Source organism: Oncorhynchus masou, chromosome 22 (assembly GCF_036934945.1).
Source record: "Oncorhynchus masou masou isolate Uvic2021 chromosome 22, UVic_Omas_1.1, whole genome shotgun sequence".
In the NCBI taxonomy this organism is placed as follows: domain Eukaryota; kingdom Metazoa; phylum Chordata; class Actinopteri; order Salmoniformes; family Salmonidae; genus Oncorhynchus; species Oncorhynchus masou.
The window spans coordinates 28,625,166-28,697,076 of NC_088233.1; the positions used below are offsets into that span (position 1 = coordinate 28,625,166).

The window sequence follows — 71,911 nt, forward strand, 5'->3', positions numbered from 1 at the left end:
GTAACATCGTGTGGTGTAGGTGTCTTGGAGGGCAGGTAGTTTGCCCCCGATGAAACGTTGTGCAGACCTCACTACCCTCTGGAGAGCCTTACGGTTGTGGGCGGAGCAGTTGCCGTACCAGGCGGTGATACAGCCCGCCAGGATGCTCTCGATTGTGCATCTGTAGAAGTTTGTGAGTGCTTTTGGTGACAGGCCGAATTTCTTCAGCCTCCTGAGGTTGAAGAGGCGCTGCTGCGCCTCCTTCACAATGCTGTCTGTGTGGGTGGACCAATTCAGTTTGTATGTGATGTGTATGCCGAGGAACTTAAAACGTACTCCCCTCTCCACTACTGTTCCATCGATGTGGATAGGGGGGTGTTCCCTCTGCTGTTTCCTGAAGTCCACAATCATCTCCTTAGTTTTGTTGACGTTGAGTATGAGGTTATTTTCTTGACACCACACTCCGAGGGCCCTCACCTCCTCCCTGTAGGCCGTCTCGTCATTGTTGGTAATCAAGCCTACCACTGTTGTGTCGTCCGCAAACTTGATGATTGAGTTGGAGGCGTGCGTGGCCACGCAGTCATGGGTGAACAGGGAATACAGGTGAGGGCTCAGAACGCACCCTTGTGGGGCCCCAGTGTTGAGGATCAGCGGGGTGGAGATGTTGTTGCCTACCCTCACCACCTGGGGGCGGGCCGTCAGGAAGTCCAGTACCCAGTTGCACAGGGCGGGGTCGAGACCCAGGGTCTCGAGCTTGATGACGAGCTTGGAGGGTACTATGGTGTTAAATGCCGAGCTGTAGTCGATGAACAGCATTCTCACATAGGTATTCCTCTTGTCCAGATGGGTTAGGGCAGTGTGCAGTGTGGTTCAGATTGCATCGTCTGTGGACCTATTTGGGCGGTAAGCAAATTGGAGTGGGTCTAGGGTGTCAGGTAGGGTGGAGGTGATATGGTCCTTGACTTGTCTCTCAAAGCACTTCATGATGACGGAAGTGAGTGCTACGGGGCGGTAGTCATTTAGCTCAGTTACCTTAGCTTTCTTGGGAACAGGAACAATGGTGGCCCTCTTGAAGCATGTGGGACCAGCAGACTGGGATAGGAATTGATTGAATATGTCCGTAAACACACCAGCCAGCTGGTCTGCGCATGCTCTGAGGGCGCGGCTGAGGATGCCGTCTGGGCCTGCAGCCTTGCGAGGGTTAATACGTTTAAATGTTTTACTCACCTCGGCTGCAGTGAAGGAGAGTCCGCATGTTTTCGTTGCAGGCCGTGTCAGTGGCACTGTATTGTCCTCAAAGCGGGCAAAAAAGTTATTTAGTCTGCCTGGGAGCAAGACATCCTGGTCCGTGACGGGGCTAGTTTTCTTTTTGTAATCCGTGATTGACTGTAGACCCTGCCACATACCTCTTGTGTCTGAGCCGTTGAATTGAGATTCTACTTTGTCTCTATACTGACGCTTTGCTTGTTTGATTGCCTTGCGGAGGGAATAGCTGCACTGTTTGTATTCGTTCATGTTTCCGGTCACCTTGCCCTGATTAAAAGCAGTGGTTCGCGCTTTCAGTTTCACGCGAATGCTGCCATCAATCCACGGTTTCTGGTTTGGGAATGTTTGTGAGCATTTCTCCTTTCCAAGATAATCCATCCACCTGACAGGTGTAGCATATTAAGAAGCTTGTCTAAACAGCATGATCAGTTTTGTCACACAACACAATGCCACAGATGTCTCAAGTTTTGAGGGAGTGTGCAATTGGCATGCTGACTGCAGGAATGTCCACCAGAGCTGTTGCCAGAAAACTGAATGTTAATTTCTCCACCATAAGTCAACATTGTGAACAGAGTGCCCCATGGTGGCGGTGGGGTTATGGTATGGGCAGGCATAAGTTGAGGACAACGAACACAATTGCATTTTATCGATGGCATTTTGAATGCACAGAGATGCACATGTTTGGGATGCTCTTGATCGACATGTACTACAGCGTGTTCCAGTTCCCAGCAAATTCCAGCAACTTCGCACACCCATTGAAGAGGAGTGGGACAACATTACACAGGCCACAATCAACAGCCTCATCAACTCTATGCGAAGGAGATGTTTCACATTTGCATGAGGCAAATGGTGATCACACCAGGTAATGACTGGTTTTCTGATCCATGCCCTTGCCTTGTTTTTAAGTTATTTGTGACCAACAGACGCATATCTGCATTCCCAGTCATGTTAAATCCATTTAGGGCCTAATGATTTTATTTCAATTAACTGATTTCCTTATATGAACTGTAACTCAGTAAAGTCTTTGAAATTGTTGCATGTTGCGTTTATATTTTTGTTCAGTATATATGGATTTGACTGAGCATTTATCTGTCTCCCTCCGTGTGTGTGTGTGTGTGTGTGTGTGTGTGTGTGTGTGTGTGTGTGTGTGTGTGTGTTAGTCTCCAGATATAAGAACCACAACTCCCATGAACCAGTGCTTCAGTCACATGATGGCTTTACTGATTTATACTGTAGAGACAGACTGAGACAGTTGATGTAACCTGCAAATTCTGGTCATCATATTTGACACCATGCTACACAGAAATACAGTAGAAGAACACACAATCCAAACAACAACAATATTTGCTGAAGCAATTTCTCGTGACCATCATTCCAAATCCTGTGTTGTGGACATTGGAACTACGTGAGAAGCATGAAGTTCATGGCTAGCACTGAAGTAGGTAACATCTTATCACAGGGGTGTTTTTAGTCAAAACTAAATAAGAATGGTCAAAGGGGAGGACAGAAGTAGGCCTACACACAGTGTGCAGGAGTCTCTTGAACCATTTTAGAACAAAATAAGAACATCAACAAAAACACAGTAACACAAAAGATTCAAGTCAAAGGCCTTACAAGAGGAGTGTGGCCTATATCTCAGACACATGGCCTGTTGTGTTGTGTTTCACCTACACTTGCTTGAGGCAAGTCTAGGGTGTTCCAATATCATCAGTGTACGTGTGTGTGTGTCTGTGTGTGTCTGTGTGTGTTTGTGCAAGCGTGTTTCAGAGTGTTCTTAAATGTTTGGCCTCAGTGACTAGAGAGTGTTGCAATAGTGTTGCTTGGTTACTGTTTATCACTCCTTTGATTGGCCCACTTATACTTCCTGCTCTGTATCACAGGGTTGAAATGATGGACTCCCATGTTTCAAACTCTCCCCTTCGCTCTCTAATTTACCCCCCTTTCCTTCCATATCATCCCTGTCTCTCCCGGCCCTTTCCTTGTTTCCCTCCATCCAATCCCTCTCTCTCTCCACTCCTTCGCTGTTCCCAGTCCCCTCCTCCTCTCCACCACTGGCAGGGATCTCAGTCGTGAGGTCATTGTCGTAGTCTGTTATCAGGAATGTGGGCTGTATGTGAGAATAGAGTCTCACCAGCTCTTCATCTTCATCATCATCACTGTTCCTGGTGGCCTCTTCATCCCCCAGGAAGCAGTCATCATCCCCGATAGAGGCTGTCTCAGGGCTGCGGGTGGAGGGTCTGCGCTCCTCAGGGTACCATGGTTGTCCTACCTGCTCTGGGCAGGTGATGGTCAGTACAGGGGTATGTGTTTGCCCTGGGGTGGGTTTAGGTGGGGGTGTCCCTACCCTGTCCTGCTCTGGACAGGGTGGAGTAAGTAAAGGTGTGTGATTATATCCTGTACATTCAGGATTGTGTATCGGGTCTGGAGTAGGTGAGAAAGGGAGAGGTGTGGTAGGTGAGGTAGGAGGGGGTGTGGGGTGAGGGGGTGAGTTGATCGGAGTGGGAGGAGGTAAAGGTGTGTGTACCTGCTGATGGTTAGGTGAGGTAGGTGTCTCTTCTACCTGAGTGTGTGTACCTATTGGATCTGCAACAGGGGAGGGGTGTGTAGCTAAAGGCGAGTCTGTCTGATCCATGGTAGGTGTAGGTGATGGGTGTAGGGGTGTACTAGAGCTGGAGTTGCCCAGGAGTTGTGTGGATGTCTTGAGTAGTTCAGGTGTGATGATTGTAGCAGGTGTATGGGTGGAGTTGGCTAGTATAGGCTGGATGTAGGTTGTTGAGGGTGTAGCTATGGGTAAAGTGTTGAATGGAGAAAGGTCCGAGTCTGCAGGTGTGTAAATGCTCTGACCGCCCAGTAGCTTGGAGGTGGAGGTGGAAGTGCTTAGACCCTCCTTTTTGAACTTCACCTCATCAAGGACTGGCATGGGGCTACTGTGACCCACCTGGGGAGAAAAGATACAAATCGACATGGCTGACTGACTGTCTCACTGATACACTATGTGATGTTAGCTCACTTGCTCCTTTGCCTATTAACTCACCAGTTGGAAAGGTCTCACACACACACACACACACACACACACACACACACACACACACACACACACACACACAACACACACACACACACACACACACACACACACACACACACACACACACACACACACACACACACACACACAGGGACTCACCAGTTGGAACCATTGTAATCTCTAGACCAGCAGGGTAGATCAAACAGAGAGACGCACAGGTCAGTGCACAGGACTAGAATGTCTAAATGTTAGAGGTTAAAAGTTAAAAGGGTAGGGGTCAGGGTGAAGTGTCAGTATATCTCACCACATTGGGGTGTTTTCCCTGTGCTATACAGCCCCTGTCCTCTGGGTCCTTCAGTCCTCTGTATGTCCGGAGGACATGCTGCAGTGCATACAGAGCGCAGCCTAACAGAGTCAGTCCCAGGATGACCACACCCATAGCCTTGCCTACAGCACAGCTACCATGGAGACGCCCGTCCCCCAATGGGCCCTGAGGGACTGCACACACATACAGTACCTGTCAAAAGTTTGGACACACCTACTCATTCCAGGGTTTTTCTTTATTTTTTAAAACTATTTTCTATGTTGTAGAATAATAGTGAAGACATCAACACTATGAAATAACACATATGGAATCATGTAGTAACCAAAAAGCTTCATGAGCTAGTCACCTGGAATGCATTTCAATTAACAGGTGTGCCTTGTTAAAAGTTCATTTGTGGAATTTCTTTCCTTCTTACACCCCAAGGGTGTGTAAGGGCTATTTGACTAAGAAGGAGAGTGATGGAGTGCTGCATCAGATGACCTGGCCACCACAATCACCCGACCTCAACCCAATTGAGATGGTTTGGGATGAGTTGGACCGCAGAGTGAAGGAAAAGCAGCCAACGAGTGCTCAGCATATGTGTGAACTCCTTCAAGACTGTTGGTAAAGGTAAAGCTGGTTGAGAGAATGCCAAGTGTGTGCAAAGCTGTCATCAAGCAAAGGGTGGCTACTTTGAAGAATCTCAAATCTTAAATATATTTGGATTTGTTTTACACTTTTTTGGTTACTACGTGATTCCAAATGTGTTATTTCACAGTTTTAATGTCTTCACTATTACTCTACAATGTAGATAATAGTAAAAATTAAGAAAAACCCTTGAAATAGTAGGTGTGTCCAGACTTTTGACTGGTACTATATGCACACTTACACTGAGAGCAAGTACGACCACACAAAATGTAATTGTGTGTGTGTGTGTGTGTGTGTATGTGTGTGCGGCTGTGTTACCTATTTGTCCTTCATACAGCACCTCCACCTTTATGAGAGCCGTGGCCATGTCACCTGACTCCAGATCCACAGCCACTACCTGCATGATATCATCATCATCATCACCACCAATTTAGCTTGTCCATCATTACGTTGTTCTCTCAAATATTGTTCTGTCCAATCAAAGCCCACCTTCAGACTGTGTTTCTGTGATGGCCGTAACTGATTGGTCCTGGCGATCAGAAGCCCCTCCTGTGTGATGTGGTAAAACTCTGTGTGATTGGACGAGGACCTCAGGGAGTAGTGCATCTTGGGATTAATCCCCTACCAATTAAGGGAAGAGAGAGTTGAAGTTACAGAATATTACACGATGCATAGTCCAGCTGTGTGTATGAGCGTGTCTGTGTGTGTGTGTGTGTGTGTGTGTGTGTGTGTGTGTGTGTGTGTGTGTGTGTGTGTGTGTGTGTGTGTGTGTGTGTGTGTGTGCATACATCAGAGAAGTCCCTGTCCTGTATCTGTAGCAGCAGCACGGTGTTTCCGTAAGTGTTGACCAGTGAGGCAGGGCTGTTGCCTTCAGTGACAAAACCACGGTATTCGGCCCGACCAAACTGGGGAGGAAAGCGGTTGACAGCCACAACACGGATCACAACTGTGGCAACTGAGTACTTCCTAGGGTCATTCCTCTGGTACGCCTGAGGAGGGGGAGAGAGTTTTCAGTTATTTAGAGTCTCTGTAGTCGTGTGTGTGTATGTGTATGTGTATGTGTGTGTGTGTGTGTGTGTGTGTGTGTGTGTGTGTGTGTGTGTGTGTGTGTGTGTGTGTGTGTGTGTGTGTGTGTGTGTGTGTGTGTGTGTGTGTGTGTGTCTCACCATGACCCGTAGGCGTAGTGTGGGTGTCAGTAGTCTGTTCTCTACTTCTTTCATCAGACGCACCTCCCCTGTCACCTCATCCATCACAAAACGCCCATTATCAGCCCCTGACAACATATATTGTCAACAGTGATGGGGAGTAGTGAACTACATGTAGTTAAACTAGTAATATAGCTACATTTTGCAGGAGCTTGGTGGTAGTTGAACTAAATTCAAATCTAGGTAGTGTTTTCAGTATTTAATTACTCTTTTTGCCAAGTATCAGTGTACCTAACTACTGGAACTACACACATTGTTTTGCAAATATTTAATTACATTTGGGTGAAGTTGGCAATCATTTCCTTTATTGGCTTCAGACCTGCCTAAAATTCTCACTTACAACATCATTTTTGTGTTTAATAGGCTAAATTGCACATTCTGCTAACATATGACCCCAAAGTGATCTGTCCTTGCAATTTGTAGTCTGTGACATAACAGATTTACATATGATAATTTTTCATCAAGTCGTTTGGATGTAGTGAACTACTTTTTCAGAGTAACTTTAGTTAAGTAGGGTAGCCTAGTGGTTAGAGTGTTGGGCTAGTAACTGGAAGGTTTCAAGTTCAAATCCCCAAGCTGACAAGGTACCAATCTGTCATTCTGCCCCTGAACAGGCAGTTAACCCACTGGTCCTAGGGCATCATTGACAATAAGAATTTGTTCTTAACTGACTTGCCTAGTAAAATAAAAAGTAACTATAATTTTCTTAAGAGTAGGTTTAGTTTAGCTTAACTTTTTCCCGTGTGAAGTAATTGGTAGCCTTCTAAACTATACTGTTTATAAACTCCCAATACTACGTTGCATTTCATTCTGAAGATAAACGATGGTGGTTTGTATGTGTGTGTTGTACCTGACAGAATGCTATAGCTGAGAGGTGAGCTGAGGCCTCTGTCTCCATCCACAGCATTGATCGGCCCAGGAGAGAAGTCCAGCAGAACATCCTATAACAGGGACAACATTAACAGAATACATCAGTCCCTAACCCCTACCACCAACACCTAACTCTAACCCTGGGCACTAACCTGTTCGCCTTCTGTGATGTTAACCGTGTAGACGGGGTTGCTGCAGACACGATTCGATTGGTCATTAGAGGGGGGCATGCACGGCAGGAATTGTGGGTACTGGTCATCTCCGTCCAAGATATTCACGGTCAGGATGGCACTAGTGTTGAACTTCTCCACAGTGTTCATCTCCTACACACACACACAAACACTCACACAGGCACACACACACACACACACACACACACACACACACACACACACACACACACACACACACACACACACACACACACACACACACACACACACACACACACACAACACACACACACACACACACACACACTGTATATCAGACTGAGATATTTGTTCCAGTCATACAATCTGATTGGTTAAAGGTGTGCATTATTCACAAAATATATCAAGCAGATGGTAGGCACAGTCAAGTTTTTCTGTAACTATAGGCTAGGTGCATTTATGGTACCGAAGCATATATGGTGATCTTCAGTTGTGTTTTAGTCTCGTAGTCCAGAGGCTTGGCCAGTATCACCTCTCCACTGTTAGGGAGATCCACTCTGAAGTAGGCGGCATCAGGCTGGAACAGAGACCACACACAAATACTGTACTCACTCATTTCAATGCAGAAGTATTTTTTATTTATTTGATACAGTAAGGAGATCTGGTATTTATTTAAGTATAAAACTTTATTGATACAGTACCGAGGTCTGGTCGATGGAGTACATTATGGTGTCGCCATCTGCATCTGTGGCCTGGACTGTAAACACCACTGACTTCACCTCAGCCAGCTAGACATGGACATCAAGCAAAAATCGTCTTCAGTTTAAGTCTGTGCGTGTGTGTGTGTGTGTGTGTGTGTGTGTGTGTGTGTGTGTGTGTGTGTATGTGTGTATGTGTATATGTGTGTATATGTTTGTACTGTATATGTGTGCGCACATGAGCATGTATGTAGTGTAGCATACTTACCTCACTGATGCTGCGAGGCTGTATGGTGCTCTCCACAAACTCAGGAGTGTTATCATTCTCATTCAGAATCTCCACCATGATCCTGTACTCACTCTGAAAACACACACACACACACACACACACACACACACACTTAGAAGTTTTGTATCCATAGCAATATCACTTTGGTATAAAGGACAAATATATTTCCAGATATGTACAGTCCCTACCTGCACAGTGTCCTCCTCATAGCAGGTCAACGCTGCCATCAGGACTGGGCCCTGCACCTGAGACACACACACACACACACAACATATATAATGCTTCATATCTGCACATGACCCTGCTGAGTGTTGTTCTTTGAGTCAACTAAACCAAGACAGAACCCTGTCATCATTGTGATGAAGTTGTGATAACGTTTTTACCTCCCGGTCCAGAACTCTATCCAATGGGGCATTGAGTTTGATGCTCCGCCTTTCTAGGAAGAACCAATCAGCGTCCTCCCCAGTTAAGCTCCAGACAACATCATTGGCTGTCAGCTCAGTTTTGAGCTCAGCGATGAGTTCTCCTATCATGCTGTTCTCTTTGACCTTGGAAAACACATCATGGCCCTCCAGACATGGGTTCCCTGACAATCAGACAAGCTTGTGATTAGCAGAGTAGCCAATCAGACAAGCCTATGATTAGCAGAGTAGCCAATCAGACAAACAGTTTGATGTGATTGATTAGGATCCCCATGGCAACAGCTAGTCTTACATGACAAAAAAGAGATTACAGACAAATGTTTTTATAATTTCCATATATTTAAAAACATGAACATGTAGTGTGTGTGTGTGCATCTATCAGTTACATGTAACAGTATCATTTTAGACCGTCCCCTCGCCCATACCCAGGCGCAAACCAGGGACCCTCTGCACACATCAACAACAGTCACCCTCGAAGCGTCGTTACCCATCGCTCCACAAAAGCCACGGCACTTGCAGAGCAAGAGGAACTACTACTTCAAGGTCTCAGAGCAAGTGACGTCACCGATTGAAACGCTATTTAGCGCGCACCGCTAACTAAGCTAGCCGTTTCACATCCGTTACATACATATACATGTCAGTACATACACACAACAAGTAGGTCACATGGGGGAGAGGCGATGTGCCGTGAGGTGTTGCTTTATTTGTATTTTGAATCCAGGTTTGCTGTTCACTTGGGCTATATAAGATGAAAGGAAGTTCCATGCACTCATGGCTCTATATAATACTGTACGTCTCCTTGAATTTGGTATGGACCTGTGAACTGGGAAAAGACCCCTGGTGGCATGTCTGATGTGGTAAGTGTATGTGTCAGTGCTGTATGTAAGTTGATTATGAAAACAATTTGGAATTTCCATCACATTAATGTTTCTTATAAAAACCAGAAGTGATGCTGTCAGAATTTCCTCAACCCTTAGCCAAGAGAGACTGGCGTGCATAGTATTCATATAGCCCTCTGATTACAATGAAGAGCAAGAAGTGCCGCTCTGTTCTGGGCCAGCTGCAGCTTAACTAGGTCTTTCTTTGCAGCACTTGACTACATGACTGGACAATAATCAAGATAAGATCAAATTAGAACCTACTGGACTTGCTTTGTGGAGAGTGATGTCAAAAAAGCAGAGCATCTCTTCATTACAGACGGACCTCTCCCCATCTGTACAACCATTGAATCTATATGTGTTGTACATGACAGTTTACAATCTAAGGTAACACCAAGTAATTTAGTCTCCTCAACTTGTTCAACAGCCACACCATTCATTACCATATTCAGCTGAGGTCTAGAACATAGGGAATGAATTGTACCAAATACAATGCTCTTACTTTTAGAGAACCATTACTGGCAATCCATTCCAAAACTGACTGTAGCACTTGGTTAAGTGTTTCAGTGACTTCATTAGCTGTGGTTACTGATGCCATATATATGGTTGAATCATCAACATACATGGACACACATGTTTTGTTTAATGCCAGTGGCAGGTCATTGGTAAAAATAGAAAATATGAGGGCCTAGAGAGCTGCCCTACGGTACACCACACTTTACATGTTTGATATTAGATAAGCTTCCATTAAAGAAAACCCTCTGAGTTCTAGTAGCTAGATAGCTCTGAATCCACAATATGGCAGAGGTTTTTCATTTAACCTTTATTTAACTAGGCAAGTTAGTTAAGAACAAATTCATATTTACAATGACATCCTACCAGGGAACAGTGGGTTAACTGCCTTGTTCAGGGGCAGAATGACAGATATTTACCTTGTCAGCTCCGGGATTCAATCCAGAAACATTTTGGTTACTGGCCCAAAACTCTAACTACTAGGCTACCTGCCTAGTGGTAAGAGGTTGAAAAGCCATAACACAAACGTTTTCTCAACAACAGGTTATGGTCAATAATATCAAAGGCTGTACTGAAATCTAACAGTACAGCTCCAACAATCTCCTTATTATCAATTTATTTCAACCAATCATTATTTGTGTCAGTGCAGTACATGTTGAGTGCTCTTCTCTATAAGCATGCTGAAAGTCTGTTGTTACTTTGTTTACATAGAAATAGCATTGTATTTGATCAAACACAAATCTTCTCAACAGTTTGATGAGAGCTGGCAGCAAGCTGATAGGTCTGCTGTTAGAACCAGTAAAGGCCACTTTACCACTCTTGAGTAGAGGAATGACTTTGGCTTCCCTCCAGGCCTGAGAACAAAGACTGTCCTCTAGGCTCAGATTAAAGATACAGTATGACAGATAAAAGTGTCTATAGACTCAGCTATCATTAGCTTTCCATCTAAGTTGTCAATGCCAGGAGGTTTGACATTATTGATCGATATTGATTTTTTGTCACCTCTCCCTCAATAACTTTACAAAATTCAAAACTTACAATGCTTTTCTTTTATTAAATTATTAAAATAATTGACAACATCTTATCTTCTTAACATCTTGTGATGAATAAGCCATCTGATTCGATGAAAGATGGAGTTTAATTAGTCTTTCTGTCCATAATTTAATTTAAAGTATATAATTGATCTTGGCTTCATAATACAGTTTATTCTTCTTTTTGTTGAGTTTAGTCACATAATTTCTTAATTTGCAGTAAGTCAGCCAGTCAGATGTGCAGCCAGACAAGTTTTTTGACTTGTTGAACCTTTTAGGAATAAGCCACACAGGAACAACAAGGAACACAATTTCTACTGACAACAAACACATCGTATAGGTATTTATAGGTTATTTCACATCATAGATTTAAATCAATAAAAAGAGACATTCTGGCAAAGCAATAATGACACACAGATCTACAGCAAGGGAGAAGCTTAGCGGAACGATGGGTGCATTTGGGTGCGTATGCCAAACATATGCCGGTACTTACAATTTTCTCCTCTCACAGTTTGGTCTAAACCAGGGTCACCACTCCCATCCTCCAAAGACACGCCATCTTCTACAATGGTAAAGAGATGCCCTGAACAAACCAAAACAGTCAACCTCTATACACAGCTTAATTGGAAACTCCGCCCTTAATTAATTACGACGTGGAACACTTGCTGCTGGCATGCCAGCCGACATCAACAAAATACTACAAATTACAAAAGTCGAAAGTTTACATACACCTAAGCCAAATACATTTAATCTCAGTTTTTCACATGTCCTGACATTTAATCCTAGTAAAAATTCCCTGTTTTAGGTCAGTTAGGATCACCAGTTTATTTTAAGAATGTGAAATGTCTGAATAATAGTAGAGAGCACGATTTATTTAAGTTTTGATTTATTTATTTCATCACATTCCCAGTGGTTCAGAAGTTTACATACACTCAATTAGTATTTGGTAGCATTGCCTTTAAATTGTTTAACTTGAGTCAAACATTTCGGGTAGCCTTCCACAAGTTTCCCACAATACGTTGGGTGAATTTTGGCCCATTCCTCCTGACAGAGCTGGTGAAACTGAGTCAGGTTTGTAGGCCTCCTTGCTCGCACACGCTTTTTCAGTTCTGCCCACAAATTTTCTATAGAATTGAGGTCAGGGCTTTGTGATGGCCACTCCAATACCTTGACTTTGTTATCCTTAAGACATTTTGCCACAACTTTGGAAGAATGCTTGGGGTCATTGTCCATTTGGAAGACCCATTTGCGACCAAGCTTTAACTTCCTGACTGATGTCTTGAGATGTTCAATATATCCACATACTTTTCCTTTCTCATGATGACATCTATTTTGTGAAGTGTACCAGTCCCTCCTGCAGCAAAGCACCCCCACAACATGATGCTGCCACCCCTGTGCTTCACGGTTGGGATGGTGTTCTTCGGCTTGCAAGCCTCCCCTTTTCCTCCAAACATAACGATGGTCATTATGGCCAAACAGTTATTTTTTATTTCATCAGACAAGAGGACATTTTTCAAAAAAAAAATTATAGCGGTTTTGGAGCAGTGGCTTCTTCCATGCTGAGCGACCTTTCAGGTGATGTCGATATAGGACGCATTTTACTGTGGATATAGATACTTTTGTACTTGTTTCCTCCAGCATCTTCACAAGGTCCTTTGCTGTTGTTCTGGGATTGATTTGCACTTTTAGCACCAAAGTACGTTCATCTCTAGGAGACAGAATGCGTCTCCTTCCTGAGCGGTATGATGGCTGCGTGGCCCCATGGTGTTTATACTTGTATACTATTGTTCGTACAGATAAACGTGGTACCTTCAGGCATTTGGAAATTGCTCCCAAGGATGAACCAGACTTGTGGAGGTCTACCATTTGTTTTTCTGGGGTCTTGGCTGATTTCTTTTGATTTTCCCATGATGTCAAGCAAAGTGGCATTGGGTTTGAAGGTCGACCTTGAAATGCATCCACAGGCACACCTCCGATTGACTCAAATTATGTCAATTAGCCTCAGAAGCTTCTAAAGCCATGGCATTATTTTCTGGAATTTTCCTAGCTGTTTAAAGGCACAGTCAACTTAGTGTGTGTAAACTTCTGACCCACTGGAATTGTGATACAGTGAATTATAAGTGAAATCATCTGTCTATAAATAACTGTTGGAAAAATTACTTGTGTCATGCTCAAAGTAGATGTCCTAACTGACTTGCCAAAACTATAGTTTGTTAACCAGAAATTTGTGGAGTGGTTGAAAAACGAGTTTCAATGACTCGAACATAAGTGTATGTAAACTTCCGACTTCAACTGTACTATATAATTCTGTAGTAAACTGTAGTATATTGTAGAATCCTATACTCCATGCTGTAGCATACCTTGATTGTGTAGTGCTCGCTTTATAATGTTTTTGTGTACTGGAGAATACTATACTACACACTGTAGTATCCCTCGATCGTGTAGTGCTTGCTTTATAATGTTTTTGTGTACTGGAGAATACTATTCTACACACTGTAGTATCCCTCGATCGTGTAGTGCTTGCTGTATAATGTTTTTGTGTACTGGAGAATACTAATCAACACACTGTAGTATCCCTCGATCGTGTAGTGCTTGCTGTATAATGTTTTTGTGTACTGGAGAATACTGTACTACACACTGTAGTATCCCTCGATCGTGTAGTGCTTGCTGTATAATGTTTTTGTGTACTGGAGAATACTATTCTACACACTGTAGTATCCCTCGATCGTGTAGTGCTTGCTGTATAATGCTTTTGTGTACTGGAGAATACTATTCTACACACTGTAGTATCCCTCGATCGTGTAGTGCTTGCTGTATAATGTTTTTGTGTACTGGAGAATACTAATCAACACACTGTAGTATCCCTCGATCGTGTAGTGCTTGCGTTATAATGTTTTTGTGTACTGGAGAATACTATAATACACACTCTAGTATCCTTCGATCGTGTCGTTGTCACGTTCTGACCTTTATTTCCTTTGTTTTATATTTATTTAGTATGGTCAGGATGTGAGTTGGGTGGGCAGTCTATGTTTGATTTTCTATGATTTGGGATTTCTATGTTTCGGCCTAGTATGGTTCTCAATCAGAGGCAGGTGTCATTAGTTGTCTCTGATTGAGAATCATACTTAGGTAGCCTGGGTTGCACTGTTTGTTTGTGGGTGATTGTCTATGTTGATGGCTTGTTTCAGCGCAGCTTGCATTAGCTTCACATTTGTTATTTTGTTTACTGGATTTGTATAGTGTTTCTGTGTTCAGTTTTTTCTTTAATTAAAACATTTAACATGAACACATATCACGCCGCATTTTGGTCTTCCGATCCTTCTCGCCTCTGCTCTTCAGATGAAGAGGAGGACAACCGTGACAGTCGTGCTTGCTTTATAATGTTTTTGTGTACTGGAGAATACTATACTACACACTGTAGTATCCCTCGATCGTGTAGTGCTTGCTTTATAATGTTTTTGTATACTGGAGAATACTATACTACACACTGCAGTATCCCTTGATCGTGTAGTGCTTGCTTTATAATGTTTTTGTGTACTGGAGAATACTATACTACACACTGCAGTATCCCTTGATCGTGTAGTGCTTGCTTTATAATGCTTTTGTGTACTGGAGAATACTATACTACACACTGTAGTATCCCTCGATCGTATAGTGCTTGCTTTATAATGTTTTTGTGTACTGGAGAATACTATACTACACACTAGTATCCCTCGATCGTGTAGTGCTTGCTTCATAATGTTTTTGTGTACTGGAGAATACTATACTACACACTGTAGTATCCCTCGATCGCGTAGTGCTTACTTTATGTTGTGGTGATTTTATATGTACTGCATGTCCTCCCCTAATAAGGTTGCCAGGGAAACACGTATTTATAATTGTTTGTGTTGTTTATCTGCGTCAAACAAGCAAACCTAATCCTATAACTTTAATAAACTGATCTTGTACTTTATATCTGCCTGTGTACTGATTCCCTTTAATCGGCCTAGAACCTGCATCTAACATTTATTGTTACAATTGTTATAAAAATGTATATATTTTTAAAAGGTATTGTTTGGTCCGTTGCATTGCTCAGAACTGACCCAACTCAATAGGTGGCCTGTCACGAACCTGTGTGTCTTATGTTCTGATTCAGTTGTTCCTCTCGCTAAACAGTAAGTGGCATAGTCTGGAAGTTGTGCCATTTTAGCTAACCCTAGTCAGCAGGTGTTACTACAATATACTACAGTCGAGGGTGCAAAACACTATGTTGAGGATTGATTGGGCTCATTGATTCAAGTTGAAAAATAAATGCTGTACTCATGGAATGGCATGCTTTGAGCACTACTGAAAAGTGCTATTTACATGTGAAAAATGAATGCCATATATGCTGCAATTGCTATTGGCCTATTGTTTACCTTTTTGTTGGTGACACATTGATATCTTCATAATATGCAACAAAAACAAAACGGTCGCCCCGCCTCTGTTTTGGTAAAGAGCTGAGGGAAAGGCATGGAGAAATGTAACCACTCTGTGATTAATAGACAGAGCTATGAAAGCAAGGATATCCATGATATCAGCATGATTGTTTTAACCATGTTATGAGGCTATACAGTGTTTGTTTACATATACAATGTTTACAAACATTGGAGGTAAACAAGCTTATATTTTGGAGTGTGACAGTTGAACTGAGCTCATGAGGCATTTACAAGTCATATTCTTCAAGAATCAAGGGACATACAGTATATATTCAGTACCAGTCAAAAGTATGGAAACACCTACTCATTCAAGGGTTTTTCTACATTTCTACATTGTGGAATAATAGTGAAGACATCAAAACTATGAAATAACACATGTGGAATCATGTTGTAATCAAAAAAGTATTAAACAAATCAAAATATATTTTAGATTCTTCAAAGTAGCCACCATTTGCCTTGATGACAGCTTTGCACACTCTTGGCATTCTCTCAAACAGCTTCATGAGGAATTATTTTCCAACCGTCTTGAAGGCGTTCCCACCCTTTTTGAGCACTTGTTGGCTGCTTTTCCTTCACTCTGAGGTCCAACTCATCCCAAACCATCTCGATGTGGTTGAGGTCAGGTGATTGTGGAGGCCAGGTCATCTGATGCAGCACTCCATCACTCTCCTTCTTGGTCAAATAGCCCTTACACAGCCTGGAGGTGTGTTTTGTGTCATTGTCCTGTTGAAAAACAAATTATAGTCCCACTAAGCGCAAACAAAATGGGATGCTGTATCGCTGCGGTAGCCATTCTGGTTAAGTGTGCCTTGAATTTTAAATAAATCACAGACAGTGTCACCAGCAAACCACCCCCACACCATCCCACCTCCATGCTTCACGGTGGGAACCACACATGCAGAGATCATCCGTTCACCTACTCTGCGTCTCACAAAGACACAGAGGTTGGAACCAAAAATCTCAAATTTGGACTAATCAGACCAAAGGACAGATTTTCACCGGTCTGATGTCCATTGCTCGTGTTTCTTGCAAGTCTCTTCTTATTATTGGTGTCCTTTAGTAGTGGTTTCTTTGCAGCAATTCGACCATGAAGGCTGGATTCACACAGTCTTCTCTGAACAGTTGATGTTGAGATGTGTCTGTTACTTGAACTCAGTGAAGCATTTATTTGGGCAGCAATCTGAAGCTGGTAACTCTAATGAACCTCTGCAGCCAGTTTCATCATAACGCTTGATGGTTTTTGCGACTGCACTTGAATAAACTTATAACGTTATTGACATTTTCCGGATTGAATGACCTTCATGTCTTAAAGTAATGATGAACTGTCGTTTCTCTTTGCTGATTTGAGCTGTTCTTGCCATAATATGGACTTGGTCTTTTTCCAAATATTGTCACGTCGGTATGAAGGATCAGGAGACAGGCGCAGGAATGCGTAATAGGGGTTTTTATTTCCCAAATTACAGCGTGCCTTGTAAAGGCACGGGGATGAAGACCAAACAAACACGTATACAAAACACAGGGTAGAAACCCAAACAAAAGAGTAAGGAGTACCTTGAATAAATACAGAGTCGCACAATGATTATCACATGGGACGAGACCCGTAATCATCTACACAATATACGTGGCACGAAAGCTAAAACAACAGAGCACAGGTACTCACACGAACCAATGGACATTGTAACAATAATCGACAGGACAATGGTGAACAAAGGGCACACTTATACAATTACTAATCAAATGGGAATAGGGACCAGGTGTGCGTAATGACAGTTCCGGAGGCATCCGTGACAAATAGGGCTATCTTCAGTATACCACCCCTAACACAACTGATTGGCTCAAATGCATTAACTTCTTGGTGACAGGGGCAGTATTTTCACGTCCAGATGAAATGCATTCCCAAATTAAACTGCCTGTTACTCATCCCCAAAAGATAAGATATGCATATTATTAGTAGATTTGGATAGAAAACACTCTGAAGTTTCTAAAACTATTTGAATCATGTATGTGAGTATAACAGCAGGAGAAACCCAGAGGAAAAACCCTTCAGATTGTTATTTTTGAGGTCACTCTCTTATCAATGAGCTTTCATTGGGAATCCAGATTTCTAAGGGACCTTCTTGCAGTTCCTACCGCTTCCACTGGATGTCATGAGTCTTTAGAAATTGGTTGAGCTTTTTCCTTTGTGTAATGAAGAAGTAGCCCTGTTCAAAACGAGGGTCACTTCAAGTGTACTGTTTGTTAGACGCGCGTGACCAGAAAAGTAGCGTCAGATTGTTTTCTTCCTGTATTGAACCCAGATCATCCCGTCTTCAATTTGATTGATTATTTACTTTCAGAAATACCTAAAGTTGTATTACCAAAGTAGTTTGAAATGTTTTGGCAAAGTTTACAGGTAACATTTGAGATATTTTGCAGTCACGTTGCGCAAGTTGGAACCGGTGTTATTCTGAATGAAGCGCGCCAAATAAATGGACATTTTGGATATATATGGACGGAATTAATTGTTGGAGGAAATTATAGTTGAAATGATTAATTATGTATACATTCCAATCAGGACTGACTAGTCCAAATGCTATTATGTACTGTACATGATGAATTTTCTCTCTTGCTCCCATTCCCAATTGTATATAATATAGTCAGGAGTTTAGTAACAATGAAGGTCTGTTCCTTTGTACAAATGAATGAACTATCTCCAGATGGCAGGGACGGACATTCTCCAGACTGTCTAGAATGCTGATTTATACTGACTGACCTTGACTTCAGGCGAGGAGGGAAGGCTCGAGAACTATAGGGCCTCTCTACCGGTGTCATGAAAGAGATAGAACATTTAGAAAACGCTGACGTCATTTTCGGTTTATAACCTGTGGAAAAATGTGTATGTGGCAGTACTCACTTGAATTAAACGCTGTTACCTGACTTTTAAGACTGGTCTCGATCTATTTCATGCATAATTAATGAATTTACAACTCATTAATGAAATAGAGAGAGTGCGAATTTGGTTTTGGCTACAAAACATATAGGAATTTAGAATTCCTCAAACATTAATCTAACAAAAGGACCATTTGTGTTGTTTATGGGACATATTGGAGTGCCAACAAAAGAAGCTCATCAAAGGTAAGGCATGAATTATATTTTTATTGCTGCGTTTTGTGTCGCGCCTGCAGGGTTGAAATATGGTTTCTCTCTTTGTTTACGGAGGTGCTATCCTCAGGTACTAGCGTTTTTACCGAAAAGCCTTTTTGAAATCTGACATGTTGGCTGGATTCACAACACGTGTAGCTTTATTTTGGTATCTTACATGTGTGATTTCATGAAACGTAGATTTTTGTGGTAATTTATTTGAACTTGGCGCTCTGACTTTTGGCCAGGTGGGACGCTAGCATCCCACATATCCCAGTGAGGTTAAGAAGGGAAGAAATTCCACAAATGAACTTTTAACAAGGCACACCTGTTAATTGAAATGCATTCCAGGTGACTAGCTCATGAAGCTGTTTGAGAGAATTCCAAGAGTGTGCAAAGCTGTCATCAAGGCAAAGGGTGGCTACTTTGAAGAATCTCAAATATAAAATAGATTTGGATTTGTTTAACACTTTTTTGGTTACTCTAGCACGGCCAATACGAGGAGCTGCGATGTGCGTGCTATGCATGCGCACTGGGGACATCGTGCGCATCACTGCATAACACAGTGCCTGCCCGGTCAACCTCTCTCCACGATAAGCATGAGGCACTGCCGGAGTCGCCCTTCACTCCGGCGCTGCCGGAGTCGCCCGTCTATTCGGGGCTCGCTGCAAGGGTCGCCTGCCCGAGGTCGGCGGCGGGGGTCACCGCTCCAAAAGCGCCACTTAAGTGGGCCAAGACTATGTTGGAGTGCCAGAGCTGCCACCGCAGACAGATGCACACCCAGACCCTCCCCAATGGGTTTAGGTTTTACGGGTACTGTCACGCCCTGACCGTAGATTGCTTTGTATGTTTCTATTTTTAGTTTGGTCAGGGTGTGATGTGGGTGGGTATGCTATGTTTTGTTCTATATTTGTATTTCTATGTGTTTTCTGTCTCTGTCTCTGTACCAGACAGGACTATTTCGTTTGTTCCGTTTTTGTTATTTTTGTTCTAGTGTTCAGTGTAATTAAAATATCATGAACACTTACCACACTGCACCTTGGTCCTCTCCTTCTTCCACCTCAAACAGTCGTTACACTTATAAATGCCCTATGAGCTTAGTTCAACTGTCACATTCCACGAGAGCCCAAACTTTTGACTGGTACTGTATATATATGTACATACAGTGCCTTGCGAAAGTATTCGGCCCCCTTGAACTTTGAGACCTTTTGCCACATTTCAGGCTTCAAACATAAAGATATAAAACTGTATTTTTTTGTGAAGAATCAACAACAAGTGGGACACAATCATGAAGTGGAACGACATTTATTGGATATTTCAAACTTTTTTAACAAATCAAAAACTGAAAAATTGGGCGTGCAAAATTTTTCAGCCCCCTTAAGTTAATACTTTGTAGCGCCACCTTTTGCTGCGATTACAGCTGTAAGTCACTTGGGGTATGTCTCTATCAGTTTTGCACATCGATAGACTGACATTTTTTCCCATTCCTCCTTGCAAAACAGCTCGAGCTCAGTGAGGTTGGATGGAGAGCATTTGTGAACAGCAGTTTTCAGTTCTTTCCACAGATTCTCAATTGGATTCAGGTCTGGACTTTGACTTGGCCATTCTAACACCTGGATATGTTTATTTTTGAACCATTCCATTGTAGATTTTGCTTTATGTTTTGGATCATTGTCTTGTTGGAAGACAAATCTCCGTCCCAGTGTCAGGTCTTTTGCAGACTCCATCAGGTTTTCTTCCAGAATGGTCCTGTATTTGGCTCCATCCATCTTCCCATCAATTCTAACCATCTTCCCTGTCCCTGCTGAAGAAAAGCAGGCCCAAACCATGATGCTGCCACCACCATGTTTGACAGTGGTTATGGTGTGTTCAGGGTGATGAGCTGTGTTGCTTTTACGCCAAACATAACGTTTTGCATTGTTGCCAAAAAGTTTAATTTTGGTCTCATCTGACCAGAGCACCTTCTTCCACATGTTTGGTGTGTCTCCCAGGTGGCTTGTGGCAAACTTTAAACGACACTTTTTATGGATATCTTTAAGAAATGGCTTTCTTCTTGCCACTCTTCCATAAAGGCCAGATTTGTGCAATATACGACTGATTGTTGTCCTATGGACAGAGTCTCCCACCTCAGCTGTAGATCTCTGCAGTTCATCCAGAGTGATCATGGGCCTCTTGGCTGCATCTCTGATCAGTCTTCTCCTTGTATGAGCTGAAAGTTTAGAGGGACGGCCAGGTCTTGGTAGATTTGCAGTGGTCTGATACTCCTTCCATTTCAATATTATCGCTTGCACACTGCTCCTTGGGATGTTTAAAGCTTGGGAAATCTTTTTATATCCAAATCCGGCTTTAAACTTTTCACAGCAGTATCTCGGACCTGCCTGGTGTGTTCTTTGTTCTTCATGATGCTCTCTGCGCTTTTAACGGACCTCTGAGACTATCACAGTGCAGGTGCATTTATACGGAGACTTGATTACACACAGGTGGATTGTATTCATCATCTTTAGTTGGATTGGATCATTCAGAGATCCTCACTGAACTTCTGGACAGAGTTTGCTGCACTGAAAGTAAAGGGGCTGAATAATTTTGCACGCCCAATTTTTCAGTTTTTGATTTGTTAAAAAAGTTTGAAATATCCAATAAATGTCGTTCCACTTCATGATTGTGTCCCACTTGTTGTTAATTCTTCACAAAAAAATACAGTTTTATATCTTTATGTTTGAAGCCTGAAATGTGGCAAAAGGTCGCAAAGTTCAAGGGGGCCGAATACTTTCGCAAGGCACTGTATATAAATATATATAATTTATAACTCCAGAAATGGATGTAGCAACTACATATTGCCCATTTAAGTATATCAAAAGTCTGCAAGTTTGAGCATGTGTCCATTAGGCACATGGATATATATATTTTTTATCAGCATGAATTAGATTGAGCACTAAAAGCCCCACTGTTATTCCATAGGCTAGGATCCGCACTATGCAGCTGTTGCCAGAGCGCAATTTTTACTGGCCGTTTACTGGTTTCAAAAACAATGATTGATAGGCAGCTTAAACTTCTTGATTTCAACCATTATTGGGAACAAATACACATTTAGATTTGTGAATAGATAAATGAGAGAGCAGCAGAATGATTCGCATCAACATGCCCCCATTAACATCGACGGAGCTGTAGTGGAGCGGGTCAAGAGTTTCAAGTTTTTGGTGTCCACATCACCAATGAACTATCATGGTCCAAACACACCAAGAAAGTTGTGAAGAGGGCACGACAACACCTTCAGGACTACCTGCCCTCCAGGACACCTACAGCACCCAATGTCACAGGAAGGCCAAAACGATCCTCAAGGACAACCACCACCCGGGCCACTGCCTGTTCACCCCGCTGCCATCCAGAAGGTGAGGTCAGTACAGGTGCATCAAAGCTGGGACCTTGAAACTGAAAAACAGCTTCTATTTCAAGGCCATCAAACTGTTAAAAAGCCATCACTCGCACAGAAAGGCTGCTGCCTGCATTCAGACTTGAAATCACTGGCCACTTTAATAAATGGAACACTAGTTACTTTAATAATGACACTTTAATAATGTTTACATATCTTGCATTACTCATCTCATATGTATACACTGTAGTTATACTATCTATTGCATCTTAGCCTATGCCGCTCTGTCATTGCTCATACGTATATTTATATGTATATATTCCTATTTCATTCCTTTCCTTACATTTGTGTGTATGAGGTATTTGTTGTGGAATTGTTCAATATTATTTGTTAGATTTTGCTGCACTGTCAGAACGAGAAGCACAAGCATTTCACTACACTCGCAATAGCATCTGCAACCATGTGTATGTTACCAATAACATTTGATTTGATTTACATTGACCACCCCCTTTCCCTTTGTTTAAACACTGCTGCTACTCGCTGTTTATTATCTATGCATAGTCACTTTACAAATTACCTCGACTAATCTGTAACCCCGCATGTTGACTTGGTACCGGTACCCCCTGTAAATAGCCTCGTTATTGTTATGTCATTTTCTTGTGTTAGTTTTTTATTTTATTTATTGACTTTATTTTGTAATTATTGTCTTCTCTATTTCTTGAACTGCGTTGTTGGTTAAGGGCTTGTAAGTAAGTACATCATGGTAAGGTCTACCTACACCTGTTGTATTTGGGGCATGTGACAAATAAAATTTGAATTGATTTGATTTTTGTAATCCCTCACATGTAACAGATCACATGTTTATTTAACTAGGCAAGTCAGATAATATATATATATTTTTTTTACAATAACCGCCTACCCTAGCCAAACCCTCCCCTAACCCGGATGACACTGGGTCAATTGTACTCAACCATGTGGGACTCCGAATCACGACCGGTTGTGATACAGCCCGGGATCGAACCAGGGTCTGTAGTGACGCCTCAGACCACAGAGCCACTCAGTTACTCCCCAACCCTGATTGTCACATACAGGCATGTCTGCAAAAACACTACAGTGAATACTATAGTATACTACAGTCATGTTCGCAAAACCACTATAGTGAATACTACAGTCATCTCTACAAAAGCACTACAGTAAATATTACATTGAACACTATAGTAAAGTCCACAAAAACACTAAGTGAATACTAGAGTATATACTGTAAATATAGTAATACTACAGTATTTAGACCATAGCATACTATCGTATTTTTTTATGTGGGATGTTACACAAATAAACACACGCGCGCACACGCGTATAAGTACGAGCATGCGCACGTGCACGCACACGCACACGCACACACAATTAAACAGAATGCTATCCTGCCTCCTTACATGGGGTTTAGATGTAGACAGTCAGGTTTAGATAATAGTAAGGTTGTGGTGATGGATTTTACCTGTGGCACTGAGGGGAATGAGGATGAGTAGTGTGGACCAGAGTAGGACCCTCCACCTCCACAGACAAGACCTCTGCTGCTGCATCACTACAGCCTCAACCAAACACCAGGTTCCAGTCCCAGCCCTTAGCACTGTATCTAGAACCAGACCTTCCTTAGCACAGCTCCAAGTTCCGGTCCCAGTCTCTCACACCACCACCCCTAACCTGGAATAAGAGAAAGAGAAGTGTGGTAAAATAAGAGCCATCTTGTTGTTAAACAACCAAACAGTTTTGCCGCTGTCACTGAGCAATGCTAAGCTATCTATGACTAGCTAGCTGTCTGTATTGACATGGGTGTAACTTAAATGAGTGAAGCTAGGCTAACTATTGCTAGCTATCTGTGCTGTATTTATTGACATAAGCAAGCTGTCATTGAACAATGTTATGATAGCTACAACGAGCTGTCTGTCTGACTTACTGGCCACTGAGCAATGCTTAGCTAACTATGGCTAGCCAGATGTCTGTATTGACATGGCTGTAACTGAAGGATGCTAGGTTAATTATGGATAGATTGCTGTCTGTTATGTCATGGTGGTCACTGTGACTGAGCAATGCTAGGCTAACTACCTAGCATTCTGTATTGACATTACTTAGTTATCTGTTGTTTCGTGTCCCTCACCTTTTCACATGACACTTTCTTTAGTGTGATTACTTTGCTTTACTTTACAAATTAGCATTGGTCAAATTGGGATTATTGGTCCTACTTCTCTTACCAAGTTAAGGTCTTTAATAAAGTGTTAATTGATTAAAAACAAAAAAACTATGTTTTAAGTGAGAAGTAGGCATTGGTCTCAAGCTGAAAAAGAAAGGAAATTCACAAGCATCACAATGTCTACTCCACCCATGCTCTACCAAGGTTTTCCAGCACACAGCCTTGACCGACTACAGTAGCTATGTTGGTCTATTGTACTTCAAACAATAGTGTATGCAGGTCGCTCTTGGAACTCTAGGGGCAGTATTGTCATTTTTTGAGAAAAAAAAACGTTCCCGTTTTAAACAGGATATTTTGTCAGGAAAATATGCTAGAATATGCATATAATAAGACAACTTTCGATAGAAAACACTCTAACGTTTCCAAAACTGTAAAGATATTGCTGTGAGTATAACAGAACTGATATTGCAAGCGAAAGCCTGAGAAAAATACAATCCGGAAGTGGCCCAGGTTTTGAAAGCACTGCGTTCCAATGACTCCCTATTTGGCTGTGAATGTACCATCAACGAGCTTACACTTTCTACGTATTCCCCAAGGTGTCTACAGCATTGTGACATAGTTTTACACATTTATGTTGAAGAATAGCTGTAGGCAAGCACATTGCGTAAGTGGTCACATGGTGGCTCCGAGAGAGATTCTCCCATAAAGTACAGAGGTAGCCATTACTCCAATCGGTCCTAGAGAAAAACGAATTGTCCCGACGGATATATTATGGAATAGATATTAGAAAAACACCTTGAGGATGGATTCTAAACAACGTTTGCCATGTTTCTGTCGATATTATGGAGCTAATTTGGAGAAAAAAATTGCCGTTGTGGTGACTGCAATTTCCGGGCGATTTCTCAGCCAAACGTGAAGAACAAACGGAGCTGTTTCACCTACAAAAATAATAGTTTGGGAAAAAATGAACTTTGGCTATCTACCTGGGAGTCTCGTGAGTGAAAACATCTGAAGTTCATCAAAGGTAAACAATTTAATTTGATTGCATTTCTGATTTCCGTAACAAGGTTGCCTGCTGCTAGCAAGGCATAATGCTATGCTAGGCTATTATTAACTTACACAAATGCTTGTCTAGCGTTGGCTGTAAAGCATATTTTGAAAATCTGAGATGACAGGGTGATTAAAAAAGGCAAAGCTGTGTCTCAATATATTTCATTTGTTATTTTCATGAATAGGAACATTTTCTAGGGATATTTATGTCCGCTGCGTTATGCTAATTAGTTTCAGGCGATGATTATGCTCCCGCATGTGGGTTTGGGAGTCGCTACCTTCTCAAACAGCCTAATTCATATTCTTAATGTAGGTGGTCCCAAAATGATGTGATTTGTACCGCATGCAAGTTAAAGTATTGGATTCTTCACATACCACACTAATCCAACTCCACTACCTTTTCAAACTTTTTTATGATATGAAAACAAGCCTTGCTTTTATATTTACAAGACCATCAAGCATGATTTGTCGAGATGTTTGTCTTGTTGTGATGTGGTGAATGCCTGTATTTCCCTAAACCTTTTTATTTAGTCAATAAGAATAACATTATTTCATCTTATTTGTCATAAGAAACTAGCTCCCTGGTGTACAGAAAATACCCGAGCCCTGAAGCAAGCTTCCAGAAAACTGGAACGGAAATGGCGCTACACCAAACTGGAAGTCTTCCAACTAGCTTGGAAAGACAGTACCGTGCAGTACCGAAGAGCCCTCACTGCTGCTCGATCATCCTGTTTTTCCAACTTAATTGAGGAAAATAAGAACAATCCCAAATGTATTTTTGATACTGTCGCAAAGCTAACTAAAAAGCAGCATTCCCCAAGAGAGAATGGCTTTCACTTCAACAGTGATAGATTCATTAACTTATTTGACAAAAAGATCATGATCATTAGAATGCAAATTACGGACTCCTCTTTAAATCAGTGTACTTCTCCAAAGCTCAGCTGTCCTGTATGCACAACACTGCCAGGACCTAGGCTCAAGGGAGACACCCTGTAATGTTCTGAGTGTAGTGGGTGAGAAGTCAGGCGCAGGAAGCAGAGAGTTCAGGGGAGTGCTACTTTAATGCACCAAAACGGCGAACATAAGCCAACCCCACGAAAACACAGGGCGTATAACAAAACAAACGCCCCAAACAGGGGGACTTAAACTGTCCAGCAAAACCCACGAAATGGGAAAACACGTAACCCACAGACGTGTACACAAGTTACACAAAACAGAATGTCACAATAATTAATCCCGCACAAGGAACCAGGTGGGCCGGCTGACTAATAAAGCCTCACTAATTATACACAACTCAAAACAGGTGCACTCAATAAACACATAAGGAGGGGGAGAAAATAATCAGTGGCAGCTAGTAGGCCGGCGACGACGACCGCCGAGCGCCACCCGAAGGGGAAGGGGAGCCACCTTCGGTCGGAGTCGTGACACACCCAAGGTTTAAATACGATATCTCTTGACACATTGATGAAAATAATCATGGCCTAAAACCTTCAAGCTGCATACTGGACCCTATTCAAACTAAACTACTGAAAGAGCTGCTTCCTGTGCTTGGCCCTCCTATGTTGAACATAATAAATAGCTCCCAATCCACCGGATGGTGTAACAAACTCACTAAAAGTGGCAGTAATAAAGGCTATCCTGATAAAGGCAAACCATGACCCAGAAAATATAAAAACTATAGGCCAATATCGAATCTCCCATTCATATCATTTTCTTTTAGAAAAGGCTGTTGCGCAGCAACTCACTGCCTTCCTGAAGACAAACAATGTATACGAAACACTTCAGTCTGATTTTGGACCCCATCATAGCACTGAGACTGCACTTGTTAAGGTGGTAAACTATCTTTTAATGGCGTCAGACCAAGGCTCTGCATCTGTCCTTATCCTCCTAGACCTTAGCACTGCTTTTGATACCATCGATCACCACATTCTTTTGGAGAGATTGGAAACCCAAATTGGTCTACAAGGACAAGCTCTGGCCTGGTTTAGATCTTATCTGTTGGAAAGATATCAGTTTGTCTCTTAAGGTGGTTTGTCCTCTGACAAATCAACTGTATATTTCGGTGTTCCTCAAGGCTCTGTTTTAGGACCACTATTGTTTTCACTATATATTTTACCTCTTGGTGATGTCATTCGGACACACGTGATTTGCACTTTTCGCACCAAAATATGTTCCAAGCTGCTTAAATGCACAGTCACCTTAGTGTATGTAAACTTCTAACCCACTGGAATTGTGATACAGTGAATTATAAGTGAAATATTCTGTCTGTAAACAATTGTTGGAAAAATGACTTAGATGTCCTAATCGACTTGTAGAAAAGTAGATGTCCTAACCGACTTGCCAAAACTAGAAATTTGTGGAGTGGTTGAAAAACGAGTTTTAATGACTCCAACCTAAGTGTATGTTAACTTCCGATTTCAACTGTATACTTTAAAGGTCTATAGAGCCTGACTACATTCCTGATTTCTTTAACTGTTAGCTTACCTGTGTAATGCTGACATAAGCTCAGAAACACTTATTTTGCAAACATTGTCCTGTTTTATCAGTTATTGTGCTGATCAATTGGCAGTTTATTACCTCTGTCAAGTGAATATGTAGCTTACAGTTGTATTTATTTTTTCAAAAAAGATGATGCAACAATAATACACATTCACAATAGGCCTACATCTAAAAAATACAGACAGACCAATGATATACAGTATGTCAAATCTAATTTTATTTGTCACATGCACCGAATTCAACCTTACAGTGAAATGCTTACTTACAAGCCCTTAACCAACGATGCAGTTTTAAGAAAATCCTTTAAAAAAAGTAAAAGATAAGAATAACAAATAATTCAAGAACAGCCGTAAATAACAATAACAGGGCTATATACAGGGGGTACCGGTACGTAGTCAATGTATTAATGTGTGTGGGCACTGGTGTTGAGTTAATTGAGGTAATTATGTATATGTAGGTAGAGTTATTAAAGTGGCTATACATAGATAATAATAGAGAGTAGCAGCAGCGTGGGGGGGGGGCAATGCAAATAGTCTGGGTAGCCATTTGATTAGCTGTTCAGGAGTCTTATGGCTTGGGGGTAGAAGCTGTTTAGAAGCCTCTTGGACCTAGACTTGGTGCTCTGGTACCCCTTGCCGTGCGGTGTCAGAGAAAACTATTTTTAGGGCCTTCCTCTGACACCGCCTGGTATAGAGGTCCTATAAATATTGGAGCCAATGTGTGACACTGGGATCAAAGTATCTAAATGGTTTGAAACAAAAATTTAAAGGATTTTCATGTAGTACTTAGAGGAATAAAGGTGAATATACACTATATATACAAAAGTATGTGTACACCCCTTCAAATGAATGAATTCAGCTATTTCAGTGACACCTGTTGCTGACAGGTGTATAAAATTGATAACACATCCATGCAATCTCCATAGACAAACATCGGCAGTAGAATGGCCTTACTGAAGAGCTCAGTAACTTTTAACGTGGCACTGTCATTGAATGCCACCTTTCCAACAAGTCAGTTTGTCAAATTTCTGCCCTGCTAGAGCTATAAGTGCTGGTATTGTAAAGAGAAACGTCTAGGAGCAACAACGGCTCAGCCATGAAGTGGTAGGCCCCACAAGCTCACAGAACGTGAGCGAGTTAGTGCTGAAGTGCATAGCTCATAAAAATTGTCTGTCCTCGGTTGCAGCACTCACTAGTGAGTTCCAAACTGCCTCTGCAAGCAACGTCAGCACAATAACTGTTTGTTGGGAGCTTCATGAAATGGGTTTCCATGGCCGAGCAGCCACACACAAGGCTTACATGCTGACCACACCGCTTGTGTCGCGTGCGCAAGCATTGTAAAATAAATGTATACATACATGTTATTCAATCATTGCATCTACACTGCTTGCGTGCTTCAGCGAAAGTCTGCGCGGCCAGGCGCTAAAATATAAATAGGTTCTATTTGTGACGCTCAATGCTAGGTTCTATTTGTGACGCTCAATGCGCTGTAAGTCCGGACTCTCCCATCTCCTCATTGGTTTTTAGAAGCATTTACCCACGTGGGTGATTGAAAGATGAACTGATGTCCACACTCGAGTGGGTTGCAGTAATGCAGCGTGAAGTTGGTTGCCAACCGCCATATAAAGTCCAAAGAAGTAAAAACAATAAGCCTGAGGAAGGAGGAGAGATGACTAGAAAGGAATTTGGTTTACCGTTTTTATCTGTGGATTAATTGTGGGAGTAGAGGACCTTGTGCATTTCAGGTAAAATAACAACCCAATGTTTATATCCCAGGACAAATTAACTAGCAACAGCAAGCTAGCTAGCTAAATTGCCGTAAATGTTTAAGGCTTTTCAACCTGTCCCCAAATTAATATAATTGTTTCAGAGTTTGTTTTGATATTTCAACCTGTGTGTCCTGATCGTGTCTGGTGTGGGGGTATAGGATCAACATGCTGTTGGAGGAAATTATAGTTGAAATGATTAATTATGCATACATTTTTATTAGAACCATTACGTTTTAATACTATTATGTTGTGGTATGAAATGTATGGGTTTTTGATTAAACTAGGACTGAAAATGTAGGTAAAATTGTCTGTACCTTGCAGGTTTAACCTGTTGAAACTCTGGGGGCGCTATATCATTTTTGGATAAAAAGACGTGCCCGTTTTAAGCGCAATATTTTGTCACAAAAAGATGCTTGACTATGCATATAATTGGTAGCTTTGGAAAGAAAACACTCTGACGTTTCCAGAACTGCAAAGATATTTTCTGTGCGTGCCCTAGAACGTGAGCTACAGGCAAAACCAAGATGAAACGGCATCCAGGAAATGAGCAGGATTTTTGAGGCTCAGTTTTCCATTGTCTCCTTATATGGCTGTGAATGCGAGAGGAGTGAGTCAGCCCTTTCTGTCGTTTCCCCAAGGTGTCTGCAGCATTGTGACGTATTTGTAGGCATATCATTGGAAGATTGACCATAAGAGACCACATTTACCAGGTGTCCGCCCAGTGTCCTGCGCCGAAATTGGTGCGCAAAAGTCAGCTGCAAGTATTTTTCCACAGAATTCAGAGAAGAATGCAGGCTTCCACGAACGATATATCAATGAAGAGATATGTGAAAAAACACCTTGAGGATTGATTCCAAACAACGTTTGCCATGTTTCGGTCGATATTATGGAGTTAATTCGGAAAAGTTTGACGTTGTAGGTGACTGAATTTTCGGTTCGTTTCGGTAGCCAAATGTGATGTACAAAACGGAGCGATTTCTCCTACACAAAGACGCTTTCAGGAAAAACTGCACATTTGCTATGTAACTGAGAGTCTCCTCATTGAAAACATCCGAAGCTCTTCAAAGGTAAATGATTTTATTTATTTGGTTATCTGGTTTTTGTGAAAATGTTGCGTGCTAAATGCTACTCAAAATGCTAAGCTAGCTTAGCATACTCTTACACAAATTAGTGAATTGCTATGGTTCAAAAGCATATTTTGAAAATCTGAGATGACAGTGTTGTTAAGAAAAGGCTAAGCTTGAGAGTAGGTGCATTATTTTCATTTTATTTGCGATTTTCAGAAATCGTTAACGTTGCGTTATGCTAATGAGCCTGAGGCTTTAGTCACGATCCCGGATCCGGGATGGGGAGTTTCAAGAAGTTAAGGGAGAAGGAGGGTATATCTCTTTAGACAGATAAGAATGTTCTTTGATGTTCCATTAGTGGAGAAGAGTATGTCTTTTAGACAGATTGGAATGTTTGCTTTATGAGGGGAGTCGGAGACAATCTCCAGACCTGAAGACACTGCGCTATTGTGTGGATCGGAGAAAGTGTGAGAACTGATGACCTCATTTTTATCTTCTCTTTAAAATGTAATGTTCTTTGTATTTTGGGCCAGTACTCATCAAGAATAAATGCTGAACTTGTTTTTAAGACTGGTCTCTCGCTATTTCATGCAAATGATAATCTTACAATTTATTATGAAATAGATAGAGTGTGAATTTGGTTTAGGCTACAAAACATATAGGAATATAGAATTCCTCTAACAATTGGTCCTTCGATCCCGGATCTAAATACCCCTCCCTGTTGAATGTCTGAATCGTAAAACTTCGTGATAATGGATTCTGATGGTTATTGATTCCTGGTTTGATTGTTTATGTAACACCAGTGAATTTGAGCACTGTTTCCATTATGTGGAACAATGTTAGGGTATTAATGTTGAAAAGCAACCTCTATAGTATAACATAATTGCATATGTTTCGGGAAACAAGCTAGGTTGAATTTGGTTATTTGAGGTTTTCCCCTGATACGTAGACATCTGTAACAGGGGCAAGTTGTTTTTTCTTGAGGAGCACGCAGATGGTGTTTTGTTTTATTGAGATGTAAACGTGAGTTTCTGAGTAATTTTGTCATTTGAAGCGTTATAGTAGTGAGTTTTTGTATGGTTAGTTTTTTTGCTGATAAAGTGGTTTGTTTATTTGGTTACTGATGATTGGTTATTCTAGGAGTTGATTTAACTTAATTAAGCATTTGTTCTGGTGTGTTTAAGTAGGATTCTTTATACCGGGACGGATGGAAGTTATCTAAAATATGTGAGTTGAAGGAGCCAAGGGAAAATACGTTTACATTTTTATTAAATATCTGGGATTAAATTACGGATTTCTTACACTGAGAAATGTACGACATTTGCGGCAGAGGGAAAAAGTAATACATTTGATAATAATGTTCATGTTCATTTAAGTAAACATATACATTGACGTTGTTTAAAACTTATGATTAATTATTTGAGTTAAAGGGGAATTATCATTAGGTTTAGTTTATAGTTCACTTTTGAGTTTCTGAATCGAAGTAGCATAGTGAAGGCTAGTTAGGCGTGTTGTGTCTCACTTTTAGAAGCCTCCTGGGATTATAATTTTGGGGAGAGTGGGGGAGAGAGCGGCCATAAACGACCAAATTGAAAAAGGTCTGCAAATATATACACATAAAACAATTGTTAGAACTATTTGTTTTAGTACAAGGGTATTTTAAAGAGGACGCTCACATATGGAACCTTATGAGTTTTTATTTTATGGGTTTTAATCACACAGGTGATTATTTTTATTTTAAGGATAAAGGGTTCTTTATGTCTAATATGGTATGACCTATTGACCTTATCGTGACTATCTTTTGAGGTCTGATCAGCCTCAGGGGAGAGTCATTTGTATAATGAATGTGGTCATATTGAGTTACTAGTTTTAAGGTAAATTAATTATAATTGTTTGAACCACAAATGAGAAAGTGGTTCAGGATTCTGTTTTACAACATTAGCTATGACGTTTTTGAATGGGCTATTATTGAATTGGTATTATAACAGAGAAAAAAATCCTATTTATCATTGAGAATAAATAGGGGAAGATAAGATACATTGAGGTTTGGATAGGAGATATATTAAGCCAATAGGGCAGGGAATTACATAGAAAAATAAGTTTCAGTTCTTAGGGGTGATAAATTACTGTAGATAAGGTATTCCACACTTTGCAACATATATTAAAGAATAGAATACTGAGGGTCCCTGAAGGAAAGAGCTTGTTAGTGTAGGAAGGATTTTGATATGATTAGCATTTGTTTTGACTTTGTTTGACAATTAGGAGGTCTTTTAAATCGTATTTAATTTGACAGGAATATAGGACATCTGTGGTGATTTAGGATTATTGTAAGGATTAAGATAGACTGATTAAGGAAATGTAAGGACTTTAGAGATTGCCACTCATAGACATGTTTTTTCTAAAATCTATGATTTTAGATAAAGTCAAACAGTTTGAGAGATATGAGAGAAAAGGCTTACGGTTTAAATTGGTAAATATATATATTTAAGAAAATATATAAGTAGCACAGATACTTCTTAAAAGTAGATAAGAAACTTGACAGGAAATTGGTACAGGATTGACAGGAATGGACGCCCAAGGGAGAATTGGACATGTGGAAAATTAAAGGGGCGCCTACATGATGATGTCAGACATAAGGATAATTTACAACTGTCTTCACCAGCACAACTGTCTTCACCAGCACAACTGTCTTCAGCAGCACAACTGTCTTCAGCAGCACAACTGTCTTCATCAGCGAGACACCAAAATATTCTGGATATTCCTCGCAAACACCTTTTTTTCAGCACTTTGGCTGTCATTGCATCGCATGCTGTATCACAACAGCTGTTAGTCACTTGACAGTTATTTGAAAATTCCTTCCTGGATCAGATGATGATGTGTAAAAATATCATGGCATACCTAACCAGCTGGACACCAAATGTGCATCCAAAAAATATTTTGCATAATTACTGAAGAATCATGTTAATTACAGTATCAATTTAGGTTTGAAGTATTAAGGTAAGGTGACTCTTTCAGTTAGAAGCAATGCATAAATTATTTTGGATTTTTGTGCCAATGAAAACTGTTTTCACCCTGTAACATAAAGAGACAGGAAATGTTATGTAGTTAGTTACACTGCATTTCTGGCATCTCTATTAAAAAACTGTCCGACAGCAATATCCACGATTCTTACAGGGTTCATGTTCAATGTCTAATTTAACTGATTAATGCTTAATATGTTATATAATGACAATTTACATTGCAATAAATGCAAGGACAGAAAAGTAATGTTTTATGTCTCACATCAAGCCACCAACCATGATAGAGGGCTAAACATAGGTTTTAAATAATCTCATGAATTGTATTGAATATAGCTATGATCCCCCTTATATCTTAATGTAATGACCTGAAAAAAATGGCAGATTATTATCAATGACTTATCAACTGCTGTAACAAGTTGTTCAGTGTAGGAATCCTCACTGCTACCCTAGTTTATAGAAAGACCCATTAGCAGTCTGTCAGGTTGCCAAAGTTTGATGTTGACTATGAACTTTACTTAGCTAGCTAGCTGTGCTTTGTGGAATAATATAGGAGATATTATTAACATTGAGTTGTGCTGGTGCATTGCAATCTGTCCATACAACTAATGTTACAGCCTTGATGGCTTATTGGCTAACGTTAGTTGGCTAGCTAACTGGCAATAGCAGGCAAGGACGTTCGCTATCTTATTTGTGCTTATTTGTTTATGCTCTGATTACACGCAAGTGTCAAGGCAGGCCAACAGTTTACACAGATGACTTCAGAAATGTGAAAAAACATCCAAAGCTAAATATAGCTATCTTCCTTTGCTTGGAGCTTGCCTCTCATCAGACTGGTGTTAGCTAGCTCCTAGCGCTGTTGCTGCGCAACCCAAGTGCTTTGGTCCGGTTTTAGAACTGAGATTCGGCTGAAAAGATGTTAGCATTGCCAGAAATTCTACAGAAAGGTAGCACGTGTGAAAGCGATAAATTATACATTTAATCAAAACTGTTGCCCCCACAAACTTATTCAGTCCAAAAGGTGGTATGTCTAATGGTCACTTTATGAACGCTCTAGTCTTGGTCTTATCCGACTCCTAGATATTGAGCTAGGTCGGGGCAATAAATGTTTATTTTCCAAATGCTAATGACCCTGTTAAAAATCTGGTATGTGGCTCTCGGTAACGGCCAGATGGCTCATGGCGAGAGGTGGGGAGTGTGTTGTGTACCTCCAATCAAGTTGATTTGCGCATTTTCATCAACATTGGTGTCATATCAGCTTAGATATGATAGGGAGATTGGAATGTAACATGGAGCTTCCCACAATAATGTTTAGTTGGAGATCACTGCTACATCACTACAGAAGTCTGATCTGACATGGCTTTACTGTGATTATTAACAGACAGTGCACACACACACACACACACACACACACACACACACACACTTACAAAAAAAACATGTACAATCTGCAGGCTAATGTTGTTCTTTAGGCTGTCCACATCTATAAAAAAAACAATTGCGGGACAAAGGATTGATTTTGAGGGACATTCGCAAAACAGTGGATAGAATACAAATGTTGGGGCCAGGTTAATGGATTGTGTTCAAATGGCGACCTCGTTCTGCTGTATGAAGGTCACTGATTGTTGAAGGGGCAATCCTTAGTTGCTAAATCCATTTTTTTGGACTAAATGTGTGCCTATTGATTTTTGAAGAATATAACGTATAAATGATTTAGTTCTACTGTCGTGTCCGTTAGAACCCAAAATATAAGGTTTTACTCCAAAGTTTGTAAACAAAGTAAATGTAAACAACCACTGTAAAGCCTAAAAACATGGTTAAATCTATAATTTTGATATCATGGATGGTCAGTCCTTGCATCCATAGCATAGTCTATGGATTTGAAAGTGGTTGCATTTCTCCAGCCCCAGCCCCAACCCTCAACTTTTTACTGAAACTGAGGCATTGAAAACACAAACGTTTCAATTAAGGATTGCCGCTTTAAACACCTTTAATAGGCCTAGAGTAATAGTGTTATTATATGGCACAATCCTCTATCAGTAAGTGACTTTTGTGCAATTAAATTCAAGCAAAATTCAAGAACAAAATTGTTAGTATTGCAAACAGAAATAATGATATTGAAAGCAAAACATAAACCCAAAAGTATTGACAGCAAAAAACAATATTGCAAGGAAATAATTTTGAAATATGATAACAAATGATGCAAAACGGATGGATGCTGCAATTTTTTAAATGTGGGAAACATTATAAGGGAGCAGGAGAACCTATAAAATGGATACAATAATATAACTTTTCAAGCACCCAACTGAGGAAACGTCTGGTTTTCAAGGTAGGCCTATTCGGTACTTGAATTTCTGAGCTCCAAATTCAAGTAGGCCACTTCAAGCTCCTTGTAGTATTGTTTGAAATGACTGGTTTAACATGGAAAACATAATGTATTTGTCATGTAATTTCATTACTAGATCATATTGTCAAGAAGCCCACTTTTCTTTTTTTTTTATGATAACGTGATTAAATACATCTCCCTCTTTCATGCAATTTTTATGCCTTTTTATCAGTTGCAAGTTTTGCCACATTCCAGCATCATAGTAGCCTGCATCCTACTACTAGTTTGCCTCTGAAGGTAAGCAGGGCCAGTCCTGGTCAGTCCCTGGATGGGAGACCAAATGTAGCTGGTGGTGTCAAATAAATGTAAAAAAAAAATTCACGTGAGGGAAATTATGTATTTTATTTAAAAAAAATGTAAGGGCACACACACGCAGTTTCACTCTTCCATTCACTCTCTCTCACACACAGTTGAGGAGTTTGAAGGCTTCTCTTTAGTAATTCCTTTAAATGCTCTGTAAGTGGGTTTCTCTTCAGCTTTCCCTGTCTGACAGACCACCTCACCTCTAACCTCCCCTGTCACTCTCCTCTCCCACTTCAGCCCTAATCTCCCCCACCTCAGCCCTCCCTGAACCCCTCCCTTGCTTGATTCAGAGACAGCCAACCGCCGCTCACCCTTCATCAAACCATCCTCTAACCCACTCTTCCTCTAATCCTGTTTTTTGGCTCTGATTCCAACAAACCTCCTTCCACGTGGCCTAATTCTGGTGCCTATCAGGGTTAGGGTTAGGGAACACTCCATTCCAAATCAACAAATGGGAAACAAAAATGCCAACAAATAAATCATCCATGTGTAAATTTGAAATCACGGTGACATGACAGTTCCATTGCATTCCATTCAGATCATTAGTATCTCTTAACAGGGGCCCATTATTTAGTCTACTTGCCCTCTGATAACCTAGAAACACAATCAGCAAAACACTAACAACGTACCAGCAATACCACCACACTACCCAACTACATGCACACACACACATGCACACACACATGCACTCAAACATGCTGTCTGTCACCCCTCTGCTCAAATATTACCCTGCACACAAGAGCCTCTAAAGTAAACACACACACAAACACAGGCACAGACACACCACCTTTACCTGTGTTAACTGACCTGTAGATGTGAGATCCTCAGTGGGTTCTGTTCTTAATGCCTAGAGAACACAACATACCTGCTGGACCACAGGAACACACACAGCCTTCCACGCAGACCCAGGGAGTGTGTGTGTCCTCACAATAATAAACACAAACTAAGCAACATAAGCGCAGATACACAAGCAGGCACCACCAAACGTACAGAAAGAAACAGGGACGCAAACACACTCACAAAGACAGCACTTGAACACAAAAATCACACACAAACTAGACAGCAGCTTAAGAAACGTTTTCTGAGGATAACTTTCGGCTCAGAGGCTAAACCCTTGGGGCGGCATTTATGACCAATCAGAGTACTTAGAGAGCACTAGCCAATCGAGGTGCCTAGAAAGAACGTACTAAAACAGCATGGAGGTTAGAGACAGGGGTCAAAACTCACCTGACTATTACCTTTTGACTATCTGCACATACTTCTCTGGAATCCCTGGTGGTTAAGTGTGGCTTCCATCAGGCATTACAGGTCTGGGTTGTGGCGTGAATATAAAGATGTGGCCGATCAGACCTATTAATGATCTGGTCACAGTGGAGGTAAGAGACACACGTCTTATAAGGGAGTTGTTTGAGCCAGTGTCTGTGTGCATGTGCGAGTGCGTCTGATTATCAGGCTTTAGAGAGAACATGCTAATCGGGCTGACAAGGGATTACCAATCATATGTTGGCTTTTAACCCTGACATCCTCCCCCTTCTCCAGACACCAGAGAGAGAGAGAGAAAGAGAGAGAGAGAGTTGTATTAATGTTTAATTGAATATCATCTTAATGTTGGGACACCAGACCAGTCACTTGTTGTGATGGCTGGCTGTAGATCTCTTGCTCTGATTATGAATAGCCATGTCCATCAAGCCCAGGCTTTGATCAAACATGTCAGATCATTTCAGATACTTCAGCTGCACTTGATTGAGCTTGCCCAGTATAATGGAACCAATGAAATAGTCCTTTCAAGTATTAACATAATGACATAATGACATAATGACCCATGTCTGGGTTGGACATCATTGTCCGTGTTGATTTTATTACCTTCTGTTATGACATGTCACCACTAGATGTCGGACCTATAGCTGTATTCAGAGGTAACAGTCTCTCTTACTCTCTCTCGCTCCCTCTCTTTCCTCCGTGACCTCTCCACCAGCTGGTGTTTACACAGGAGTTTACTTATCCTCATTAAAAGGACATTAGAATAAATTATCTGTCTGAACCACACAACCTGTAGCAGAGGAAACTGCCGTGACAGTGTAAAGTCAGCTGTCATAAGGTGACAGCACATCTGTTGTGTCGTTATTGTGACCGTTTTATGTAACCCTTATGGAACACACAAACTGGTGTGTGATCACTGTCCGTAACAGTCTCTGTGTGTGTGTGTGTGTGTGTGTGTGTGTGTGTGTGTGTGTGTGTGTGTGTGTGTGTGTGTGTGTGTGTGTGTGTGTGTGTGTGTGTGTGTGTGTGTGTGTGTGTGTGTGTGTGTGTGTGTGTGTGTGTGTGTGTGTGTGTTAGAGAGAGAGAGAGAAAGAGTGTGTCATCTGTCACACCGCCCTTAATTCTCCTCTTATTTCTCCAATGGTGTTACATTGAAACAGGTCCCCAAACAAACAATCCCCACATTCCAATTGTTCCACGGGTTCCTGCAGTATACACAGTGACAACCGACACAGACCCAGACCAGAGCTGATGACCTGCATAAAGCTAACTAGTCCAGTGTCTCATGGAGGTCTTGTCTAGGATGTGGTTGTGACTGCCTAGGTTAGTCAGGTAGACCCACAGCTTTCAGATAGATCAGATGCTGGTCCCAGGAGGGGTACAACTGATAACAGGACTTGTGTGTCTGTCTGATCAAACATCCTCACTGGAACACATAACATGTTGAAACACCCACCTCAATGAGAGCATGTGTGTGCCTGTAGCAGTATCTGGCAGCACTGTGTGATCCTAATGTGGGTTCATTCTCCTCCAGACTATTGTCTTTACTAATGAGAGAGGGAAAGAGAGGGAGGGGGAGAGAGAGAGAGAGAGTGTGGGAGCGGGAGGGAGGGCAAAGTAAGAGATAAAGGAGGGCAGAGAGAGAGAGTGTGGGAGTGGGAGGGAGGGCAGAGTGAGAGAGAGATAAAGGAGGGCAGAGAGAGAGATATATATATATAACAGAAGAAAGGTCTGCTGATCAGTCTGTTCAGGCAGAATGTTGGAGGATGCAATGTTTCAGTACTTCAGAGAAGAAACATGATGACATGAATCACTACATCCGTTTACACCCCTCTCACTCCCCCATTCACACACGCACAAACACACACACACACACACACACACACACACACACACACACACGCGCACGCACACGCACGCACACACACACACACACACACACACACACGCCAGTCCTTGGCTCCCCTCCAGTCTTAAAAGCCGAGCCAGATTTTAGGTCAACCAGAGCAGGAATCCACAACACTCAGCTGAATGTTTTCTTTAAAGAGGGGAGGTACAAAAGAAGAAAAGAGTTGTCCCTGGGGCGGGGGCAGCGGAAGTGGGTCTTTGACACTATGAATAAAATAGAAACTCCTGGGCAGATAGAAGTATGGAAAGAGGGATAGATAGGCATACAGAGAAAGGAGTACATAGAGGTAGTTTATTTAAAGAAGGATATAGAGGCCAGAGCAGAGTGAGGCCCTGAGCTGCAGAGTTATTCCACTCCATTAATTCCCAAACTGTGTTGTGCGCTGTCGGTCTCTCACATCAAGGCTTCAGAGTTATTTGTGACACCAAAAACAGCTCATACAATGTGTCTAGCCAAATGCTAGACACCAATTATGAAATACTTTTCTCATTAAAAATGTTTTTGGAGGGGGCTAATTCTTCAGCTCTGTGTGAGTTAACCCACACAGTGCTTAATGTTGCGACTTTCGGTGTGCTCATGGTATGGCTCGAAGTTTGAGGGAGTTTACCTTCAGGCAAAGTGTTATGCATGCGTGCGCGCTTGCATGCGAGAGAGGGGAGAGGATACACAGCATGCCTTGTGCCTAAATTGATGACTTGTTTGTCTTGCAGCTGAGAGCCAAGTGAAAACTTATGGATTCAGTCAGTTCAGTCAGTTGTTCTGATGAGCCATTCCCATCAAGCTAGTTTATGCTGGCTAGCTGGCAACGACAACAGCGGTGGCGCTAGTTAAAAGTTTTAGTAGTCGTATGTACAGGATACACATGGTATACCGTCCAACGAAATGCTTACTTGCAGGTTCCTTCTCGACAATGCAACAACAATAAGAAATAAGAACATTTAAGAATACGAACATAAAGTCAAAACTTGTAAAAGAAAGTGATGTTTATTTTAATGGGCGAGGGAGAAATAACTTACAGTATTTGTCACCATCTGGAATCTTGATGCCACCGTGACATGGTAATTAGCTAACTTAATGACAAGCCGGTGTGAATGACCAGATCAACTGTGTTGTATCTAGGTGCTTCCCACTGATGCTTCTCACTGGGCAGCTGTATCACATGTTGCAGGCGGTAGCTAAAGTGACCAATTTGTTCCATTGGACGTGATTATATTTAGAGTAAGTTAACAACCTACACGAGAAATAACTTGTTACATGGTAGTAACTATCTGGATGTCATTGTGATACAGTCTCAACACACTATCACAGCGTCTTGTGAAATAGACCCAAATTACTCATTCAAAATGTGTGACCGGTACACCAAAAAGTCAATTTTTACACGATTTTGATCACAACGCATTTTGTGTGTATTGCACGATTTTCTTTCATCATAAAGCATTCATGTACATTACACGATTTGTTGTGGCTACTATTAGCTAGGCTAGCTAGGTGGCTAAAACTAAAGTGATTGTTAGGGGTTAGGGTTAGGTTTAGGGTTTAAGATTAGGTTTAGGTAACATGCTAGCTAAGTAGTTAAAGGGTTAAGGTTAGGGTTAAAGGTTAGGAGTTAGGTTAAATATTTAAGGTTAGGGGAAGGGTTAGCTAACATGCTAAGTAGTTGCAAAGTTGCTAAAAAGTAGTAAGTCGTTGCAAAGTTGTTAATTAATCAAAAGAAATACCAACCAGTATTTTTTTGGGAGAGAGAGCCCATGCTCTTACAATGGAAAGCTATGGGTCATATGCAATTCCAGCTCCCAGATTGCAATTCCATTGGCTTCCACTAGATATCAACAGTCATTGTTCAAGGTTTCAGGCTTGCTTCTTCCCAAACGAGGAAGAATTTGGTGTTTTGGTACTGGGAGTCAGAGTTGGAAATCAGTCTGTGTGAGAGCGTGACGAAGAGGACATACACATGCTAATTTTACTTTCCTATTGAACATACTTCTTTCCGTATGAAATATTATAGTTTAATTACATTTTAGAGTACCTGAGGATTAGATAGAAACACATTTTTACTTGTTTTAACAAAGTTTAGCGGTACATTTTTTGATTGCTTTCTCTGCATGTTGAACGAGTGGATTACTCAAATCGATGGCACCAACTAAACTGACTTTTTGGGATATAAAGAAGGATTTTATCTAACAAAACGACCATGCATGTTGTAGCTGGGACCCTTTGGATTGCAAATCAGAGGAAGATTTCAAAAAAGTATGTGAATATTGTAACGGCATTCAGAGGTGGAAGAAGGATCGGACCAAAGCGCAGCGTGGTAAGTGTTCATGATGTAATATTTAATGAAACAAACTGAACACTGAAATACAAAACAATAAACGATGTGAACAAAACGAAAAACGAAACAGTGCCGTGTGGACCAAACACTCACACGGAAAACAAACACCCACAAACCAAAAGTGAAACCCAGGCTACCTAAGTTTGATTCTCAATCAGAGACAACTAACGACACCTGCCTCTGATTGAGAACCATACTAGGCCGAACACAAAAACCAACATAGAAAAACAAACATAGACTGCCCACCCCAACTCACACCCTGACCATACTAAAACAAAGAATAAACAACAGAACTATGGTCAGAACGTGACAAATATTTAATCAATATCTGTGATTTTATGAAGCCTGTGCTGGTTGATTTGGGGTGCCGTCCTCAAACAATCACATGGCATGCTTTTGCTGTAAAGCCTATTGTAAATCGGGCAATGCAGTTCGATTAACAAGAATTTAAGCTTTTAACCGATATGACACTTGTATGTACCTAGATGTTTAATATCCATAGTTTTTATGATTATTTATTTGAATAATTTTATTCCAATTTATTTGAAAATATTCCAATTTCTCCGGAAGTTGTCGACAGGTGTCCCGCTATCCCAGAGAGGTTTTAAGCCATCTACTGTTTTTATCTAGAGCTGCCACTTTCAAGGTGCGGGACTCTAACCCAAAAGCTTACAAGAAATCCTGCTATGCCCTGCAACGAACCATCAAACAGGCAAAGTGTCAATGCAGGGCTAAGATTGAATCATACTACACCGGCTCCGACGCTCGTCTTATGTGGCAGGGTTTGCAAACTATTACAGACTACAAAGGGAAGCACAGCCGCGAGCTGCCCAGTGACACGCTCTCCGTAGCTGACGTGAGTAAGACCTTTAAACAGGTCAAAATACACAAGGCTGCGGGGCCAGACGGATTACCAGGACATGTGCTCCGGGCATGTGCTGACAAACTGGCAGGTGTCTTCACTGACATTTTCAACATGTCCATGATTGAGTCTGTAATATCAACATGTTTCAAGCATTACATAGTCCATGTGCCCAAAAACACAAAGGCGTATCACTCACGCCGTAGCCATGAAGTGCTTGGAAAGGTTGGTAATGGCTCACATCAACACCATTATCCCAGAAACCCTAGACCCACTCCAATTTGCATACCGCCCGAACAGATCCACAGATGATGCGATTTCTATTGCACTCCACACTGCCCTTCTCACCTGGACAAAAGGAACACCTATGTGAAAATGCTATTCATTGACTACAGCTCAGCGTTCAACACCATAGTACCCTCAAAGCTCATCACTAAACTAAGGATCCTGGGACTGAACACCTCCCTCTGCAGTTGGACTTCCTGACAGGCCGTCCCCAGGCGGTGAGGGTAGGTAGCAACACATCTGCCACGCTGATCCTCAACACTGAAGCTCCCCAGGGGTGCGTGCTCAGCCCCCTCCTGTACTCCTTGTTCACCTATGACTGCATGGCCAGGTACTACTCCAACACCATTTTTAAGTTTGCAGACGACACAACAGTGATAGGCCTGATCACCGACTATGACGAGACAGCCTATAGGGAGGAGGTCAGAGACCTGCCAGAATAACAACCTATCCTTCAAGAAGTCAGGTGCAGGAGAGCAGAGTACTTTATTATAGTTCCAAACTGGGAGCACAACAAAACAAATGCGCTCAAAAAACGGAACAATAAAGTAAAGTGCTAAAGGAACATCACTTGACATGAAAACAATTACACACAAAACATGTTGGAAAACAGAGGGTTAAAGACAAGTAGATTGATTGGGGAAATGAAAACCAGGTGTGTATGAAAACAAGACAAGACAAATGGATATATGAAAAATGGAGTGCAACATCATGAGCATCTTGACTGGTTGCATCACTGCCTTGCTCGGCCTCTGACCGCAAGGCACAACAGAGGGTAGTTCGTACGGCCCAGTACATAACTGGGGCTAAGCTGCCTGCTATCCAGGACCTCTATACCAGGCAGTGTCAGGAAGGCCCTAAAAATGGTCAAAGACCCCAGCCACCCCAATCATAGACTGTTCTCTCTACTACTGCATGGCAAGCGCTACCAGAGTGCCAAGTCTAGGACAAAAAGGCTTCTCAACAGTTTTTACCCCCAAGCCATAATCAAATGGCTACCCGGACTATTTGCATTGTGTGCCCCCCCAACCCCTCTATTATGCTACTGCTACTCTCTGTTCATCATATATGCATAGTCACTTTAACTATACATTCATGTATGTACTCCCTCAATCAGCCTGTCTAACTGGTGTCTGTATATAGCCTTGCTACTTTTATAGCCTCCCTACTGTATATAGCCTGTCTTTTTACTGTTGTTTTATTTCTTTACTTACCTATTGTTCACCTAATACCTTTTTTGCACTATTGGTTAGAGCCTGTAAGTAAGCATTTCACTATATTCGGCGCATGTGACAAATAAACTTTGATTTGATCTGTTATTGAAATTCACTGTATACTACAAACAGTTTTTTTGTGTGCCTGTCACGAACTGTCACGAATTTCCTATAATTTCACAGTAATATGTGATACTGGGTTGATAGTCTACCCACTGGGCACACACTGGTTGAATCAACATTGTTTCCACATAGAAATTATGTTGAACCATCGTGAAATAGAAGTTGATATGATGTCTGTGCCCAGTTGGTAGGCCTACTGGCTACCGCTGGTCAATGAGGAGAGTTTGCGCTGCCGGAAACACAAGGTGCACAGTGTGTCCTTATGCCCGAGCTTGCTGAGCACTGCTGTCCTGTAATAACCCACTGAGCAAAAATTGGTTCAATCAACGTTGTTTGCACGTAATTTCAACAACCCCAAAATATGTGATCACCTTGAACCAACGTGGAAAATTTAATGGATTTGAAAAAAGTTAGCAATTTAAGTGAATTCCGTCTAATTTCACCCAACTTTTAACCTACATCCAATGACATGGTGATTTTTAAAATTGGTTTTATGTTGAATTCACGTTAGTTGACAACTCAACCAAATGTAAATCAAAACTAGACATTGATATGAAGTCTGTGCCCAGTGGTTAGCTAGATAGATAATACCAAGCCAGTGTGACAGCTAAAGCACATTTGTTGCTTTTGAAGTCTGATAAAATCTACATGATTCTGAACACTCTCAAGTCCTGACTTCGGCAGACAAGTTTCAAATTCTAGCCTCAAGCATAAACTAGTATAACTACCGAGCTGTGGATGGCTCATTAGGACGTCTGACTAAACTGACTAAACCGAATCCGTTCGTCCCCACTCAACTCGTATACACCAGGCGTGTCCGTATAGCCTCCCCGGAGATAGAGAGCCTGCCTGCATCCAGATGTTTCGTGTTTCTGTGACGCGCATCGCATCGGGGAAGAAGAGCTGAAGTCCGGGTGGACGCAGTTCAGATAGACCGTGTTGGAAATAAGGACATAACTTGTTGGCGCTTCTTTGTTTGTCAAATTAACGTTTCAAATTAATCGATTTGAATGTCAAATTATCGCATTTAACTGGGCTATTTAAATTCCTTGTCACTACTATGGAGTAACTTTTCATGCGGATTTGAGGCGCGCAAAGTGAACCGAAGGGGAACTTTCTTTCTGCGGAGGTGTTCACACACTCATAACCAGCCGTGTGGGAATGGAGGTCCGCTGGCTGAAGACCCTGCTGTGTGTGTGGTTGAGTGTGTGTTCGTCCATTCGAGCCCACCCTATAGATAAAAACCATAAGAACGGTATGTGTTTACGATATTGACTACCGCAAAACTGTCTCTCAGAACAATGGTTTGGTTGCACGGTGTATGTGTGTGCGTGTGTGCGTGCATGTGTGTAACATGATTTGATGATAATATTAAAAGTATGTCTGCCAGGATCTGTTAGTCATTGTATCTCATCAATCGGTGACTGTGTTGAAATGACTACTTTTTGCATTAATTTAGGGTCAGTTACATCATTGGAACATCGACACTGTGTGTAGACCGCACAGTCTCTCTCTCTCTCTCTCTCTCTCTATCTCTCTCTACCTCTCTCTCCCTCTCTCTCTCTCTCTACCTCTCTATCCAGATCTGGCACCACAGGTTTAAAAGTGATATCATGACTTAGTGAGGTAAAACTATGGGTCCTATCCGTAGGCTATGAAAAACAAGTATTATTTTAGATAGCGTCCCTTTTCATCTGTGCTATGACTATAGGACAGGGGGTTTTCTTGTTGGGTTATGTGAATTGGAAACACTCCTGGCCTCAGGTGGATGAAACCCTTTCAAACTACCAGAAACCTTGTTATTATTCATTCTGAATCTGATATCAAAAGAGCCAGAGACAACCACTTCAATAGAAAACATACAGTACTCTGTAGTTTAGTGAACTACTTAGCAGGGCTGAATGTTATGCAAATAATGGTTATAATGTCACATTAACTCTATACACTGTGCTTTTCTGCAATTATTCATTATGTAAGCTTTATGTGAGAAAAGGTTACATGTAACACTTTACACAGTGGACTCTGTAACAAGGCATGGTTACATGTAACACTACACACAGTGGACTCTGTAACAAGGCAGGGTTACATGTAACACTACACACAGTGGACTTTGTAACAAGGCAGGCTTACATGTAACACTTTACACAGTGGTCTCTGTAACAAGGCAGGGTTACATGTAACACTACACACAGTGGACTCTGTAACAAGGCAGGGTTACATGTAACACTACACACAGTGGACTCTGTAACAAGGCAGGGTTACATGTAACACTTTACACAGTGGACTCTGTAACAAGGCAGGGTTACATGTAACACTACACACAGTGGACCCTGTAACAAGGCAGGGTTACTTGTAACACTTTACACAGTGGACTCTGTAACAAGGCAGGGTTACATGTAACACTTTACACAGTGGACTCTGTAACAAGGCAGGGTTACATGTAAACACTTTACACAGTGGACTCTGTAACAAGGCAGGGTTACATGTAACACTTTACACAGTGGACTCTGTAACAAGGCAGGCTTACATGTAAACACTTTACACAGTGGACTCTGTAACAAGGCAGGGTTACATGTAACACTTTACACAGTGGACTCTGTAACAAGGCAGGGTTACATGTAACACTACACACAGTGGACTCTGTAACAAGGCAGGGTTACATGTAACACTTTACACAGTGGACTCTGTAACAAGGCAGGGTTACATGTAAACACTTTACACAGTGGACTCTGTAACAAGGCAGGCTTACATGTAAACACTTTACACAGTGGACTCTGTAACAAGGCAGGGTTACATGTAACACTACACACAGTGGACTCTGTAACAAGGCAGGGTTACATGTAACACTACACACAGTATGTGCAAGTCATAAAACCACTAATCTTGTGTTGTTGTCCTGGTCTCCATTTGGCCGCAGATTATCCATTATATTGACCAGATACTCTAGTGGCCACTCTAACAATGAAAATAAATTTCTTAATAAATGGAAGGCAGTCAGGAGGAGGCAAGATCAGGTGGGACCATTTTAGCCAATGTGTCCTATTTATATCAGTATACTCGTAACAATCTAAACATTACAAAACTTACATTCGATCAAATAAGGCACGCATAGCAATAAGGCACACATTTACAAATGCTGTTTTTAATGCTGTTGGTATTAAATTAAAATACAATTTTACCTAAACACTGAAGAAGGCTGTAAAGCCGTAAAGTCTGAGAATGCTATCCCTGATGCGGGGAAAATAGTTCAAAACATTGAATAATGAAGTAAGCTTTATGCAACATCTTTTTGATTGCGAACCCATTAAGTGGTTAGAGCGTTGGGCCAGTAACCGAAAGGTTGCTGGATCGAATCCCTGAGCTGACAAGGTAAGTATCTGTCGTTCTGCACCTGAGCTAGGCAGTTAACCCAGTGTTCCCCGGGCGCCGAAGACGTGGATGTCGATTATGGCAGCCCCCCGCACCTCTCTGCTTCAGAGGGGTTGGGTTAAATTCGGAAAACACATTTCAGTTGAAGGCATTCAGTTGTACAACTGACTAGGTATCCCCAGTTCATTACATCACTTCCTTTGTCTGAATTTGCAGTGTTTACACACCACTCAAGCTTCTGGGAGAGCGCAATGGTTCTCTTGATTACACATAGCAAATAAGCCATTCCATATTTTGTTAACCAAATTCGACACTCATTCACCATCACAAAAAAACTCCTCGCTTGGTGAAAGAAAAAAATGAATAAAATGCCAACAGCTGGAGTAGACAGATTTTGGGCCCAGTTATCTCTCTCGCTTCACCTCTTCCTCTCTGATTTGGCCCACCAGATTCCCTGGCGCTCACTGTAGGAACTGATTGCTTGTCAAATCCATATATTTAATCAGTCTGTTGTCCCCACTTCCTTCAAGATGTCCTACATGGTTCCTGTACACAAAAAAGCTAAGGTAACTGAACTAAATGACTATCACCCCGTCGGAGCTCATGTAAGAGTATAACTTTAGACCGTCCCCTCGCCCATACTCGGGCGCGAACCAGGGACCCTCTGCACACATCAACAACAGTCACCCACGAAGCATCGTTACCGCTCCACAAAAGCCGCGGCCCTTGCAGAGCAAGAGAAACCACTACTTCAAGGTCTCAGAGCAAGTGACGTCACCGATTGAAACACTATTTAGCGCGAACCACTGCTAACGTTTCACATCCGTTACACTCACCCCCCTTTTGACCTCCTCCTTTTCCACAGCAACCAGTGATCCGGGTCACGGCACCAATGTAACAGTATAATTTTAGACCGTCCCCTCGCCCATACCCGGGCGCGAACCAGGGACCCTCTGCACACATCAACAACAGTCACCCACAAAGCATCGTTATCCATCGCTCCACAAAAGCCGCGGCCCTTGCAGAGCAAGGTCTCAGAGCAAGTGACGTCACCGATTGAAACACTATTTAGTGCGAACCACCGCTAACTAAGCTTGCGTTTCACATCCGTTACACTCACATCTGTCATCATGATGTGCGTTGAGAGGATATTTAAGGACCATATCACCTCCACCTTAGCCAACAACCTAGACCCACTACAATTCACATACCACCCCAACAGATCCAAGGATGAAGCAATCGTCATTGCACTGCACACTGCCATATCCCACCTGGACAAGATAAATACCTATGTAATGTTCATCACTAAGCTCAGGCCCAAGGTCATAACCCCTCCCTGTGCAACTAGGCCCTGAACATCCTGATGGGCTGACCCCAAGTGGTGAAGGTGGTCAACAACACCTGGACCACGCTGATGCTCAACGCTGGTCCCCCACAGGGGTGAACTAATTAATGTCTGATAAACGCATTCGGGGATGCTGCTTTGAAATTGGTGTGGAGGTGCCCCACCAGATTGAAAAGTACAAGGGAAAAATCTGTCTCGCCACATGTTTTCTGGTGGCTCTGTCTCTTTCAGACCCAGAAATCTGTTTATCATGTCGTATCAGACATGGTCTGAAGCATGAGTGTGTATTAGCCAACCTGATAGTGTGTGTTTGTGTGTGTATATGTTTGTGTATATTTTAATTGGCTCGCTTGTTGAACTTTCTGTCAATTCTCATTCATTGTCTTGTCTGTCCCTCAGTGATCAACCTACTGGAGGCTCTCAACATGTCCCGCCCCTTAAAGGGTGTATCCAAAGTCCAGGGGGAGTGGCCTGGAACCCAGGCCTACAAACTCCGCCCCCGCTCACCTCACCTGACCCTTCCCGAACAATACTCCCACTACCTTGTTTCCTCACTGAAAGGCAGTCTGGGAATTCACCTGATGGCACGTCAGGGTGCAGACTCGAGTGGCACTCTGCTCTCTTTCTCCTCCTCTTCCTCTTCCTCGCCCCTCCTCCAACTCTACTCCTCTACCCGCTCCAAATCTCTGCGTCTGGACCACCAGGCTGGCTTGGAAGGCCAGGGACTTGCCAGTGTCCTGTTCCCAGGAGGAAGTCCCTTCTCTGGGGGAGGCTGGGTGCGGTTGGCCCTGGCCCTGGAGGCTGGCCGTGTGTCTCTGTTTGTGGACTGTAGAGAGGCAGTGGTTATACAGAGAGACAAAGAGGAGAGAGTCAAACTACAGCTGCCCCCAGACCTAGTCATCACACTGGCCAGCACACAGGGTGACATGGAGAGCAAGTTCACTGTGAGTAAACACACTCGCACAAATATATTCACATGTACACACATGCAAGTATGCACTCGATAACTGTTTCTCTTTCTCTCTCTCCCTCTCTCTCCCCCCTTCTATTGCTCCATCACTGTCTCTCTGTAGGGTTATGTGCAGACAGCTGAGATCTCTACCAGAGCGTATCAGAGGCGGCCGTGGCAATGTGACAACATTACAGGTACAGGTTTTTTAACCTGGCTATTGGTTTTATGGCTACTTTGCCATTAAGACAGGTCCATGTCATTCTCTATGAATGAGGTACTGAGTGTACTAATCTATTACTGTAGTATTAGCCCTCCTTCAGCTTCTCACACTCCTTGTCATATAATAATCCAACCATTATGATTGGCTGGAACAGAATCATGAATTTTGACCTCTTTGACCTCTAGTCCTCTCTGACCTCACTCTGACAGGACCACCCTGAGGCCAGACCACCCAATCACAGAAAGATGTGTGTGTGTGGGGGGGGGGGGGGGGGCTTGTATTACTATCCTCGTGGAAATCCCCAAAAGTCCCCACAAGAATAGTAAAACAAGGAAAATTCTCCCTCGTGGGACATTTACCAGGTTCCCACAAGGACAAAGGATATTTTAAGCTTAGGGGTTAGGTTTAGGGTTACAACTAGAGTTAGGGTTAGAATTAGGGTTAGGAGTTAGGGTTATGGAAAATAGTGTTTTGAATGGAAATAAATGTTAAGTCTCCACAAGGATAGTAAAACATATGCTGTGTGTGTGTGAGCATGTGTGCTCGTGTGTGTCCTCTTGTACATGCTCGTGTGTGTGTGTGCACTGTGGGCTCTGGGGACTAGTGTAGATATTATCCGTGGTCCCCCGGCTACTTCCTATAGGTTGTATATTTACGAGTTGTAAGTTTAGAGTCTAACTGTTAATTCACATTTTCAGACGGATTAACTACTGTTTTTGTATTATATCAACTGATTACTGGCTTCCTCCTCTCCCTCCCTCTTTCACTCTCGCTCCCCTTTCCCCTCATCCCCCCTCACTCACTCTCTTTCTCTGTTCTTCTCCCCTCACCCTTCCCCTCTTTCTCAGATTCTCTGCATGGCCCTCCCCATGCCCAGCTCAATAACTCTGCTTCAGTAAACAGGGTTGACAGTGGACCTGGGCTGGAACCTCAGCAGGATATAGCCAACTACCAGCCACATAACCCCTCTCTCCACCCCCATCATCCCCAGGGCGACCAGCCCCAGAGGGGTGGGGTGCTTCTGGGTCCTCCAGCACCCCATGGGGTGAAACCTGTGTCTCAGTCCCAGGGCGAGGACTGGCTGAGGGGGTTGGAGGAGAGGCTAGAGGGCCTGGAGCGCATGCTGGACATGGTCAAGGCCCAGGTAGCCACAGCAAAGTCATGTATTATAATGTGATGTTTTTTAAAGATTTCAATGGGCAATTGAGGTATACTCATCCTTATTCACGCAAGACTGACTATCGGCTATTTATTTCTGTGTGTGTGTGTCTCTGTGTGTGTGTGTAGAATGTGGACCTGCAGGCGCGTGTGCAGTATCTGGAGGGGTGTGAGTGTGTGAGACGTGGGTGTGTGTGGGAGGGGAGACAGGTGGAGGAGGGGCATCGCTGGGAGACGCACCGGAACACATTCTGTACCTGCACCTCTGGACAGGTCACCTGCTCTGCTCCTACTGACGGTCGGTACCGTACTGCACACACACAAACACAGGCATACCAGTGTTTCCCACTAAGATTTGTTTCAGCAGCAGTGGCAAAGTAAGTGCGGGTGGTGGGGAATATACACATTTAGCCATGGGGCAGAGATACATTTTCAGTTTTAATGCTAGTTTCTTGCAATTCTACACATTTTGCCATGGTTTCACACTGGGCACAGACAGAAATTCAATGTATTTCCACATTGGTTCAATGTCATTTCATTTAAATGATGTGGAATCAACGTTGATTCAACCACCGTGTGGATTTTGCCGTGTTCTTATGTTATCTGAGTCACTCAAACATATAACAAAATCAATGGGGGCCCCATGCCAGGACATTTTTGGTTTGTTTTTATTTTGGTGATTGTTAGGTCTCAAAGATGATCCTATTTAAAATATGTAGCTCCATTATATACTTAACAGTTCCTTCAGAAAGTATTCAGACCCATTGACTTTTTCCACACTTTGTTACGTGTCAGCCTTATTCTAAAAAGGATAGAAAATAAAATGGTCCTCAGCAATCTACATACAATACCCCATAATGACAAAGGCAAAAACATAAAAACTGAAATAGCTTATTTACATAAGTATTCAGACCCTTTGCTATGAGACACGAAATTGAGCGCAGGTGCATCCTGTTTCTATTGATCATTCTTGAGATGTTGATTGCAGTCCACCTGTTGTAAATTCAATTGATTAGAGATGACTTGGAAAGTGCATGTCAGAGCAAAAACCAAGCTATGAAGTCAAAGGAACGGTCCGTAGGGCTCAGAGACAGTATTGTGTCGAGGCGCAGATTTGGGGAAGGGTACCAAAAATGTTCCAAGGTTCCCAAGAACACAGTGGCCTCCATCATTCTTAAATCAAAGAGGTTTGGAACCATCAACACTCTTCCTAAAGCTGGAGCAATCGGGGGAGAAGGGACTTTGTCAGGGAGGTGACCAAGAACCCAATGGTCACTCTGTCAGAGCTTTAGAGTTCCTCTGTGGAGATGGGAGAACATTCCAGAAGGACAAACACCAATCAGGCCTTTATGTTAGAGTGGCGAGACAGAAGCCACTCCTCAGTAAAAGGCCCAATACTCTCAAACCATAAGAAACCAAATTCTCTGGTCTGATGAAACCAATATAGAACTCTGTGGCCTGAATGCCAAGCGTCACGTCTGGAGGAAACCTGTCACCCTCCCTACTGGGAAGCATGGTGGTGTCAGCATCACTCTGTGGAGATGTTTTTCAGTGGCAGGGAATGGTACTAGTCAGAGGCAAACATTAAGGGAGAAAAGTACAGAGAGATCCTTGATGAAAACCTGCACCAGAGCGCTCAGAACCTCAGACTGGGGTGAAGGTTCACTTTCCAATAGGACAACGACCCTAAGCACACAGCCAAGACAACGCAGGAGTGGCTTCGGAACAAGTCTCTGAATGTCCTTGAGTATCCCAGCGAGAGCTCGGACTTAAACCCGATCAAACATCTCTGGAGAGACCTGAAAATAGCTGTGCAGCAATGCTCCCCATCCAACCTGACAGAGCTTGAGAGGATCTACAGAGAAGAATGGGAGAAACTCTCCAAATACAGGTGTGCCAAGCTTGTAAAAACATCATATCCAAGAAGACTCTAGGCTGTAAAAGCTGCCAAAGGTGCTTAAGCAAAGTACTGAGTAAAAGGTCTGAATACTTATGTAAATGGTGATATTTCAGTTTTATTTTTATTTGTAAATTAACAAAAATGTATAAAAAAAACGTTTTTGCTTTGTCATTATGGGGTATTGTGTTTGGATTGAAGAGGGGGAAAAAATGATTTAATCAATTTTAGAATAAGGCTGTAACCTAACATAATGTGGAAAAGGTCAAGCGGTCTGAATACTTTCCTAAGGCACTATACCGTATATCTGGTTTAAGTATCAGTTTTTTTGGGAGTGGCGGCAACGATTTATGAATATGGGTAAACACTGCACACACACACGCATGCACAAGACACAAACAACACTCACCCACACAGGCATCCAATGTGTGAAACAAACAGAGGCATACATTGCTGCCCCCCCCCCAGAATCCCGCCCCTGTCGTAATGGGGGTGTGTGTGTCTCTTTGACCTCTGACCTTGCTGGGTTCCGCTGCCTCTGCCCCCCCTATACCACCGGGACATACTGTGAAACACAGCTAACACAGGTACTACCACATAGAATAGACATTTAAACTATTCTAGATTAGTGTATTAGACTAGACAAAACTTGACCATACTAGTGGAGTGTGTTGGTGTGATCCTTGTGGCTGCTTGGTTTATCTGACAGATCAGCAGAACATTTGACAGGCTTGAGGTGGGTCAGAACTCTGACAGGTTTGGACACCACTTTATAGAGTTTTGTGTTTTCTAGAGTTGTGTGTGTCGTAGAGTTTTCTTGTGTCCTGCAGAGCTGTGTGTTTTCTAGAGATGTGTGTGAGTACTGTAGAGCAGCAATTCACAACTTTTTCCTTTCCGGGGAAATCACTGTCAAACGCACTTGAGGACCACCATTAACAGTCACAATTTTTTTTTTTACATAAAATATCTTAGCGGTCAAATTTAGAGTACATTTTTACAGCGAATGTAACAGATTAAACATGACCCCGCTAAGCCACCCTGCTTCTTGACAGACTGCTTGCTTAACCCGGAAGCCAGCCGCACCAATCTGTCGTACAGCTGGCGACCGAAGTCAGCGTGCATTCGCCCAGCCGGCCAAACCCTCCCCTAACCCAGACGATGCTGGGCCAATTGTGCGCCACCTCGTGGGTCTCCCGGTCGCGGCTGGCTGCGACACAGCCCGGGACACAAACCCGGATCTGTAGCGATGCCTCTAGCACTGCGAAGCAGTGCCTTAGACCGCTGTGCCACTCTGTAGGCCCCAAGATGGATGTTTGTTAAACAATTTGTGAAATTGTTTATAACATCATTGTTATTATTTTTGGAAGAAAAACAAATTAAAACAATTGAGGCCCACCTGCAGTACCCACGCATACCACAAGTTAAAAACCACTGCTGTAGAGTTGTGTTGGAGAGTTGCGTGTGAGCTGCAGAGCTGTGTTTTCTAGAGTTTTGCTTTGCTGTAGAATTGCATGCTGAGTAGTTCGTTTTGTAGATTTTTCCTGAGATGTAAACAGCGTGTAGTGATCTGCTGTGGGGTAGTGCTGTGTTGGTAAACAATCTGGGTTGAGTTTCCCAAAGCCTTCATAGCTAAAGTTGTACTTTTCTCTCAAGGACTGAGACCCAAATTACTCTGAAAGTCGATTTATGGTCAATCCGAGATCTGCAGTGGCCATATAGCATTTACAGCAATGCGGCCTCTGCAGAAGTCAGAACATTCATACTTCTTGCGCTTCGGGGAGCTGTCATACGCATCCAATAGATTGGTCTGCACCACACAACTCGTAGTGATTCAGATATAATCTCTTTAGCCATCCAGCTAATTACGAGCAACTGCCTAAACGAAAAGACAAAACATTACCTCTTCTGAGATGTTGGAGTCCGTTTCCCAGCACTTGACATAGGAGCTCAGCCAAGATAGCATGAGGGTAAAAGGCTGCACAGTTTTCCCACCTGCATCTCCATCCCGAATCTCACAATTGCCCCCCAGCCAAAAATAGCATAGATTTATGCTATTGTTTATATGTGTATTTCACACTATGTTGAGGTAACAATCAGAGTATAATGCTTGAGTGTATGTCAACCCCAACACATGTTCATGTCATCGTTATCAATCAACTGCATTACTGTTAAAACCGACTTTGACTGCCACCACCACTTTTTGCAAACCTGAAAAGGGACAACTTCTAAATGTTATGCAGTGAAAACAGCCAAATATATCCAAATGGGATTTTGGTAACCATATACTGGGCCTGTTACAATATATCAATCATGACGGATTTGACAAATATCCACTTTGTTAGATCAGATTTGTTGAATGTGTGCCAATCCAGCATCCTTCTATCCCCCACTATCTGCTCTCGATTGACCTCTTTACCGCATCTATCCCCATTATCTCCCCGATCTCTTTCCAGGCATTCAAACTCATGTTGGTGTCTTTTAAATCCCGACACGAGGTATCATAAAGATGTATTTTATTTGTGAACTTGTGGTGAGAGGAGGACGGCTCATAATAATGTCTGGAACAGTGTGAATGGAATGGCATTAAAGACATGGAAACCATGTGTTTGATACAATTCCACTGATTCCACTCCAGCCATTACCAGGGGCCTGTTCTCCCAATTAAGGTGCCACTAACCTCCTGTGGTTCTGATAGCCTTTCATAAAAGTTCTCTATGTTTGTTGTCAAGGAAGTTGTCAAGGAAGTGAGTTTGTGTTTATACAGGATGTACCACCCCCACCAACCAACCAATCATTTCAATGCGGCGCTATACGGAGCTATGCAGGGCCCTCCGCATTGTTGCTAAATTTGGGAGGTGCACGGTGTCACCGTATGGAGCTCGATTTGGCCTCTGTAATCCTCTGGAGGCTTAGCAATTGCAATCACACCCGCCGTACGGAAACCTCCTGACCGCATTTCTGGATCAAGAACAAATCGTCTTTTAAACAATGTGCTTCATTCATTGTCAAAAATACATTTCTCAATTGCTACTCTCTCAGGCCTGGTGCGGCTATGTTGTTGAGAGAAAAACTCCACTTTATCTACAAGGTTTTCTGGAAACTCGCACTGCTTTGTAGTACTTAATGCCTAACATTAGACTAGCATTGTCTTGATGTTTGATGGTGAATGCTGCACTGAGTTAGGGAGGGTTAAAGGCGCTGTGTGTGTGTGTGTGTGTGTGTGTGTGTGTGTGTGTGTGTGTGTGTGTGTGTGTGTGTGTGTGTGTGTGTGTGTGTGTGTGTGTGTGTGTGTGTGTGTGTGTGTGTGTGTGTGTGTGTGTAGGCATGCTGGCAGCCCCGTCCAGAGGGCAGCTGTAGAGGTCAGAGTTTGCCTCAGCGTCGCTGGTCCTTCAGCCCCGCCCATGGCCGCTGTGACCACTTCCTGTTCTGCACAGGAAACAGCAACAACAACTTCCTCTCCCTCGAGGCCTGCCAGGAGCAGTGCATGATGGGAGCCTGCTGCTTCCGCCTGCCCAAAACAAGCCCTCTCATTGGCTACGACAGCCAGGGCAACGGTCGCCATGGATACAACACAACCTCCAACCAGGAGCAGAGTGGAAGGGGCCAAAAGGAGGAAGAGGCATGGTTTGGAGAAATAACTGACAAGAGGACATTGGAGGAGGACGGATCTGATCACTTTGGTTACCAGTGGTTCAACCTGACCAGGCCAGACCAGCAGAGAGAAAGAAAGGAGGAGAGAGGGAGAGAGAAAAATGCTAGTGGGTTTGACGGGACAGATGCTAATTTCATCTACAGCTGTGAGTACCTGTCTGTGTCAGCCTGTCAGGCCAGGGTCAGGGACCTGCAGGGAGAGGGAGAGGCTGTGAGTTTCTCCCCCGGCCAGCGCTGCTCTGAGGTGGGTTGCGTCCACGCCTGTGGCTGCCTCTACCATAGCCTGCCACGGAGCTACGGGGAGAGGTTCAGGCATGGCTGTGAAGAGTGTTTGTGTGATCAAAGCGGAGCGGTGCAGTGTGGGTGTAGTCAACTGACACAGCGGAAGGAGATACGAGACCTGACCCTGAAAGAGAGGCGCCAGTACCAACGAGCCATCAGGAGGCTCTACGCACAGCCAGGTACACCTGTGTGCAGCTAACTCCCAACTAGATAGTTACACCTGTGTACAGCTAACTCCCAACCAGCCAGGTACACCTGTGTGCAGCTAACTCCCAACTAGATAGTTACACCTGTGTACAACTAACTCCCAACTAGCAAGGTACACTTGCGTACAGCTAACTCCCAACCAGCTAGGTACACCTGTGTACAACTAACTCCCAACGAGCTAGGTACACCTGTGTACAGCTAACTCCCAACCAGCTAGGTACACCTGTGTACAGCTAACTCCCAACCAGCTAGGTACACAGGTGTACAACTAACACCCAACCAGCTAGGTACACCTGTGTACAACTAACTCCCAACTGGCTAGGTACACCTGTGTACAGCTAACTCCCAACCAGCTAGGTACACCTGTGTACAACTAACTCCCAATTAGCTAGGTACACCTGTGTACAGCTAACTCCCAACCAGCTAGGTACACCTGTGTACAACTAACTCCCAACTAGCTAGGTACACCTGTGTACAGCTAACTCCCAACCAGCTAGGTACACCTGTGTACAACTAACTCCCAACTAGCTAGGTACACCTGTGTACAACTAACTCCCAACTCGCTAGGTACACCTGTGTACAACTAACTCTCAAATGGCTAGGTACACAATTGTTGCTGTTTTGGCTCTGTACTCCATCACTTTGGATTTGAAGTGATACAATGACTATGACGTTAAGTGCAGACTGTCAGTTTTCATTTGAGGGTATTTTCATCCATATCGGTACACCGTGTAGAAATTACTGCACTTTTTGTGTCATGATGAGTGATCATGTAACAGGGAAGGTTAGCATTTTTGTGGGAGTATAATATTTGTGTATCTAACTTCGTCACTCGTCATTATCCACGATTAATGTAGGATTATCCGTCATCATGGTAGCATCCAGATTATTGTAGAAGTGTTTAGAAACATATTCTATTGTTATTTACAATAAAAGTTACTCCAAAATGACACAATTCCATTTATCATTCACTTCTATAGGGCACAAAATAATCTGAAACATTACCAAAGCAAAAAGCAAATGGATCCAACAAATTTGTAGAGTTTTGTGTGCTCTGAAAATGGGACCAAATACTTAACGTTTTACTTCTTTAATACACATGTAAATGAATTTGTGCTAATACTTTTGGTCAAAAAGTTCTGTTTTTTCTAAACGGTTCAACCGATATGGTTGAAAATACCTTCAAACTAAAGCTGTCAGTCTGCACTTTAACCTCTTAGTCCTTGTATAATTTCAAATCCAAAGTGCTGGAGTACAGAGCCAACTACAAAAATTCACTGTCCCAATACCTCAGGATTTCCGTTGGCTAGAAATAGCCGGCTTTTGGCCCCCCCAAAAAATAATGAAAAGCCGATTAAATAAAACTGCCGCCGGCCAATTGGCCGGGAGAAAAAAAATGTTGCATTACTAAATAATAGGCAACGGTAGGCAGGCTTCATCACGTCACACACCAACTTACAATGAGCTGGAGGCAGTATGCATTTTGAACACATATACTTAATTGGGCGAGCTACGGAATGACTTTGCCCGCAGCAAGAATGTTGTGGCCCGCTACGTGGCCAAATTCGGAGAGCTTGCATTGCTGGAAGACCAGTAGACTATTATTGATTTTATTACACACCAACTTACAATGAGCTGGAGGCAGTATGCATTTTGAACACATATACTTAATTGGGCGAGCTACGGAATGACTTTGCCCGCAGCAAGAATGTTGTGGCCCGCTACGTGGCCAAATTCGGAGAGCTTGCATTGCTGGAAGACCAGTAGACTATTATTGATTTTGTTTGAAACCTGAACATTTTAATGAATATTATGAGGCACGTCTTGCTTTGCTTCAAAGTAAAATCTGACCTTAACAAAATACTTCCATATGCTATTGACACCAGAGCTTATTTGTCTCATGTTCTATTGGTTTTCAAATCAACTTTCTTTCATTGTCCAGTAGCCATAGGCACGATTCTAGTCATATTAGCAATCCATGCAAGTTGTTGCATCTTTAGATCTCCCCTCTTTCTAAATTTCAAACAGATATTTTCATCTCTCTCACATAAAACCTCTCGCATGTGCAGTGAGCTTTTGACAACAGTGTGTTCCCGCTAATTGCATTAGGCAAAGAACTTTTGCGACTAAAAACAACAAGGTAACTAATGTAAAATATACTGTGTCTGTAAAATGTATATACTGTAGGTTCAGAACTTTTGTGAAACAACAGAGATAGATGGGAGGGGTTGAGGGTAGCTGAAGAATGAGATTCAAAACAAACAAAAGATAAATATTGTAAACTACATTGTGTCTGTAAAATGTATATAGTATGCACAGTAGAAGCTGGAAGTAAAAACCTAAGTGTTGTTGTCCATTAGTTTACTCCAATTAGGGGAGGGGTGGTAGGGTTCTGGGAAAATAATAACGGAAAATATATTTAAAAATATATATATAATAATATATATATACAGTTGAAGTCGGAAGTTTACATACACCTTAGCCGAACACATTTAAACTCAGTTTTTCACAATTCCTGACATTTAGGTCAGTTAGGATCACCACTTTATTTTAAGAATGTGAAATGTCAGAATAATAGTAGAGAGAATGACTTATTTCAGAGTTTATTTATTTCATCACATTCCCAGTGGGTCAGAAGTTTACATACACTCAATTAGTATTTGGTAGCATTGCCTTTAAATTGTTTAACTTGGTCAAACGTTTCAGGTAGCCTTCCACAACCTTCCCACTATACGTTGGGTGAATTCTGTCCCATTCCTCCTGACAGAGCTGGTGAAACTGAGTCAGGTGTGTAGGCTTCCTTGCTCGCACAGGCTTTTTCAGTTCTGCCCACAAATTTTCTATAGGATTGAGGCCAGGGCTTTGTGATGGCCACTCCAATACCTTGACTTTGTTATCCTTAAGCCATTTTGCCACAACTTTGGAAGAATGCTTGGGGTCATTATCTATTTGGAAGACCCATTTGTGACCAAGCTTTAACTTCCTGACTGATGTCCTGAGATGTTGCTTCAATATATCCACGTACTTTTCCTCCCTCGTGATCCCATCTAATTTGTGAAGTGCACCAGTCCTTCCTGCAGCAAAGCACCCCCACAACATGATGCTGCCACCCCAGTGCTTCACGGTTGAGATGGTGTTCCACAGCTTGCAGGCCTCCCCCTTTTTCCTCCAAACACAAAATGGTCATTATGGCCAAACAGTTCTATTTTTGTTTCATCAGACAAGAGGAAATTTCTCCAAAAAGTACGATCTTTGTCCCCATGTGCAGTTGCAAACCGTAGTCTGGCTTTTTTATGGCAGTTTTGGAGCAGTGGCTTCTTCCATGCTTTCAGGTGATGTCGATATAGGACTCGTTTTACTGTGGGTATAGATACTTTTGTACCTGTTTCCTCCAGAATCTTCACATGGTCCTTTGTTGTTGTTCGGGTATTGATTTGCACTTTTCGCACCAAAGTACGTTCATCTCTAGGAGACAGAACGTGTCTCCTTCCTGAGCAGTATGACGGCTGCGTGGTCCCATGGTGTACTATTGCGTACTATTGTTTGTACAGATGAACGTGGTACCTTCATGCGTTTGGAAAATGCTCCCAAGGATGAACCAGACTTGTGGAGGTCTACAATTTTTTTTCTGAGGTCTCGGCTGATTTCTTTTGATTTTCCCATGATGTCAAGCAAAGAGGCACTGAGTTTGAAGGTAGGCCTTGAAATACATCCACACCTCCAATTGACTCAAATTATGTCAATTAGCCTTTCAGAAGTTTCTAAAGCCATGACATAATTTTCTGGAATTTTCCAAGCTGTTTAAAGGCACAGTCAACTTAGTGTATAAAACTTCTAACCCACTGACATTGTGATACAGTGAATTATATGTGAAATAATCTGTCTGTAAACAATTGTTGGAAAAAGTACATGTGTCATGCACAAAGTAGATGTCCTAACAGACTTGCCAGAACTGTAGTTTGTTAACAAGAAATTTGTGGAGTGGTTGAAAAGTGAGTTTTAATGACTCCAACCTAAGTGAATGTAAACTTCCGACTTCAACTGTATATACAATACCAGTCAAAAGTTTGGACACACCTACTCATTCCAGGGTTTTTCTTTATTTTTACTATTTTCTACATTGTAGAATAATGCGTGTAACGTACTGCCTTGTGTGCGTTGCTGCACTTAAAATATGAAGAAATAATAGTTTGTCAACATTTTAAGCTAAACGATCTGATCTGTTGCATCAGCCTCATTGCTTTTTCAAGTTTTCTTTTCATGTAGCCTAGGCCTACTGGTTGCATAATTTTGGGATCTATCGTCCCACAACTGTCCCAGAGTCTGTTTGGAATAGGCTATTTTTTCTTACACAGAACAACAAGCTGACCAATAGAATTGGTAAACTTTTCTCCTATGGGGGATATTAGATTGACATAGGCTAGTGGTTTTGCTGTTCGTTACCCATCTTGTTGGCTGAGGAAAAGTAAATGTGGCAGTTATTCTAACATCTTCAAAGTGCGTACGCGAATTCGGACACCGCAGTTGCATCTTCTAGTTGCATATTCTGTTAAAATTAATAAACATAAATGTGATTTCTGTCATTCTAAGCATCGTGGGTGGACGCCCTAAGCAGGTTAATGTATCAAATGTCCGTTAAATTAAAAGACTGACGGTCAAATGTCCGGCACCACATCTTCCTAACGGAAACCCTGGATACCTGTACAGCTAACTCCCTAGCTATCTAGATACACCTGTACAGCTTGCTAGATACACTTGTACAGCTAACTCCCTAGCTAGCTAGTAAACCTGTACAGCTAACTCCCTAGCTAGCTAGATACACCTGTACAGCTAACTCCCTAGCTAGCTAGATACACCTGTACAACTAACTCCCTAGCTAGCCAGTAAACCTGTACAGCTAACTCCCTAGCTAGCTAGATACACCTGTACAGCTAACTCCCTAGCTAGCTAGATACACCTGTACAACTAACTCCCTAGCTAGCTAGATACACTTGTACAGCTAACTCCCTAGCTAGCTAGATACACCTGTACAGCTAACTCCCTAGCTAGCTAGATACACCTGTACAGCTAACTCCCTAGCTAGCTAGATACACTTGTACAGCTAACTCCCTAGCTAGCTAGATACACCTGTATAGCTAACTCCCTAGCTAGCTAGATACACCTATACAGCTAACTCCCGAGCTAGCTAGATACACCTGTACAGCTAACTCCCTAGCTAGCTAGATACACCTGTACAGCTAACTCCCTAGCTAGCTAGATACACCTGTATAGCTAACTCCCTAGCTAGCTAGATACACCTATACAGCTAACTCCCGAGCTAGCTAGATACACCTGTACAGCTAACTCCCTAGCTAGCTAGATACACCTGTACAGCTAACTCCCTAGCTAGCTATATACACCTGTACAGCTAACTCCCTAGCTAGCTAGATACACTTGTACAGGTAACTCCTTAGCTAGTTAGATACACCTGTATAGCTAACTCCCTAGCTAGCTAGATACACCTATACAGCTAACTCCCGAGCTAGCTAGATAGACCTGTACAGCTAACTCCCTAGCTAGCTAGGCACATCTGTATAGCAAACTCCCTACTAGCTAGGTACACATGTATAGCTAACTCCCTACTAGCCTGGTATACCTTTACAGCTAATGCTAACTCTAAGAACCAGGTACACCTGTACAGCTTACTCTAGTAGCTAGATACACATGTATAGCTAACTCTACTAGCAAGGTACACTTGTACAGCTAACTCTACTAGCTAGGTACACTTGTACAGCTAACTCTACTAGCTAGGTACTCTGTACAGCTTACTCTACTAGCTAGATATACTTTTCCAGCTAACTCTACTAGTCAGGTACTCATGTACAGCTAACTCTTTACTACCCAAGTTTATAGCTAACTGACATTTGTTCTCTATTATACCTTGGATCAGTCTTGTTTTCATGTTGGATTTTGTGTAGGTGTATGGGATGGTTTCACCAAGCTGAGAGCTGAGTTCTCCCCTCAGGCTGGTGGCCACACCTACTTCCTGCCCTGGCAGCGCTACTTCCTGCGAGTGGTGGAGCAGGAGCTCCAGGCTGTGTCGTCATGCCAACTGGGTGTTCCGTACTTCGAGTGGACGGTCGACTCTGGTGATCTTTTGACCTCAGCTGTCTGGCAGCCCGAGATGTTTGGAGGGGACGGAGAGAGAGAGAGGAATGGCAAGAGGGAAAGGGATGAAGAGAGGGATAGAGCGAGTGAGGGGGATGGAGAGCAAGAGAGCAACTATGTCTCAGGCTGTGTCCCCCACCACTCCTTCCAGGGCTTGTCTGCACGGTTCCACTGGTCCCCCTGTCTACGACGGAGCTTCAACACCTCGGTTAGCCTCATGATTTTACAATTTTCCTCATGTTTTGAAGCTGTATACACTATGAAATGATTACTGTATGTCATTGCTGAAGGTCAATAAAGTTATCTTTATTTGTCTGTCATGTTTTCCTCTGACGTTGTCCCTTGGTCTCAGCAGGTGTCTGTGCCTGACGCGGTGAGCGTCCAGAGGCTCCTGTCCCAGGGAAACTTCCTGTTGTTCTCCCAGGCTCTACAGGGGCTGTCTGGGCTATTTAGGCTCTGGGTGGGGGGCCACATGGCTTCTCCTCTGGCCGCCTATGACCCCCTCTACCTCTCACACGCCGCTTTCATCGACAAGCTCTGGACACACTGGCAGGACAGGCACAGAGACGTGCACACGCATGAAGAAGCTCATGGGCACACTCACCTACACACCAAGTACCCGGTGAGGCAGCGTCTCGTCAAGATGAAGCCTTTCGGCATTGCTCCTGATGATGTGATGTCTTCACGGGAACAACTGTGTGTGGTGTATGTACCCATAACCCTCGGAGCTCCCTGCAATGTGACATCATCACTCCTTGCCGAAAGAGGGAAGGGCCGCCACAGAGGAGCGAAAGACACTGCCAGCTATCACAGAAAGAGACAAGATACACAAAACAACCATAAACACAGCACATATGATTACAATGCACAAGGCTATGATGGCTTTGACCACAGTGGTTACAATCGCAATGGATATGACAGACAAGGTTTCAACCGCATGGGCTGGGACCTGCTTGGTTACAGTAAGGATGGTTTGGACCGTGACCACATCGACAGAGAGGGCTATGACATTTCTGGATACAACCGCTATGGGTTTAACCGCCACAATGTTACATGGTTCGGGATGCGCTGGGATGGATTGTTTATGAGGGAGGAGGAGAGAGAAGAGGAGACTCAGGGGGAGAAAGAGAAGGAGAGTAGAGAGGAGGAGGAGAGAGAAAGAGAGAAGGTTATGTCAGAGCTCTTTAGCGACAGTGGCTACAGTGTTTATGGTTTCGACCCCTTTGGTTTGGACCGGGGTGGTTTTGATGCATTTGGATTTCGACCAGACGGTTACGATAAGGACAGCTGTAACTGGTTCTACAACGGACCGCACTACCTACGGTTCTACTACCACACCCAACAGCAGCTAATTTCAACCAATCAACACACTCTTAACCACATTACAAGAACCTGCTCTCCAATCACAGCCTTGCCTCAGCACTGGCCTTTGCAGGATTGGATGGCTCTGGATCAAGAGGAGAGCCAAGCCCTGATTGGTCAGCTGGAGCGGGAGTGGGCGAGACAGAAGCATTCTGATGACTACTACACCCACAAGGTGATGTCACAGAGGGGACAGGGCATTTGGCTGCCAATCACCCCAGACAGCAGGTAACCATCGGTCAATTAGAGAGGGGGTGTAAACAGTAGCCAGTGAGTCGTGAATATATCTCTTTAGAGTAGAAGTTGTTATTGTATCTTCTCATTGGTTTGTGTGTGTGTTGTAGGTTTTGTTTTGAACTACACTGGTTTTCCGGTTGTCCTCTTGGCTCTGCCCCCATGACCTGCCCTGACCTCTGCCGTGAAGCACGTTGTCTTGGTAACCCGATGGCTGAGTGTCGTTTGCGGAACTGTGGCTCCTGCTTTACTGAGTGGCTTGACCCAACCACCGGAGCGTACGTCATCTGCCAGGGCTGGTAACCAGTGCTGACTGGCGCCCATGTCATTCAGCGTAGTGGAAGATGACTAGAAAATGCTTTTTTATCATGAAAAACGAATGCAGTTCGACATCAGAGCTTTAATTACCAAGGCTGGTTTCCAAGTCTGGACACTTTTCTCTTTCTGGAATACACTTTTATGATGGGTTGGAATGAAAGTCTGCACACCCTGTAGCACTTCCTTTGAATATTTAACTAAAGTAGGAGATATTTAGACATTATGAGGTGTAATCAATGTACCACACTGTATTAGATAAAGGGAGTGAATGTTTCTAGTGTTCTTTGTTGTTGCTTTTACTCTTCATCTATTAAGCTGTTTACCCACCACATGATATTCACCACACACACACACACACACACACACACACACACACCCTGGCATTTGTAAAATGTGTCTTTGTTCTGTCATGTTCCCTATAGAAATGAAAAGGTTACTTACTTTTAAAGCAAGTTCCACCTCCTCACACACACATATACACACAGTAGGCCGGTATATGTCGAATGGGTCTCTGTTCTGTCATGTTCCCTATAGAAACGACCCTGTTGGAATGTACTGTAAACATGATATTATGCCTTCAATCTCTCTCCCTCTCTCTCTCTCTCTCTCTCTCTCTCTCTCCCCTCTCCCCCTCTATCTCTCTCAGTCTTCTCTTCATTTCTCTCTCCATCCCTCACACTCTCATTCCTACCTCTCTCTTATCTTCTGTCTTCATCAGTTTTTCTTTTTCTTTCCCCATTCTCTCTGTCTACTGTCTTCGTCTCCTCTTGTTTTTTTATGTCCATCTTTCTTTTCTGTCAGTCTTTTCTCTCTTAATTGTTTCTGATGGCATCCAGCCGACACACACACACATACACACACACACACACACACACACACACACACACACACGCACACGCACACGCACACGCACACACACACAGTCAGTCACTCTTATGCAGACCCAAACATGCACTCATTTACTCTTTGATCTTTCTGCATTGGCCTGCATGCTCGGATGAGTGGCGGAAATGCTTCCTGGCATTGGTGGGCAGCCTCACACACACACACACACACACACAAACTGTTGCTCTGACAAGTCAATTGTGTGTTAATGTACTCACCGGGGCAGTCTCTAACTCTGTACCACTGCAGGCACCTCTGTTTATGGTTACAGCTGTAAAACATCTCTCTCTGTGGGTGTGTGTGCGCATGTGTGTGTGCGCATGTGTGTGTGTGTGTGTGTGTGTGTGTGTGTGTGTGTGTGTGTGTGTGTGTGTGTGTGTGTGTGTGTGTGTGTGTGTGTGTGTGTGTGTGTGTGTGTGTGTGTGTGTGTGTGTGCGCATGTGTGTATGTGTGTGTGTTATATGAGCAGCATGCTGTTGTTTCATTACTAAAGAGGAAAGCCAGATGTTCTGGAGAGAGACAGAGAGATAGTTAGAGGGAGAGAGAGGGAGAGAGACGGAGAGAGAGAGAGAGAGAGTGAGTTGGAGGGAGAAAGAGGGAGGGAGGGATATCACACAGAAACACACATTCAAATTACCAGGGTATTATTTATTCTTCGGTCTGATTGTTTGTCAGATGAGTACATACGGCTGACAACTAGACACTCACCCTCCCCCCTCAGCCCACTACCCCAGTATACCTTAAACACATCCAACATATACACACACATACTTGCTTGCATGCGGACATGGACAGATACGAGTACACAGAACAAACATACACACCTCCCTAACCTCTCTCTCATTCTGTCTGTAGGGTGTAAGTTGGACGGTCGTCCCTATAATTCCTCTGTCAACACCATCGACGGCTGCCAGACCTGCACCTGCAAGGTGAATATGTCTGCCATAAACTGACACATACACTACGTACCAACATACACTTCAACACTTACATACATTGACTAAATTATGATTCTTTGCTCTTTCTTTCTGTGGGTTGTGCTAGGAGGGTAGTATGGTGTGTTCCCCACCTTCATGCCCACCCCTCGACTGCTCTGAACAGGAGACACTTCATGGAGAGTGCTGCCCTCGCTGTAGAGGTTTGTATAACTCATACTCTGACAGAAGCAATCATGTGTTCTTATTACTGACATATGCATGTATTTGTGATGGGTGTCTGTAGGTTGTATCCATACAGGCATCCATTACCACCACAGAGCTAAATGGAGACCATCAGAAAACCCCTGTAGTCTCTGTTACTGTCTGGTGAGTCTCTCTCTCACTTGCTTCATTTCTTTCTCCTTTTTTCTCTCTCTCTTTTGTTCTTTCTATTTCTCATAATCCACTAGAGATGGCTTCATGTGCTGACAGGAATTTACTTTTACTGTAGATTAATTTCCTGACCTTTAACTTTTGCCAGGAGGGTGTTGTTAAATGTGAGACAGAGAGGTGTAGCCCTCCATGTCGGAACCCTTCCTCCCCACCACCCAATACCTGCTGCCCAGTTTGCCATGGTGAGACACCCTGTCTGCGTGTGCGTGCGTGTGTCTGTCTCTGTGTGTCTTAGTGTGCGTGTCTCTGTGTGTGTGCGTAGAATTGAGTATACAGTGTGTGATTATGTGTGTTTCAGGTTGCGGAATGAACGGCCAGGACTTCCTGAATGGAGCCCAGGTCCCTAGTGTAGACCGCTGTCAGGAGTGTGTGTGTATGGTAAGACTGGGATAGAGCTCTGTGTCTCTGTATGTCAAATATTTGTGCATACAGTATGTGTCTAAAACAGACCCTGACGTGTGTGTTTCTCCTCTCTTTCCTCAGAATGGAGATGTCCTCTGCTCGCCTAGACCCTGCCCTGCGGTTTCCTGCCCCAACTCTGTCCGTCGCCCCGGAGACTGTTGCCCACGGTAACACACACATAAAACCTCCAGTATCATAGCTGTAGTATCACATGTAGTTAAATATGCATCATCTTTCGCCTGTATGTGTGTGTCCTAGGTGTGAGCAGTGTGAGTATGACTCTCAGGTGTTGATGTTCCCCTCCAGGACAGATCCCTGTCTCCGCTGCCATTGCTCTGTGAGTACTGACTATGTGTGTGGACGTGTTCAAGTCGGGAATCAGTATGGCCACAACAAAAAAGTGACATATTGGAAGTATATGAATAGGCTGTTGAGGTGTCATTTGATGCGTTTCTCTCTCTCCTATAGGCTGGAAAGTTGTCATGTGATGTGTATCTCTCTTACCAATAGGATGGAGAGGTGTCATGTGAGCGTATGGATGCATCATGTCCACCTCTGCGTTGTAGCCACCCTGCGACGCCTAGAGGACAGTGCTGTCCCACTTGTGATCGTGAGTTCAGCCTGCCGCAGTCTTTTACACTCTAACTTCTAACCTTCACCACTATCTATCCATCCCACCTCTGTGTGTGTGTCTGTCTCTGCAGAGTGTGAATACGAGAGGAGAGTCTACGTTAATGGTAACGTTTTTAACCCAGCTGGAAGTGGACCCTGTGTCCAGTGCAGCTGCAAGGTGGGTCTGAACTCACACACATAGATAGACATACACACATTGATGCACATACTAACAAACAATACAAAAGTTCTGAGTGTGTGTGTGTGTGTGTGTGTGTGTGTGTGTGTGTGTGTGTGTGTGTGTGTGTGTGTGTGTGTGTGTGTGTGTGTGTGTGTGTGTGTGTGTGTGTGTGTGTGTGTGTGTGTGTGTGTGTGTGTGTGTGTGTATCAGGATGGAAATGTGAGGTGCCAAGAGGAGAGGTGTCCTCCGGTCCAATGTTCCAACCCCATCAACAACCCCCAGTTCTGCTGCCCCATCTGCAAAGGTACCACATATTATTTTGCAACAATGATAACATCCTATACATACAGAAATAAAGACAGGAATATATCTTTACATAATCAATCCTACACCCCCCCTCTCTCTGTCTCTGTTTCTCTCTCTCTCTTTTTCTATAGTGTGTGTGTTGGAGGGGTTGAAGTATGAGGAGGGTTCTCAGTGGCAGGTCAAGGGCTGCACCAACTGTACCTGTCTAAACGGAGAAGTGGTGTGTACACACACACACTGTCCCCCCACTGCCTGCACACACCCCACCAAGACCACCGGTAAGACTGTGTGAGTGTGCATGTCTGTCTGAGGGTATTTCTTTGAAATCTTTCCTTTCCATTCTCATTCCATTCTCTTTTTCCTTTCTCTCTAGGTTTGTGCTGTGCAGAGTGTGAGCGCTGTACCTTCGATCAGCGTATCTATAGCAACAGACAAACCTTCACACACCCCGACCAACCCTGTCATACCTGCACCTGTCTGGTGAGAGGACACACACACAGCCAAACATACACACACACACACACATAACATACTGCAACATAAAATTGCATAACATGGTCCTACCCCCCACTCCCCAGGAGGGTACGGTGCAGTGTGTGAGGAGAGCCTGTCCCCCCCTGAACTGTTCCAACACACACACACCGCACGGAGAGTGCTGCCCTAAATGCCCAGGTACTCTTCGCCTAAAACACACACACACATATATATTAACCTTCTAAATGCAAAACCTGTGTTTTGTAAGTGTATTTTTGCCTGTGTGTTTGTTCCAGACTGTTCCTTTGAGAACCGTGTGTTTGTGGACGGCGAGGTGTTCCCCAGCCCGGTGAGTGTGTGTGAGGAGTGTGTCTGTGTGTCAGGGAGGGTTGACTGCCACGCATCAGAATGCCCCCGGCCTCACTGCACCACCCCCCTCCCAGGGACCTGCTGCCAGAACAACTGTAACGGTACACACACACACACACATACACACATACGTAGGCACACACACACACACACACACAGACATATGTATAGTGTCAAACCATGTCTAAGTAATGAACACCTTTTTGCAGGGTGTAGCTACGCTGGGAAAGAGTACCCCAACGGACAAGAGTTCCTCCATCCCACTGACAACTGCAGGACCTGCCACTGTATCGTAAGAACACACACATGAGCGCCAATGTTGAGGGTTAGCTGTAATCCCGTGTTTTGCCCATTCTAAAATGACCATCCTACTGTAGCTCAAGGTTTGAGTGACAGTCCCATATGCCTACAACCATGAACCTGTTAAGCCCATACCTTGTGTGTGTTGTAGAATGGTAACGTCCAGTGCTTGATGAGGAGGTGTCCACCGCTGGCGTGCTCCATCCCCAACCTGCTGCCTGGAGAATGCTGCCCCCAATGCCCAGGTACGCAACTACAGCCAGGGACAAAGATTAAAAAGACAAAGACTAATTGAAATTAAAAGTAAATGTATTATTTGGTGTCATAAATTATTCTGTGTCTGTGCAGTCCCCCCTGCTGACTGTGTGTATGAGGGTCGACCCTACAGACACACTGAGCGTTTCTACGACCCCACTGACCCCTGTCGATCATGCCTCTGCACCAATGGGACGTCTCGATGTCAGCGCAAGCCCTGCCCCCTCGCTCACTGCTCACACCCCATACAGCAGGAGTGCTGCAGGACCTGTGATGGTACGACACTTCATACAGTTTACATAACATGACATTATACTTCATACAGCCTGCATGGCATGACGTTACACTTCATACAGCCTGCATGGCATGACATTACACTTCATACAGCCTGCATGGCATGACATTACACTTCATACAGCCTGCATGGCATGACATTACACTTCATACAGCCTGCATGGCATGACATTACACTTCATACAGCCTGCATGGCATGACATTACACTTCATACAGCCTGCATGGCATGACATTACACTTCATACAGCCTGCATGGCATGACATTACACTTCATACAGCCTGCATGGTATGACATTACACTTCATACAGCCTGCATGGCATGACATTACACTTCATACAGCCTGCATGGCATGATATTACACATATAGCCCACATGTGTGTGTTTCAGGTTGTCTGTATGAGGGTCGGGATCGGGCCAATGGGGAGTCGTGGGGTGATGTGTCGGACCCGTGTGGAGTGTGTGTGTGTCGCGAGGGTTCTGTCCACTGTGAGAGGAAACGCTGCCCTGCTGTCAGCTGTCCCTACCCAATACAGAGAGAGTGCTGCCTAGCCTGTGATGGTGAGACACCTTGTGGGATATTGTGCGTGTGTCTAAATCAGTCCCTGATTAGAGGGGTAGGACTAAATCCTTCTCTCCCCCTTCTCTCGCTCTCTCTCTGCAGGCTGTATGTATGGGGGTACGGAGTATCCTGATGGCTATGAGTTTCTCAGTGGACAGGACCCATGTCGAGTGTGTACATGTTACGTAGGTGATGTGGTGTGTAGCCAGCTACCCTGCTACCAGGACTGCACACACCCCTACAAGCCACCCGGCCAGTGCTGCGGAGAGT

General features: G+C 43.0%; 3 protein-coding genes across 3 annotated transcripts in view; 2 read left to right on the top strand and 1 right to left on the bottom strand.

Annotated features, from left to right (window-relative positions):
* Positions 1 to 3,100: 3,100 nt before the first annotated feature.
* On the bottom strand, positions 3,101 to 37,804 carry LOC135508809 (cadherin-related family member 5). Its single transcript, XM_064929021.1, has 16 exons — positions 37,768 to 37,804; positions 11,777 to 11,845; positions 8,823 to 9,025; positions 8,628 to 8,684; positions 8,419 to 8,511; positions 8,154 to 8,240; positions 7,919 to 8,029; positions 7,453 to 7,623; positions 7,281 to 7,371; positions 6,392 to 6,498; positions 6,014 to 6,214; positions 5,715 to 5,846; positions 5,544 to 5,622; positions 4,578 to 4,771; positions 4,433 to 4,453; positions 3,101 to 4,183 (listed from the first exon to the last, which is right to left on the bottom strand). Exons 1-16 carry the CDS (start codon positions 37,802 to 37,804, stop codon positions 3,101 to 3,103), a joined length of 2,736 nt encoding a protein of 911 aa, XP_064785093.1.
* Positions 37,805 to 45,379: 7,575 nt separating this feature from the next.
* Positions 45,380 to 71,911, top strand: part of kcp (kielin cysteine rich BMP regulator) — a 42,323-nt gene continuing 15,791 nt past the window's right edge. Inside the window, exons 1-24 of the mRNA XM_064929805.1 lie at positions 45,380 to 45,745; positions 49,604 to 50,148; positions 50,278 to 50,350; positions 51,225 to 51,520; positions 51,664 to 51,832; positions 67,373 to 67,446; positions 67,562 to 67,655; positions 67,739 to 67,821; positions 67,976 to 68,069; positions 68,186 to 68,265; positions 68,371 to 68,456; positions 68,548 to 68,626; positions 68,800 to 68,899; positions 68,994 to 69,079; positions 69,293 to 69,386; positions 69,520 to 69,666; positions 69,762 to 69,868; positions 69,967 to 70,060; positions 70,159 to 70,332; positions 70,441 to 70,523; positions 70,683 to 70,776; positions 70,880 to 71,062; positions 71,470 to 71,640; positions 71,744 to 71,911. The exon at positions 71,744 to 71,911 is cut by the window's right edge and continues 6 nt beyond it. Coding sequence (XP_064785877.1) covers positions 45,652 to 45,745; positions 49,604 to 50,148; positions 50,278 to 50,350; positions 51,225 to 51,520; positions 51,664 to 51,832; positions 67,373 to 67,446; positions 67,562 to 67,655; positions 67,739 to 67,821; positions 67,976 to 68,069; positions 68,186 to 68,265; positions 68,371 to 68,456; positions 68,548 to 68,626; positions 68,800 to 68,899; positions 68,994 to 69,079; positions 69,293 to 69,386; positions 69,520 to 69,666; positions 69,762 to 69,868; positions 69,967 to 70,060; positions 70,159 to 70,332; positions 70,441 to 70,523; positions 70,683 to 70,776; positions 70,880 to 71,062; positions 71,470 to 71,640; positions 71,744 to 71,911 — 3,268 coding nt within the window. The 5' untranslated portion in view covers positions 45,380 to 45,651. The remainder of the gene's footprint in view (positions 45,746 to 49,603; positions 50,149 to 50,277; positions 50,351 to 51,224; positions 51,521 to 51,663; positions 51,833 to 67,372; positions 67,447 to 67,561; positions 67,656 to 67,738; positions 67,822 to 67,975; positions 68,070 to 68,185; positions 68,266 to 68,370; positions 68,457 to 68,547; positions 68,627 to 68,799; positions 68,900 to 68,993; positions 69,080 to 69,292; positions 69,387 to 69,519; positions 69,667 to 69,761; positions 69,869 to 69,966; positions 70,061 to 70,158; positions 70,333 to 70,440; positions 70,524 to 70,682; positions 70,777 to 70,879; positions 71,063 to 71,469; positions 71,641 to 71,743) is intronic.
* LOC135509286 (uncharacterized) lies at positions 63,469 to 67,274 on the top strand. The gene is made up of 3 exons (XM_064929806.1): positions 63,469 to 63,926; positions 64,074 to 65,308; positions 65,425 to 67,274. The coding sequence occupies exons 1-3, from the start codon at positions 63,735 to 63,737 to the stop codon at positions 65,615 to 65,617; spliced, it is 1,620 nt and encodes a 539-aa protein (XP_064785878.1). The 5' UTR covers positions 63,469 to 63,734; the 3' UTR covers positions 65,618 to 67,274.

Excerpts from the sequence above, each read along its gene's own strand:
- LOC135509286 (XM_064929806.1), top strand. The coding sequence starts at position 63,735 with ATGTTTGGAGGGGACGGAGAGAGAGAGAGGAATGGCAAGAGGGAAAGG. Across the intron at positions 63,927-64,073 it reads GACGGAGCTTCAACACCTCG|GTGTCTGTGCCTGACGCGGT; the intron begins GTTAGCCTCATG and ends TGGTCTCAGCAG. Across the intron at positions 65,309-65,424 it reads CCAATCACCCCAGACAGCAG|GTTTTGTTTTGAACTACACT; the intron begins GTAACCATCGGT and ends TGTGTGTTGTAG.
- LOC135508809 (XM_064929021.1), bottom strand. The coding sequence starts at position 37,804 with ATGGAAGCCACACTTAACCACCAGGGATTCCAGAGAA. Across the intron at positions 11,846-37,767 it reads CCACCAGGGATTCCAGAGAA|AAGATGGCGTGTCTTTGGAG; the intron begins GTATGTGCAGAT and ends TTACCATTGTAG. Across the intron at positions 7,372-7,452 it reads ACATCACAGAAGGCGAACAG|GATGTTCTGCTGGACTTCTC; the intron begins GTTAGTGCCCAG and ends TCCCTGTTATAG.